Source organism: Olea europaea, unplaced genomic scaffold (assembly GCF_002742605.1).
Source record: "Olea europaea var. sylvestris unplaced genomic scaffold, O_europaea_v1 scaffold1136, whole genome shotgun sequence".
In the NCBI taxonomy this organism is placed as follows: Eukaryota; Viridiplantae; Streptophyta; class Magnoliopsida; order Lamiales; family Oleaceae; genus Olea; species Olea europaea.
In genome coordinates, this window is record NW_019228746.1 from 107,708 (window position 1) to 179,796 (window position 72,089).

Sequence of the window (72,089 nt, forward strand, 5' to 3'; positions counted from 1 at the left end):
TCTACTACAATATACAAATGTGCCATAAACTCACTTGTTGAATATGATCGTTTTGAAAAGTATTCCTTGTCTGAACTTTTTACACAAGGTGTAAGAGTACATGAAGAGCATGTAGAAATGCAAACATCAAGTACTAGTCATGATTACAACATTCAAATTCCTGAATCAAACGACGAAGATTTGGCAGGAATGATGGCACATGGTGGCCTAACTTTAACTACTCGAGGTACATCAGATTATGTCACACTCCCCCTTTTTTCAGGTTTTCTTCACACATCCTAAATTTAGTTTAGAGGTATAAATTAGGCGAGTATGACTCCTGAACCTTCACTAGCTTGGATCAGCCAGTGCATCCCATGCCTAAGCCTTTTTAAATTTATTTTGAACATGTGGACCTATGTGTTAACGGTAGATTTGGGCTGACTGCACCATGTCCTAGTCCGACTGTGCTTTCATATGTTAAGTGGCCCTAGGCTTTGATAACACACTACATTTTGACACCTCTAAATAAATTCTTGTTGTGCAGCTCTAGAGTTGGTGCGCAAATTGGGTTGGGTGATATTGTGGTCCATTGGTATGTATTATCTTCCTATATATATAGTTTCTACTACACATGTGTATGTGTACTGAAAATCAATTACACATGAAACGTTATTTAATATTATTTTTATTAATTTTCAGTTCCAGGGATCCGTTACATATACCGAAGGAAGTCAATCCATGTCCAAGTTAGGAAATTCCTCAGGATCGTGCTTAAAAAAATGTTACAATTGAGCAAACCGGAGCTCGAAAAAATGGACTTGGATAAAATAATAAATGATGCCATAAAGAATGGAATTTTTGAATTGATAGATGAAATGATTAAATGTGCACCAGAAATTATATGGAGAAAAGATAAAAAAGGGAGAACAATTTTTTCGAATGCAATTATATCGCGTCAAGAGAAGATTTTTGGCCTCATATTTACTTTAGAAAAAGAGAAGTGTTTAATGGGAATGAGGTATGATATTTTTGGCAACAATTATTTACATCTTGCTGCAAAATTGTCTCCTCCTTCTCGACTTGATATTGTAACTGGAGCAGCACTACAAATGCAAAGGGAACTGCAATGGTTTGAGGTAACGTATTTTGCTCGGTTACGTGAGTGAGTGTGTGTGTGTGAATGCATGTGTATGTATGCTGTCATGATTGTTATTCGAGCCATTTCTTCTGCAAACTTAAGCTGATGAAAGATATCATAAATTTATTTATTTGAATTTTATATTAAATGTGTTCCCTCTCTATAACACCTGCACAGTTCTCATAAATAGGTGACAATTATCAAAGACATAATTCACATAAATAAATTTGTCTTTTTTCTGAAAGTTTAAACTTTAGACGAGATGATTCAATATGATATTATTGTGAAAATAATTAAAGACATAATTCAAGTCTTGTGACCATCTATTTATGAAAAATTGTGCACTTGATTTCGTCCCTAAAATTCATAATATTTTGTTTACTCTAATGCTGCACATTCATCTAACTTATCTGAAATTGAATCTTCATTCTATGTTATTTCTTCCAATATGCAGGAAGTTGGGAGCATGGTACAACCCAAACTCAAAGAGGAACTAAACAACCACAACAAAACACCGAAAATTTTATTCACTGAAGAGCACGAGAAGTTAGCCAAAAAAGCCGAGGACTGGATGAAAAATACAGCAGGGTCAAGCATGATAGTGGCAACTCTAATTGCTGCTGTAATGTTCACAACAGCTTTCACAGTACCAGGTGGTAATAAAAATGAGACAGGAATGCCAACAATGCTGGAAACTCAAAGGATTCCATTCTTGATTTTCATGATTTCGAATGCTCTGTCGATGTTCAGTTCAAGTACATCACTGTTGATTTTCTTGGGAATTCTTACAGCGTGTTATGCAGAAGATGATTTTCTCAAGTCCTTACCGACAAAATTAATATCAGGACCGACGAGTTTGTTCCTTTCGATTGTTACCATGATGGCATCCTTTGGTTCTGCATTGTATTTGATTCTTCATGAGAATTTGTCTTGGGTCACCGTTCCTATCATCGTCCTTACAACGATTCCAATAGTTCTTTTCTCCATCTTGCAGTTTCCTCTCTTGATTGAGATGACCCAACGTACTTATGGAGCCGGGATATTTGATGAATATACGAAGAAATCCCGTTTTGCTAAGTTCAGAGCATGTTTGATAAGGAGGAATCCATTGAGGAAGAAAAGACATTAAAAATTTTATAGGTCTTACTATAGAGTACTATTGAATAAGGTGTCCCAAATGTGCTGTTAGCTCATTTTGGTTTCTGTCATTTTGAGTAATGATGTATCCATAGTGTTTTTTCTTCTGAATAATTTGTCATTTTGGTTTCTGTCATTATTGGATCTAATTAAGTGTCTCGTAGAATTCCGTTGTTTGAAGAGTCATCTTGAATTCTTAGTATGTACAAATAGAAGCACATGTAGCAATATTTTGTAATGCAAATACGAAGTGAACTTTAGATTATATATCTCCAAATTATCTTGCCTTCAAACTGGTATTAAAGCCTTGAAAAAGAAAAAAAATAACGTCCATCAATCTTGTTTCTCTTGTGCCTCATTTTAATGGAGAAAAAATTGATTAATATTTCATTCATCAACCATCCATAAATTTATTTATCCATAAATAAATCCAATCATTCAAATAAATGCATAAAACAACCCTAGGAATCGCTCAACTATAAAATCATGCAATAAATCAAGAATTAGAATTACAACACACGATTCTAGACCTATACTCTATTACCACTTTTTGAAAACTGGTCCGTTAGGATTAGAAAAAAAATAATTCAAAATAAGTTTAATAGACCAGATCTTTACTAGATTACTATGTGTTGCATTTCTAATTAATTGCCACATTAGTGTTTGGATGATACACCTATTCTGAGCAATTAATTTCTTTATCTTCTGTATTGAGGTTGATTGATTTGCAAGCTTTAAAATTAGATCCCATCGAATACTTACTCCTTCCTTGATCTACAAACTTCTAACACTGAGATCTTATCTCTGCTCTTCTCCACAACCTGGTTGCACCTGATTTATGGGACCAATTATCGAATTCCTAATCCTCAAGAACTCACAAGAAAATATTATGATATCAAGAACTCTCTCAAGTAATGGAATTCGTATTGAATATGTACGTTCTTTCACGGTCCATTAGATTTATTTATGTAGAACTAAATAGCCTTGTTCATTTATCCAACACGATTAGGATTCAAATTATAAAGGAACCACGTTATATAAACAATAAAATTCCTTTTAGGACTTGTACAATCCCGAATTTTGACTCATCAAGATCGTGTTCTCTTTTGATCAATGCCTGACTTTAGTAAAGTTTGACCTATTCAACTATGCAATCTGTCAATTCAATTTTTACTATAATTAAATCAAAATTTTTATCTGAAGCTATCAAAGGCACCTAATTGGACCTATATAATTCAAGCTTCAGATTGTTTGGGCCCATTAACTCGGAAGAAAGATCAGAAAATAGAGAAAAATTGCGAAATTCCAAGTTCTTGCAGTTCCCTCTCTTGATTGAGATGACATATCGGACTTATGGATTCGGGATATTCAATAAACCTAAGAAGAAATCCTATTTTGCTAAGTTCCGAGCATGTTTGGCTTGGTGGAATAAATAGTGTTTGCCACTATCGAGGAAGAAAATAAATTAAAGTCTTATCGATCATACTATATAGTACTATTGAATATGGTGTCCCAAATGTGCTCTTAGTTTATTTTGGTTTCCGTTGTCGTAATTGTTGATGTATCCATGGTGTTATTTCATATGAATTCCACTAGCTGAAATATTTTCCTTTTATCCACATGCCAATGATGAACTCTATTTCACCATTGTTGTGGCATTAAATTAGACTATTTGTGCCTATTCTGTTTGAATAAACTAGTTTGAACCTCACATATTCAATAATGATTCATGTATTGGATCTAGTCAGTGTCTCATAGAATTCTATAGTTTGAGGAGTCATCTTGAATTCTTAGTATGTATAAATAGACCCCTATGTTGCAGTGTTTTTTAAGGCAAAATAAGAAGTGAATTTTAGATTATATATCTCCAAATTATATTGCCTTCAAACTGGTATTAGAGCCTTCAAATAATAATAATAATAATAATAATAATAATAATAATAATAATAATAATAATAATAATAATCTTGTATTCCTTGTGCTTCATTTTAATGGAAAATTTTGATTATTATTTCATTCATCAACCATACATACATTCATCCATCCATGAATAAATCCAATCATTCAAATACACACATAGAACAACTCTAGGAATCGCTCAACTATAAAATCATGCAATAAATCAATAAATAGAATTACAATACAAGACAATTTTAGACCTACACTTTAATACCACTTTTTGAACTGGTCACTAGGTTTAGGAAAAACAAAGAAAAAAATGAAAATAAGTCTAATGGACCAAATCTTCACTAGAATACTGTTGTTGCATTTCTAATTAATTGCCACAGAAGTGTTTCGAAGTTAAACCTATTCAAAGCAATCAATTTCTTTATCTTCTTGCATGAGTATTGATTTGCAAGCTTCCTTCTTAATCCCAAAAGCTAGCTTAAGAGGTGATGCTTTTTTTTACACTTATAAACTAACCACCAGCTCTTTTCAATTAAAAACAACAAAGAATTTGTAAAACCAGCAATGATATATGAGATGAAATGGAAGGACCAACTTAATTCTTTTGTGTATTACAATGGCTTTATATAGTAGAGCTTAGTATACAAAAATATGGAATACACTAAAGTTATGGAATTTACAATTGTTATGATTGACAGAATTGTGGAGAGGTCAATGGGATGCTGAGATCACGTTGGAGGTGATTGTGGAATCCATACTGATATGGAATGAGTAGTCTTGCATGGAGGAGATCAAGGAGTATTGTGATTGCTGCGATTGCTTGGTTTAACACCCCCCCTCCCCGTAAAGTGATGGGGATGATCATCACCATCAGTTTGGACCGAAGTACACCAAAACGAGCGGTTGTTTTCCCCCTTTGTGAAGATATCAACAATCTGATCTTGGGTGGAAATATGTTACACCTGAATGTCTTTATTGAGGACCTTTTCTCGAATGAAGTGGTAGTCAATTTCCACATGTTTCGTGCGGGCATGGAAAATGGGATTAGAGGCCAAGGCGATAGTGCCAATGTTATCACACCATAGTGTAGGAGTGTATGGTGGGAAGACACCAAGTTCCTTAAGGAGCATTCTTATCCAATAGAGTTCGGCTGTGGCGATGGCCATGCTTCTATATTCGGCTTCATTGTTACTCTTGGAGACAATTGGTTGTTTCTTGGCAGACCATGATATCAAATTTTGACCCTAGAAAACTGCATATCCAGTAGTGCTGCGATGATCATCAGGATTACCGGCCCAATCTGAGTCACAAAAAGCTTGAAGAATAATAGATCCTTGAGTGAATAGTAGATCGGTATCAATACTACACTTTAGATACCGAAGCACTCTTTTGACAACAGGCTAATGATGTTCATGTGGGGAATGCATAAATTGACAAATTGATTTACGACATATGCAATATCCGGTCTAGAGAAAGTACAATATTGAAGTGCCCTGCCCACTCTTCTATACTCTGTTGGATCAGACAATAAAGAACCTTCTATAGAAGATAACATCGGACTAGATGTAGTAGGGACCCAAGGGGCTTTGCATCAGTCATCTTGGTGCTGTGTAGTAAATTTATTTTGTACTGGGCTCGATGAAGATATAGGCCTTGAGAATCTCTTGATGCTTGAACACCTAAAACGAAACTCAAATCTCCAAGATCTTTAACCATGAAGTTAGTTGATAGAGATTGAATAAAAGTGTTAATGGCATGTGAGCTTGATCTAGTAACTATAATGTCATCAACATATATCAACACAAATAGTTTCGCAATCTCAGTAGTATAGACAAAAAGTGAGTAGTCAGCGGCTGATTCAACAAAGCCATACTCAAGTAGGTGTTGGGACAGTCATCTAAACCAAGCTCTCGAAGCTTGTTTAAGGCCATAAAGTGACTTATGAAGCTTGCAAACATAATCAGGACGAGTCTCATCGAAAAACCTCGTGGTTGTTCCATAAATATCTCTTCATCAAGATAGCCATGCAGAAAAGCATTTGAAATGTCTAATTGTTGAATAGGCCAATTAAATGAAACAGCCAAAGCTAACACAATGCAAATAGAAGTAGGTTTTACCATAGGAGAAAAAGTGTCTGTGTATTCGACACCACACTGTTGATCAAAGCCTTTTGTGACCAAACGGGCTTTAAATCGTTCAATGCTTTCATTAGACAATCTCTTGATTTTATAGACCCATTTGTTGCATACAACATGTTTAACGTGTGGGCGAGGATAAAGTGACCAAGTCCCATTCACCATTAGTGCATCAAATTCCCATCCCATTGCTTCACGCCATGCTGGAGAGGCAACTGCTTGTGTGTAATTGGATGGTTCAGTGTCAGTGATAATAGAGGAGAGTACCTGCAAGGGATACTTGGTCGTATAAAACATTGTAAAATCAGGAAAGGCCTTAGGTTTTGAGTTTCCAGTCATTGAGTGGGTTGTTGCCCGATTGGGGTATGGGACAGGGATAGGGAATTCATGTGAGGTAATTTGTTCTATAGGCTGGGTTTCAAGTTTTTCTGAATTTGGAGTTTCAAGGTCTTGGGTTTCAAATTGTAGTGGAGAAATGGGATTCGGGAAAAGGGCTTGTGACTGAGTGAGGGTCTCATGGGTACGTGATGCTATTGGGTCGATGGCAAGAGTTGATGGAATAGGAATATTTGAAATTGAAAGAGGTGAAGGAGAAAGTATACCAGGCAAGCTCGAGCTTGACGGCGTAGGAGAAGTTTGGACTTGACCATTTGCAGGAAAATGTTTTTCATCAAAAATTACATTTCGTGACACATAAACATGTCCTGTAGCTAGGTCAAGATAGTGGCAACCTCTTTGTTGACTAGCATATCCTATGAAAACACATACTTTGCTTCTAAAGGACAATTTATGAGGCTCATATGGTCTTAATAAAAGGAAACATGCTGATCCAAATATGCGAAGGTGAGAGTATCGGGGAACGGTTTTATGGAGCATGTAAAAAGGTGTTAAATTATTTAAAACTTTTGTTGGAAGTCTATTTATTAAATATACTGATGTCAAGAATGCATCTGGCCAATATGTATGGGAAAGGTGCGACCGAGCTAATTGGGTGAGACCCGTTTCAACAATGTGGCGATGTTTTCTTTCGGCTATACCATTTTGTTGAGATGTGTGAGGACACGTTAAGCGATGAAAAAAAATTTTCTTGCAAATTTTTTTTAAATTGGGTAGAGAGATATTCACCCCCGTTATCTGTTTGAAATTGTTGAATTTTATAAGAAAATATATTTTCCAAAAGTGCTTTGAATTGTTTGAAAATTCTGAAAACCTCATTTTTATAAATTAATGGGTAGAGCCAAGTGTAGCGAGAATAGTCATCAACAAAAATACCATAATATTTGGAACCACCAACTAAATACACAGGAGATGTCCATACATCAAAATGAATAAGAGATAAAGGACGTGAAGACTGACAACTAGCCTCACTAAAGGGTAATTGTTTAGCTTTCCCTAGGGGACATGCTGAACAGAACCCTAATTTATTAGATGAAATAGAATTTACTTAGACTGAGACAATTGATTTAAAATAACTTGGGACGGGTGACCTAAACAATCATGCCAGACGTCTAATATAGTAGAGACACCAACTTTAGCAGGAAAGCATGAAATTTTTGATAAACAAGATTTAGTGTCTACAATTGGGTAGAGTCCATTCTTAACTTGCCCGTGAAGTAGGAGCCGCCCCGTCTTGTTCTTCTTCACACAAAAATCAGATCCAGTCAATACAAAATAGCTATTATTATCAAGGCAAAAGCGATTAATAGAAATTAAATTGGAAGTGGCATTCGGACAATGAACTTGGTTAAGCGAAAAATTGGAATTGTTTGTTTTAAGAGACATAGTACCTGTATTTTAATCACTAGACCTAATCCATTGCCAACAGTAATGGTGTCCTTTCCAAAGTAGGGTTGCGATGAAGCGAGATTTGTCGTAGTATTAGTGATATGGGCATTGGCTCCACTGTCGCGTACCACATCTATTGGGCAAATGCAGAATTGCCTTTGGCAGCTATAGCAGCTAGTTCGGAAGGTGGGTGTCGGCCTTGATAAGAAAAATCAAACCGGTGATAGCAATCTAGGGCCATAGGCCCCTTTTTCCACATATTTGACATATGGGCTTGTTTTCAAGTGTAGGGGGCTGATTAGGCTCAGCATTCAGAGAGCCCACATGAGTTGGGTGAGTGGTATATGAAGGTAAATGGGCCTGAGTGGAGAAACCTGGGGACTTGGTTGGTTTCTTAACAAAGGACGATCCCTTGCTTTGATTAGCAACAAAGGCAAAGGTCTCTGTTGAAGGAATGGGTTGATGAGCCTCCATGAGAGTTTCAAAGCTGAGATGTTTCGCTTGGAAATCCTCCAGGGTGAAGTCCTTTTCATGGGTGGCGGAATTGAAGGCGGTGATGAATGGAGCAAAGAGGGGTTTGAGACCAGTCAAGAGGTATGTGATGAGGTCCTACTCATCGATGGGTTTGCCGACAGCTGACAATTGATCTAACAACAACCTTGTTTCTTCAATGTACACCAAACAGGTGTAGTTGCCTTGGAAAATTGTTTGAATTTGGCGCTTAAGGTGGACAATTCGAGAGCGAGAGGTAGAGGAGAAACGGGTTTGGAGGGAGTCCCAAATTTACTTTGAGGTCTTCAGATTTAGGACGGTGGATACTAATTTCTCAGAGAGTGACGCATAGAGCCAATAGAGAATGGCTGTGTCTGATTTGGACCAAGTGTCATAAGCCGGGTTAGCGACATTGTTAGGGAGTATCTTGGGAGGAGTGGCGATGGAGCCGTCCACCATGCCAAGTTTATCATGGCTTTTTAAGAAAGCCAAAAACTGAATTCTCCAGGTAAGGTAGTTGGGTCCTTCGAGTTTGGGAAATTGTGGTATATTAGTGTTTGAAGTGGCCATTAGAAATTAGGAATTATGGTGCGGAAGCTATTTTGGTAGGATCGAAATAGGTGTGAGCCTTGATGCTCTGATACCAAGTTAAAAGCAACAAAGAATTTGTAAAACTAGTAGTGAGATATGAGATGAAACGGAAGGACCAACTTAATTCTTCTGTGTATTACAATGGCTTTATATAGTAGAGCTTAGTATATAAAAATATGGAATACACTAAAGCTATAGAATATACAATTGTTATGATTGATAGAATTGTGGAGAGATCAATGGGATGCTGAGATGACGTTGGAGGTGATTGTGGAATCCGTATTGATATGGAAGGAGTAGTCTTGCATGGAGAAGATTGAGGAATATTGTGATTGTTGTGATTGCTTGGTTTAACACTTTCACAATCGATGTGGGATAATCTCAATAATCTCTCCCTCATACATTGAGCCTTGTGGTAGACTAAACCCCTATCCACCTCACACATCCGGCCTGTGAGAGACCAAACACGTCTATCTCTCACACAAACCCGCATCTCTTATGACTATTGGACATGAGACTTGTAGAAAAGCTGAGCTTTGATACCAGTGTTGGGTGGTATTAGGCATTCTCAACCCCAAAAATTAATTCAAGAAGTGAGGCTTAATTTCCTATACACTTATAAATTGACCACCAACCCCTTCCAAAATCGATATGGGACAACCTCGACAAGTTATTGTTCCTTCCTTGATCCACAAGGTTCTAACCCTTGGAATCTTCTGCAAAACCTCATTGCACTTGATTTCTGGTCATTTTTCACGTCTAGTTATATATATATATATATATATATATATAGACACACACACACAAACATAACTAAATAGCCTTGTTCATTGTTCCAACACGATTGGGATTCCAATTATAAAGAAAACTTGATAACCAAGTTATATTCATAATAAAATTCCTTTTAGGACTTGGTCAAATTTTAATTCGTAAAGCTCATCGTTGCTTTTGATCAATGACTGACGTGAGTTAAAGTTTGACCCAATCAACTATGCGACCTGTTAATTCCATTATTACCATAATTAACTCCAAGTTTTTATTTGAAGCTATCAAAGGCACCTAATCAGACATATAGAATTCAAGCTTCCAATAGTTTGGTCCTAATAACTCCAATCCATATTGTCCGGTCCAATTACGAATCTACACTTATTCCGCCTAAGGCCCACAATTGCACTCTCGAATTATATAGATTTGCATAAGCAATATTATCTCAAGTCTCCATAGTTATATCCTTTTGACTTGCTATCAATATGTTCGACGGACATTTAAGAATTGGTGCAGGATCAAAATGAACTTTTTCTCTTTTAATTACTATTTCACTTAAGCTATCATTTTCTTCAACGGTTTCTTTGCGAGCACATCGTGGGATTATTCGGGTATCTGCAAATGGTGTGTTCAGATTAAACAACCCACAAGAAAATACTTAAGTTGGTTCATTAGCATATTTGAATAGGGGCGGTATCAAAAAGTAATATCTGTTCATTTGTTTTCAGCTCCAAATTTATTGAGATGTTTGACCATAGATCTTACTCATTGGCACATCAAATATAAAAGTTCACAAATAGCAAACACTACCTCTGTTTCGAATTCTGTTAATCTATAAAATAGTTATTTACAGTTCAATTTTTTGCACGATCATTCAAAAGACTTAAAATCTATCAAGATGTCCTATCTAATGTTATGAATCCTGATATCGTCTCGCCACGATCAAGACAAATCGTGAATTCCAAGTAGCCGATCCTATGACCTTACTAGACCAAAGTATTAATCTTTGCTCCTCCGTCTAGGATAATTAATTCCCAATCAGAATACAAATTGTGCATGGCTATACTTTTTAACACAAGTACCCTATTTCTATATCATCCATCAATGGAAGACACTCAGTTAAATGTTCAATAAATGCATCAATTTGTTTAAGACACAAACAAATAATAAATAAATATTTAACATTCAGAATTTTCGACTATTACCGTAAAATTCTAATATATTTTGGGTACCTATCCCAACAATAAATATTCCAAGATGTGGAATTCGAGTAACATATGGGTTTATGATTCGTGGTTTTAACAGCATTGATGTGAATGGGTTGGCTTTTCGTTGCAGGGCTATTAAGAGAGAGAAGAAAGCATAAAAAATTCAACTCAAAATCAAATTCTGGAGTTCATTATTCGTCGTATTATGTGAAAGGATCCAGGATTAATTAGTCCGGCCGGTGCCTTTTCGGCATACACCGTATATCTTAGAGAGATCGCATTTCTTCGGGTTGGTAGTGATGGAATGCTTGCAAGTTCTTTTTTTAAAGAGGGTTTTGACAATACATGGAACCGAAAAAAACTAAAAATGGAAGGTCAACAAAAAGTTTTTATTTATTTTTTATTTTATTATTATTATTTTTTTTTAAAGGAGGAAAACAAAGGGATGGTGAACCTTGCCTTTAAATTTGCATATTTATGTACAATACATTACATTAAAAGACCAGTTCGAGTACGTTATTGTTGATGTTCTTGGGAATTCTGATGTTACATAGAAGAAGATTTTCTCAAGTCCTTGCCAACGAAATTAATATTAGGATCGACGTGTCTGTTCCTTTCGATTGTTCCCATGATGGAATCCTTTGGAATCCTTTGAAGAGGCAAAGGCGACGATCAAATAAAAGAAAAATCAATGTGGTGAAGAAGTCTATAAAAGCATGGTATACACGACAAGACAAAGAGCCATATTGTAGATAATAGACTTATAACTTTTTAATCTAATATGTAAAGGTAATATGCTTCAATAGTTTGGCAATATATTGTAAAAAGGCTCAAGTATCGGCTTTATACGCAAAAAATTATTATTTTACCAAAATAATTGCAAAATATTTTTCAAGATAACGGATTCGATCTTATACAATAAAATGATAATTATCTTGAAAAATCATATATAAATTTCTCTCAAAGTATTATCTTTATCAAAAGATCGGAGAAATTAATTTCTGCCGTAGCGGACGTCCAGTAGAAAAATGGTAAAAATGTTTAACCGTTCTGACTTCTGAAATAACAACAGCTAGTGAAACGTCCGGTAGGACATTTTGGGTACATATCCCTACGTAAATATTCCAAGATGTTGAATTCGAGTAACATATGGGTTTATGATTCGGGGTTTTAACAGCATTGATGTGCATGGGTTGGCTTTCCATTGCAGGACTATTAAAAGAGAGAAGAAAGCATAAAAATTCAACTCAAAATCAAATTTTGGAGTTCATTATTCGTCATATTATGTGAGAGGATCCAGGATTAATTAGTCGGGTACCTTTTAGGCATAAACCATATATCTTTGAGAGATCGCATTTCTTTGGGTTGGTAGTAATGGAATGCTTACAAGTTCTTTTTTTTAAAGAGGACTTTGACAATACACGGAACCCAAAAAACTAAAAATGGAAGGTCAAAAAACAATTATTTATTTATTTATTTATATTTTTTTTTAATGAGAAAAACAAAGAGATGGTGAACCTTGCCTTTAAATTTGCATATTTATGTACAATACATTACCTTAAAAGACCAATTCGAGTACGTTGTTGTGTTGATGTTCTAGGGAATTCTTACTGCACATTATATAGAAGAAGATTTTCTCAAGTCCTTACCGACGAAATTAATATTAGGATTGATGTGTTTGTTCCTTTCGACTGTTCCCATTATTAGATCCTTTGGTTCTGCATTGTATTTGGTTCTTTATATTAAGTTGTCTTGGGTTACCGTTCCTATCATCGTCCTTACAATTATTCAAATAGTTATTTTCTCCATCTTGTAGTTTCCTCTCTTGATTGAGATGACAAATCGGTCTTGCGGCTTTGGGATATTCAATAAACCTAAGAAGAAAGTCTGCCATTGCTATGTTCCGCTCACGTTTGATATGGTGGAATAGATAGTATTTGACGCTATTGCAGAAGAAAAAGAAATTAAAATCTTATCAATCATACTATAAAGTACAATTGAATAAAACATCCTATTGTGCTCTTCTTTCATTTTGGTTTCTGTCATTTTAAATGTTTAAGATATATTCCTCTTGTTTTTTCATAGAGAGCTGCTGGACTACCAAACCCCTTTCTCATAGGGGTCTTACAGACCCTCACACAAAAGCAGGTGGTGTCGGTATTTTTGCAATTTTTTATTACAAGTGGGTCTGACCTACGGCCCACATCATTGTGAGGAGCCTGTACAAGGCTTGTGAGCATCAGCCTGGTAGAGCAGCATTCTTCTTTTTCATATGAATTCCATTGATTAACTCTGTTTCTCCATTGTTGTGGCATTTAATTAGACGATATGTGCCTATTCACCCAAGGAATAGAGGTTTTCTTTGTAATTGTTTGTACTTTTCTTTTTTTGTTTTTGTTATTGTTGGATTTTGATATCCAATGAATTCGAGTGATGATATTAAAATGATATACCTTAGCATTGGCTCGATCAGAAAACAACCTGGGTCATTCGAAGCAACTTACTTAATTAAGATTGCTCGTGGCCCAAGACTTTAGTTGGCCCATGTGAGTGTTAGCCCAATTGGTGGTGACATCAGAGTGAGCCCATTTAGCATTTGGATGGTTGGCCCATTTTGTGGTGATTGAGACTTTGGTTGTTAGCCCATTTACATGTTTGGAGGATAACCTAATTGAAGGCATTATATCCATCCTATGCAGCCGGGTGTTTTGTAGGTTAATTCGGCGTAGTGGAGAGAAAACATGAGGCAGCCGTCTGGAGGGGGAAATTGGAGTTCAACCATTACTTCTTCTATTTTCTTCCTCCTTTGTTGGTGCAAGTTGTTCACCATGTGAGGGTGGGTGTGTGCAATAGAGGCAAGAGAAATAGGTAGCAGTTATGGGAGATTTTGTGTTCAACCATTGCTACCCTTTTCTTCTCCATCCCTTTGTGATATTGCTACAACCACCATTGTATCTCCACCTCTAACTAAGCCTAAGTTGTTTCGGACATAGAACTTTGGAGATGCCAATAAAATTGTAATAAAAGTACCAAATTGCTCGTTAGCTTATAAAACGAGGATAGTAGGTGCAATTTTCCTCTTTTAAAAGTTCATGTTGCATGTGTCATTAAATTAGTTGATAGCGTGAACGTTAGATAGAGCTAAGAGATATCTTCTAAGAAATGAGGCAATAACACCATTTCACCATTTGTGGTTCATGTTGACCTCGAAATGAGATTAATAATTATTAAGCAATTTTGTTGTCAAACGATCTCCCCGGGCGATGATGTAACCTCGGTTGTTTATTATCAATCGGCCTCAGCCAAATGACTGATTAGTACATCGACACAATTATCGAGACAACACAATCCACTTTATTATGGACCGTTCGAAGCAACCTATTTTTATAGTGTTGCTCACGGTTCTCGCTCCATTCCTTGGAAGGCTATATTATTATTGTTGAAGCCCACTTAATTGAGTCGAGTCTCGTTTGTTGGTCCACCACTTAACCCTAACCTAACTTACCTATCTGGACATTTTACTTGGCATATAATCCCTCTCTTGTCTCGGCCTCCATAGAGTGCAATTTTCCCTTTCTCTTTGTGAGTCTCTCTCTCGGCCTCTCCTTTCTCCCTCACTGTGACCTTAGTGGTTAACCTTTTTTGGGCACATTATTGTGTTTCTCCTTCTCCAATTGGTAGAAACCGGAATGGGGACGACAAGTGGTGGTGTTGGAGTTGTCTCAACGGTGTTAGTATTGATGTTGTGGTAAACTGAGCCCGATTTTGCACGTGGTGGCGGTGGAAATCAACCCTACATCTGGTATCAGAGCAGTAACAGCTTTTCCCAGCCTGAAAATCAGCAAAAATCGGCGACAGTCGCGGGTTTGGACGAAAAAATCGTGGCTGCAACCCTCATTTCCGGCCAATCCAGTCACTTTCCGGCGAAACCGATCCCATATTCCGGACCAGCAGGCTGAGGTGCCCCTTCGTAGTGGTGGCGGCGGCACATGGCGGCAATTCCGGGCGAACTTCCTTCGGGCAGTTTGCTCATTTTAATCCCCTGAACGCACTGACACTGTTTATTTTTTGTTTCAGGTTATACAGAAAAAGTTGGACAATTTTGCCCCCGGTGGATCGACGGTTGAATCTGCATATATCTACTGAATTACTTTAGGCCAAGATTGCGGCCCTAAAGCAGTAGATTCGCATCTCTCTCGATTATACGGACTCGGACACGTCCGCTCTGGTAAATTAGCTTAACCCGTTAATTTTTCAACATTAGCGCGTCACCATGTGGGGTGACAATAGGTTGGGGGTTGTCATTGCTTGGCAATCATTGCTTGTGCTAGAATTAGGGTTACGTGCTCTTAATTGATCTTTTTTGATTGAGTATTTGTTTTTGGTTTAAAATCAGTCTTGTAATTCTTAGTGATCAAATTATTATGGGACTAGTTATCTGCTAGACGTATTTTTTGCTGCATTGTTATTTTCACTGATTACTTATTCCGTTAGAAATATCGTGACTTTACCCTTTCGAACATTCCCTTGATCTAAGACCGCGAGTCTTACGAAACCCTGGGAATCTAGAACGGTGTATATTGTCTGTGACCCCTAGGACTACTTTGTGTGGTTTGATTGTGGTTTGTGCATTTTTGACTATTGTGTGAAGATGACAACTCACAGTTTTGATTTGGGAATTTTTAACGGAAAGGGTGACTTTGCTATTTGGCAACAAAAAATGAAGGGTATTTTAGTCCAACAAAAGGTTTCAAAAGTCATTGAAGACAATTTTTCAACTGATTTTTCACAAGAACAAAGAGAAGAAGCCGATGAGATTGCTTATACCTCAATTATCTTACACTTGTCTGACGCTGTTTTAAGAAAGGTGGGTAAATTAAAAAATACTAAAGAATTTTGGAAGAAATTAGAAGACTTGTATTTGCTTAAGTCTACATCTAATAAACTTTACCTGCTTGATTGTTTTTTCAGTTTCAAAATGGATCCCTCAAAGGATCTTGATGACAATCTAGATGTGTTTAACAAATTGGTGCAAGACATAGTTAATTGTGATGAGACTGTGTCCGAAACTTATAAGGCTATAATTTTGCTCAATGCAATCCCTGATTCCTATAAGGAAGTTAAGAACGCCATTAAGTATGGTAGAGACACGTTAACACCTGAAATTGTCATAGATTCCCTTAGAAGTAAAGAAATGAAAATTAGGGCTGAAAAACATGATAAGAGGAATGGTGAGGTACATATGATGCGAGGTAGAACTCAATTTAGGCAAAATAGTCATGAGGGATATCAAACTAGTGGCGACTCAAGTGGTAATGGATGGAAAAAAGAAGAGCAAAGGTAGGTCTAGATCAAAATCTAGGACTAAGGCGAGAAAATGCTATGGTTGTGGAAACACAGGGCATTTTATAAAAAATTGTCATAAGGAGAAGGGTAAGCTAAAAGCTACGGAGAGAGATGAGGTAAATGTGTTAGCATCTACTTCCGATATAAATGGTGGTGAGGTCTATATGATTACAAGTCCAGCTGCATACACTGCTGAATTAAATCTAACTGCTAATTCCCGCATCCATGAGTGGATACTTGATTCTAATGCATCTTTTCATGTGACGTCTGAAAAGAACTGATTTTATAAGTTGCATGAATCTAACGTTGGGCATGTTGTGCTGTGTGATAACTTTGCCTCTACTATTGCTGGAATTGGGGACATAAACGTAAAATTTGACATGGGTTTTGTGTATACGTTAAAAGATGTTAGATATATTCTTGAATTGTCTAGGAATTTGGTTTCAGTAGGGAGACTTGAGAATGATGATTTTACTGGTAAAATTGGAAATGGTATGCTAAAAATGATCAAGGGTGCTTTAGTTTCCATTAAGGGAATTAAGAAAAACGATATATACATTACTACTAGGGAAGTGATTAGAGATGTGAATTCCTCTATCTCCTCTGCCAAGATTGATCACACACACGGCACAATAGACTTGCTCACGTAGGAGTCAAGGGACTTAAGCTACTTGATGAAAATGGTGCTTTTGGTAATGACTGTGTTAGATTTGCCATTTTGTGATCATTGTGTGCTTGGTAAGCATTACAAAACTTCTTTCTCCACGAGTGTTAATAGAGCTAAAGGCATGCTCAAATATGTGCACTCTGATCTTTGGGGTCCTGCCAGTAACCCCACATCGGGTGGTAATAGGTATTTCCTGTCTATTATTGATGACTACACTAGGAAGGTGTGGGTCTATCTTTTGAAGGATAAATCTGAGACCTTCAATAGTTTTAATAATTGGAAGAGACAAGTGGAAAACCAAACTGGCAAGAAAATCAAATTTTTAAGGACAGATAATGGCCTAGAATTCTGCAATAAAGAATTTGATAGTATATGTAAAGAAAACGGCATAACTAGACATAAGACCGTTCCCTACACCCCTCAGCAAAATGGGGTAGCAGAAAGGATGAATAGAACCATACTTGATAAAGTACGTTGCATGATGATCAGTTCGGGTATTCCCAAGTCATTTTAGGGTGAGGCTGTTATGACAGCTTGCTATTTGATTAATCTTATACCTTCTGCTGCATTGAATGGTGACACTCCACATGAGAGATGGTCGGGTAAACTGAGTGATTACTCAATACTTAGAACTTTTGGCTGTGCAGCTTTTTCTCATCAAACTAAGGGTAAGCTGGAACCTAGAGCTAGGAAGTGTGTTTTCTTAGGATACCCCGAGGGTGTTAAGGGTTATAGGTTATGGAATAGAAGCCAAAAAGGAGTTAAAATTATCATAAGTAGAGATGTCACATTTAACGAAAATGAGATGCTGTGTATTAAAGGAAAAACTGAACCTAAGAGTGAAGTAGAATCAGGTGAAGAGAGAGACCAGTTTAAGGTGGAGTTAGGAAAACTCAGTCCACCTACCCCTATTGTTTCAAATGAGGTGGAGACTCAAACTCAGGAACCCGAAGTGGAGAATAGTAACGAAATAGTGACAGAAGAACACTATGAGGAAGAAAATCCTTTAGCTAACTATAACTTAGTTAGGGATAGAGAGAGGAGACAAACGAGAGAATCTAGAAGGTTTGGTTTTGAATCTGAATTAGCTTTTGCCCAGGCTAGTTATGAAGAACTAGCTGATAAAGAGCCAAAGACTTTTGAAAAAGCAATAGGCAGTGATCAATCTAATGAATGGCTTAAGGCAATGAAAGAAGAGATGAGTTCTCTATAAAAGAATCATACTTGGAAGCTAGTACCTAGACCTAAGAATAAATCAATTGTTGATTGCAAATGGGTTTTTAAGGTTAAGGAAGGAACTAGTAGCTTGAAACCCCTAAGGTTTAAAACTAGGTTAGTGGCTAAAGGCTATACCCAGAAGGAGGGCGTTGAATATAATGAAATTTTCTCACCAGTTGTTAAGTTCACCACTATTAGGGTCATGCTCACATTAGTTGCACAATTTGACTGGAAACTTGAACAACTTGACATAAAAACTGCTTTCTTACATGGTGAGCTTGATAAACAAATTTTCATGAATCAACCTAAAGGTTTTAAGGATAAGTCAAAACCTGATTATGTGTATTTTCTGAGAAGATCCTTGTATGGGTTAAAACAATCTCCTAGACAGTGGTACAAGAGGTTTGATTCCTTTGTACTCACTATAGGGTTTCAAAGAAGTAAATTTGATCACTGCCTGTATCTTTAACACAATGAGACTGATGATAATTATCTGTTTTTGTTGCTCTATGTGGACGACATGCTTTTGATTGGATCATCCTCTAAGTGGATAAATAACATAAAAACAAAAATAAGTGGTGAATTTGACATGAAAGACCTAGGTAAGGCTAAGAGAATCTTAGGTATTGAAATTGAAAGAGATAGGTCAAATTCTGTTTTGTTTTTGCATTAGTCTCCATACATATCCAAAGTATTGAAGAAATTCAATATGAGTGAATACAAACCTGTTACGTTGCCCCTTGCTAATCATTTTGTTTTATCTAAGAAACAATCTCCTTGCAATGAGCGTGAAGCTGAATACACGAGTAAAGTGCCTTACTCAAATGTGATTGGTTCCATAATGTATTTGATGGTTTGCACTAGACCTGATTTAGGTTTTGCTATTAGTACTCTTAGTAGATATATGGCTAATCCGGGACTTGAACATTGGGAAGCGCTAAAGTGGTTGTTAAAGTACTTGAATGGTACTAGTAATGTAGGCTTAAAGTTTAGAGCAAATAATGAAGGTACAAAATTAAAGGGTTTTGTAGATGCTGACTATGCGGGAGATAGGGATGGTAGGAAATCTACTTCATCTTATGTGTTTACCTTATCTAATTCATGTGTAAGTTGGAAATCACAGTTACAACATATTGTTGCACTATCCACTACAGAATCAGAATATATTGCTACCACTAAAGCTATTAAAGAAGCTCTATGGCTTAGAGGTCTACTTCATGAACTGTGTGTTCTAAATGACTATGTGGTAGTGTATTCTAATAGTCAGTCATCTATACATTTATGCAAAAACCCTGTGTTTCACGAGCACACTAAACACATTGATGTTAGACTCCACTATATTAGAGATATAGTATCTCAAGAGGTGGTAAGACTTGAGAAAGTCCATACCCACTACAACCCATCTGATATGGGGACGAAGGTACTGCCACTAGTAAAGTTTAGGAGTTGCAAAGAACTTCTAAACATTGGTACAGGTAAATGATTTCCAATTTTATTTTTTTTCTATTAGAGGTGTCACTAATGGGAGACAATTTTCTTTGCAGGTCCTTTGACACCAAGGTGGAGGTTGTTAGGCAATTTTGTTGTCAAACGACCTCCCCGGGCGATGATGTTACCTCGGTTGTTTATTATCAATCAGCCTTGACCAAATGATTGATTACTACATCGACATAATTATTGAGAGAACACATTCCACTTTATTATGGAATGTTCGAAGCAACCTATTTTTATAGTGTTGCTCACGGTTCTCGCTCCATCCCTTGGAAGGTTATATTATTATTGTTGAAGCCCACTTAATTGAGTCGAGCCTAGTTTGTTGGTCCACCACTTAACCCTAACCTAACTTACCTATTTGGACATTTTACTTGGCATATAATCCCTCTCTTGTCTCGGCCTCCATAGAGTGCAATTTTCCCTTTCTCTTTGTGAGTCTCTCTCTCGGCCTCTCCTTTCTCCCTCAATGTGACCTTAGTGGTTAACCTTTTGTGGGCACATTATTGTGTTTCTCTTCTCCAATTGGTAGCAACTGGAGTGGGGGCGGCAAGTGGTGGTGTTGGAGTTGTCTCAACGGTGTTAGTGTCGATGTTGTGGTAAACTGAGCCCGGTTTTGCACGTGGCGGCGGTGGAAATCAACCCTACAATAATTTTTTTTCACTATCTAGAATTTTCTCCTTCTGGTTTTATGATCAAGCGAGAGCAAGAAATGAAAATGAGATTAATAATTTTTTCTCACCTATCTAGAATTTTCTCCTCCTGGTTTTATGATCAAGCAAGAGCAAGAAAAGAAAATGCTATTTAAAAGGAGAATATTTTGATATTGCATTCCTTTCTTTGTCGCCAATTATGTTATTTATAGATTTCTAATGAGGTCTTAGAGTTAATTAAGTCACTTTCACTAATGACGTGGCAATCATTCATTAGTTGACTTCTAACTAAATTTGCTAGCTTTTCACATTTTATTCACGAGTCTGTATATTTCTCATTCATTGGCTCTGAAACCATACTTTATATTTTTACTCATGTGTTTTGGTAATGGTTATTGTCGTGGAATATATAATGAAACTAGTTAAAGAATATTTGCTCACTTATGTTATCTTGAGTTTGCATGTGATTTGGTTTGCCTTGAAAACGTTTGCAGGTAGAAATATAGGTTCTCCGCTAATCCTTTGTAAATTTTAATTACAACAAATATCTTCAAAGTTAGAATCTAATGATTTATATTAAGTTTTAGACTTTATTTAATTTCTACGACAAATATTTAATTATTTTAGAATTTATTTTGATATTATGAGCCTTTAAAAATTATTGTGACAAACAAGCCTACAACATGGCTTGTTTTGTGAGGTTTAATTGATTCCGAGTGAAATAAGGTCAAATGATTAACAAATGATCCTCGAAGTTCAAGCTTAGGTATTTTTGTTAAGTGCTAAGCTTGTGAACTTAAGGCAGGGATTTTAATACTAAAAATACCTAAGGATATCCCACTCACCAATGGCAGTTGATGTATGGCATGATGAAGGGATGTGTAATGATTACTACAGTTCTTTACAAATATCAATGGGGATGTTGCATACTTCAAGGTACGTAGGCTGTTAGGGGTGAACACGGTTCGATTTGGACGGTTTGAAAAGTTTCAAACCAAATCATTTAAAGCGGTTTGGAATTTCCAAACCAAACCAAACCACTTCAATTTCTAAACCAAATCAATCCAAACCATTTTTTTTTTGGTTCGGTTCGATTTAAAACCACAGTTTAACAATGAAAAAATTTATATCAAATAAGTTAAATCGTAAATATTAGTCTAAAATTTCACATTAAAACATAAGTTGTATTATTAAAAAAATTACAAATCAAAATGATATAATTATAATCATTATAATGCAACAACATGATATAAATATTTTAAACTCTTAATCAATACTAATGGCATCCATTTACAATTGTAATACACAATTCATTCTTTTCATAAATATAAAAAATATAGCATATGAATTCATTGATTATAATTAAATGATATAAAATAACTAATACAAGAAAATGAATAAAAAATAAAATACAATAAGACCTAGTTACTGTGACTTTTTGTGAATCATTCAATGCTTCTACTCCATCCAAATATTAGGAATTACTTTAAGGAAGCCCGATAATTATTAGAACAAAACAACATAACTACCAATAAAAACATAGAAAAAGATTACCAAAAAAAAAATTAGGATAATCTGACTTGAATTTAGGCAAAATTTAAGAAAATTATTAGTAGAAGGAAATGAAATGTGCAAGTTTGAATTAAAATCTAGATTTAATTGTCGGTTCAATTATAATGGAGAATCCATAAATAGGGTTTAGTAGCAATTGTTCAACACTTCACCCAATTTAATGATTTTATACTCATAACTGCCGACTAATGTGCATATGGATATAATTTAATTAATTAATTAAGATGTAAAATTGTCGAATTGAGTTCAATTGAATTATGACTAATATAGATATATCTTTTTAACTGAAATGTGTTAAATTTTAATTGTTTTAAATAAAATTTAAACTAATTTATTTTCAGATTTTTTTGATAATCAATTTTGTGGTTTGAAACGATTTGCAAATATTGAAACCTAAACCAAACCACTTAAAAATGGTTTGGTTTGGTTCAAAACCTAAACGTTGATGGATTCACGTGGAACTAAACCAACAATTTCAAAAAAAAAAATGATTTTGGTTCGATTTTGCAGTTTTATTGTCCAACCCTAGGCTGTACTCATTTAATTCACGTGTTACTGAAACATGATTAGATTTGTCCCTTTGAATTATTTCTAGGCACCTTTTTTTTTTAATCCAATGGCTTGTTCCCTCGAAGATTAAGATCAAACTTGACATGATCCAATGCTATTATCTTTCATCAGAAAATATAAATATAACACCTCTATTATTTGTTACGAGTACTTATTCTTTAAAAACTTCTATTTTCTTTTTTTCATTCGTTGCTATCACGTTGCAGATGATATGGTGATTCTGGTGATTATTATTTGCTCCTTAAAAATCCTTCGAATCCTTTTTACGTACATATTTTGTGCTTTTGCTTCTTCTCGTATACTATTTTTCCTCTATTCGTCATTTAGTGTAACCCGGTAAACTTTTATCTAAAATTTTTTAGGAAATTGATTCTGTAGAATGTCTTTCCAAAATAGATCCTAAGTGTCAAAGCTACTTGCTCTATATTTAGGGATGATGGAGTAGACTGGCAGGGCCGGACCTGAGGCGAAATTCAGATTTTGGGCCCATAAATCATAGCAAGCAATTAATTTTTTCATTTATAAGAGATTTAAGGAACTAAATTTGTCAACATAAAATCAAAAAAATGAAATATTTAAAATATGTATATTATAATCAAATAACAATATGAAAATGTTCTAAAAGATCACTTAAATACAACTCGTCTTGCAGTTTTCGAGGCAAAAATATCGATCAATTTTGTATAGTCGAGTTGTTCAACCATTTCTTTTTCAGTTGATAACATGGCTAAACCATTCAATCTTTGCTGTGACATAGTTGATCGGATATAAGTCTTGATCAATTTCAACTTGGAAAAACTTCATTATTTATACAGAGTGACGCCGAAAGATGAGCTAAGTCCTGAAAAGAGTGAAAATGCAGTCACACTACCTTATTCATGCTGAAATTTATGGTATGTGGACGTATAATTTGTGGAGTCTAATCATATTGTGTAAAATCTATCAATTACAGATAAATATAATGTTCATGCACATGTAGAATAATTTGTAGGTAGTAATTTTGCTTCACGTTAGTGAAGACTCAATTCTCACACTAAGCGTGAAGCGCTGGAAATCTCTGTTTGGATACAATTTATAATATGGTTAATAAATTTGCTAAAGTCAAATATTATTTTCAAACACACATTTATAATTATCAATAAATTTAGTGGATCCCGCTAGTATTCCTCTTTACAAATTGATTTATAAATTTGTCAAACGGAGGCTATATATTTTCTGATTTTATTTTAGTAAAAGTTGGAGTCGCAATTGAGATTAGGGTTTAATCCCCATGACATGGATACCTAATTCCGACTGTTTTGCTTACTGCAGATGTTGCTTCTATGCTATTGAAAAGTATCCAAAGTCGTGTGTTACCCCAGATCATGTTGGCAATTTTGCTCTCTGAATATTGGTTCAGAAACCTTCTGCATTTCCTAGTGGGACTAAACTGGCATTTTGGGAAAGTACATAAATGCTCTCATATTCATTTCATTCACAAACAATATACCATGACAACACATCTAGATAAATTTTAGTTTCTTTTTCATGCTGTCTAGTACAACATTACAAACTTGCTATAAATGTACATGTTGAACGCGATCATTTCGAAAAGTATTCCCCGTCGTACTTTTTACACATGGTGTAAGAGTACATTCACCTTGGGAAAGTCATGACAAAGAGCACGTAGAAATGCAAATCTCAAGTATTATTGTTTGTAAATCAAGCGATGAAGATATAACGGAAACGATGGAACATGGATGCCTAACTATAACTAATCGAGGTATATCTAATTGCACCACATTCCTCCCCTTCTTGTTCAGGTCTTATTTACACACTCTAAATTTTATTTAGTGGTATAATCTTCCTACATATATAATTTCCGTTACACACTTTAATTATATATAATTTCTATTTTGCTAAGTTTAGAGCGTGTTTGATATGGTGGAATAAATAGCATTTGACACTTGAGGAAGAAAAAAAAATCTTATCAGTCATACTTAGCAGTAATATTGAATATGGTGTCCCAAATGTGCTCTTAGTTCAGTTTTGTATCTATCATTTTAAATGTTGAAGTGTCCATTGTGTTTTTTTTCCATATAAATTCAACTGGGTGAAATGTTTTCCTTTTAGCCACATGTCATTGAGGAATTCTATTTGATCGAGGTATATCTAATTGCACCATATTCCTCCCCTTCTTGTTCAGGTCTTATTTACACACTCTAAATTTCATTTAGTGGTATAAATTAGGCCATGACGACTCCTGGACCATCCCTCGCTCGGCTCAGCCAGTCCAACCTGGACCTAAGTCTCTTTTTAAATACACATGGGCCCATGGACCTTCAAAGTTGAGCCAAGCCAACTGTAGATGTGGGCTGATCATGCCATGGCCTGTGATGGGACTGGCTGTACTTTCATGCATTAGTTGGCTCTAAGCTTTGATAACCCAGTTTGACACCTCTAAGGAAATCCTTGGTATGTATAATCTTCCTACATATATAATTTCCGCTACACACTTTAATTATATATAATTTCTGTTTTGCTAAGTTTAGAGCGTGTTTGATATGGTGGAATAAATAGCATTTGACACTTGAGGAAGAAAAAAAAAATCTTATCAGTCATACTTAGCAGTAATATTGAATATGGTGTCCCAAATGTGCTCTTAGTTCAGTTTTGTATCTATCATTTTAAATGTTGACGTGTCCATTGTGTTTTTTTTCCATATAAATTCAACTGGGTGAAATGTTTTCCTTTTAGCCACATGTCATTGAGGAATTCTATTTCTCCAGTATTGTATTAGACCATATGTGCCTGTTTTGTTGGAACAAATCAAAATTGACCCTCACATTTTCTAGAATAATTCCATTATTTGAGGAATAATCTTGAATTTTTAGTATGTATAAATAGAACCACATGATGTAATATTTTGTAACGCAAAATAAGAAGTGAATTTCAGTTTATATATCTCCATATTATCTTGCATTCAAACTGATGTTAAAGCTTTGAAAAAAGAAAAAAAAACATATAAACATTTAATGAAAAAAAATTATATACACCAAACACAACCTGTCCAATAATTTGGTTTCCCCTTTGCCTCATTTAATGGAAAAAATTTGATAATTACTTCATGCATCAACCATATAGACATTTATTTATCCATAAATAAATCAATTATAAATGCATAGAACAACCCTCAAAATCACTCAACTATAAAATCAAGCAATAAATCAAGAATTAGAATTACAGAAAATAAACAATTCTAGACCTACACTCTAGTACCTCTAATTAGAACCGGTCCACTAGGGTTAGGAAACACAAAAAATAAAAATAATAAAATAATAATAATAATAATAAAATAATTAAAAAAATCTATTTATTGCATTTCTAATTAATCGCCACAGAAGTGTCTAGAAGTTACGACTATTTCAAGCAATTAATTTGTTTATCTTCTTGCTTGACGTTGATTGATTCGCGAACTTCCAAATTAGATCTCATCCAATAATTGTTCTTTCCTTGATCTACAAGCTTCATACCCTCTTAGGTAATGGAAATTGTATTTTATTCAAATTATAATTGAAACTTGTTATATTCATAACAAAATTTTAACTCGTCAATAAAAAGATTGTGTGAAATTTCTTCTTTCAATTAGACTCACTAGGCCAACTATCCCCCAATAAAAAGATCCAGATTTTGCTGCTTAACACTTGGGCCACCACGACTAGGCCCAATTAAAGTAGGCCAACTATTATCTTGTGAAACTTAAGCTAAATGGCTACTGTAGACTATGGTAGACCGTGGGCCGTATAAGCATCTAACCCATTTAAAGATGACCCACTTATGTAATTTGCTCTAAATAAAATGTTTCCTATGTATGAAAAAAACATTTTATTTGAGTAAATTACACAAACTCTCTAGGCTGCTCTGTTGTATAAATTTTCCTATTTTACTAGAACACCTCACAAAATATAATAAAAAGTGTAGCATAATCCGTTATATTTTGAATATTATTTGTTTATTTAAAAGATGAGAGATTTTACCCATCAGAAAAACAATATCCCAAAGTTAGGATAAATGTTTTCCTCCTAAATTGGTATTTTATTTTTATTTCAGTAAATAAATACTTTTACTTTGTCATGGCTAATTTAACTAAAGGACAAAAAATGGAAAAACTGAAAACATTTCAATTAGGAACTAATTTTTTTTCTTTTTCCTTTTTTGGGTAAATTTTGTTTGTCTGCACAATGTAAAGCACATTGTTAGCCATACAAGAAGTTGAGAATAATTTCTTTGAAATACTCCAGTTCTGTGAACAGCAAAGAAGATTAAAAAAAGGAAAGAAGACAAAAAGTAAAACTAAATAAATAAATAAAAAATGTACCTTACTTAAGCATAGAGTAATTCTATATTATGCATCTATAAAGACTGAATGCCCTTCTTGATGATCATAGCATACTTAAAAGTGTTATCCCAGTGAGAGAAGATGACATAATTAGAGTCAAGTAAGATGATTTTAATTTACTTTGCTTGATTTGTTGTGTTTATAGTTTTTTTTTTCTCAAGTTTCCTTTTTTTAATGAGCTCTATTATTGAATTGCCAGTTCAATTAACATTATCGATATTGTGCTTTGAATAAACTCGTGAAGTAATCAAGAATATATTACTTTTTGAGGTCCCTTTACAATGCCGAGCAATTCAACTTTCTTGAACAATTTGAAAGCACTGTTTGTCACCCAACATACAACACTGTTTCATTTAGTCATCAATTCTTTTAAAGTTTATCACTAAACTTTCATTTTGATTGGCGAACAGATAGATGACATAATCTAGCGGGTCTAGAATTGTGCCGGAGAAGCTAACTGAGGGTAACTTTATAAGAAGTTGAGAATAATTTCTTTAGGAATACACTAGTTCTGTGGACAACTGTGAAGCACATTGTTGGCCCCCCAAGAAGTTGAGAATAATTTCTTTTGGAATACACCAGTTCTGTGGACAGCAAAGATGAATAATACACCATTCTGTGGACAACATTGAGTGAAGCACATTGTTGGCCCTCCAAGAAGTTAAGAATAATTTCTTTCGAATACACCAGTTATGTGGACAACAAAGAAGAATAATACACCAGTTCTGTGGATAACAATGTGAAGCACATTGTTGGCCCTCCAAAAAGTTAAGAATAATTTCTTTGGAATACACCAGTTCCTCCAAGAAGTTGAGAGTAATTTCTTTTGGAATACACCGATTCTGTGGACAGCAGATAAATAAAAAATGTACCTTACTTAAGCATAGAGTGAATTACATCTATAAAGACTGATTGCCCTTCTTGATGATCATAGCATACTTACAAGTGTTATCGCAGTGAGAGAAGATAACAAAATTAAAGTCAAGTAAGATGATTTTAATTTACTTTGCATGATTTGGTTGAGCTCTATTATTAAATTTCTAGTTCCATTAACATTCTCAATATTGTGCTTTGAATAAACTCGTGAAGTAATCAAGAATATATTACTTTATGTGGTCTCTTTACAATGCTGGGCACTTCAACTTTCTTGAACAATTTGAAAGCACTGTTTGTTACCCAACTTACAGCACTGTTTCACCTAGTCATCAATTCTTTTTAAAGTTTATCACTGAACTTTCATTTTAATTGGCGAACAGATAGAAGTCATAATCTAGCGGGTCTGGAATTGTGCCGAAGAAGCTAATTGAGGATAACTTTATAAGAAATTGAGAATAATTTCTTTTGGAATACATCAGTTTTGTGGACAATAATGTGAAGCACATTGTTGGCCCTTCAAGAAGTCGAGAATAATTTCTTTTGGAATACACTAGTTCTGTGGACAGTAAAGAAGAATAATACACCAATTCTGTGGACAACATTGAGTGTAGCACATTGTTGTCCCTCCAAGAAGCTAAGAATAATTTCTTTCGAATACACCAATTATGTAGACAGCAAAAAAGAATAATACACCAGTTCTGTGGACAACTATGTGAAGCACATTGTTGGCCGTCCAAGAAGTTAAGAATAATTTTTTTGGAATACACCAGTTCTGTGGACAACAATGTGAAGCACATTGTTGGCCCTCCAAGAGGTTGAAAGTAATTTCTTTTGGAATACACCAATTCTGTGTTGAGTCTCAAAGGTGATGCAAGATTGAGATTTAATGACAATAATGAAATATTCAAGATCGTACCATGAAAACAAGATTAAAGTAAAGTACAAAAAAGAAACTAAGCAGAGGAACGATGAATTTTATTTTATCCGACAATATGGAGAGAATAATACAAGACAGTAATAATGCTTCATCTTAAACTGACAAAGGAGTCTCTAATTTATAGGCCACGTCCATAAACCTAATGGAATCCTAAAAGGTAAGAAAATATACTAGAATCAGGTTAAACCGCGTAAAAGGAAAAAATCTTGGATGTAATTTGATTTCTTTCCAAATTCAAGCCAAACGTGATCTTCCAAAATTTCAACCTAATTTTGAGGCATTAAACCTAACATTCTGTGGACAACAAAGAAGAATAAAGAAAAGGAAAGAAGATAAAAAGTAAAAGTAAATAAATAAAAAATGTACCTTACTTAAGCATAGAGTGAATTACATCTATAAAGAGTAAGCCCTTCTTGATGATCATAGCATACTTACAAGTGTTATCCCAGAGAGAGAAGATGACAAAATTAAAGTCAAGTAAGATGATTTTAATTTACTTTGCATGATTTGGTGTGTTTATAGTTTTTTTTTCTCAATTTTCCTTTTCATCTCAAGCTCCATTATTGAATATCTAGTTCAATTAACATTTTTGATATTGTGCTTCGAATAAACTCGTAAAGTAATCAAGAATATATTACTTTTTGTGGTCCCTTTACAATGCCAGACACTTCAACTTTATCGAACAATTTGAAAGCATAGTTTGTCACCTAACTTACAGCACTGTTTCATTTAGTCATCAATTCTTTTTTAAGTTTATCACTGAACTTTCATTTTGATTGGCGTACAGATCAAAGGCATAATCTAGCGGGTCTGGGAATTGTGCCAGAGAAGCTAACTGAGGATAACTTTATAAGCTGGAAAAATTGCTTGCCAAATTATTTGGTTGGGAATGGGCTTTGGGGTGTTGTCTCTGCTCAGGAGATTGAACCAGATAAGACAAATATACAAGAGCATGAAAAATGGAAGAAAAAGAATGCTTTGGCTTTGCATGCAATTCAACTTTCATGTGGACAAGCAATATATTCGAAGTTTATAAATGCCGACATTAATGCTGACTACGTATGGACTCAGTTGGTAGAAAAAGGAGATCACGACAAAGAAAGTCGAGTCGACGATAATGGTAATTCCTCAATCTTTGTGATGAACTAGGTCATCTAAAATTTTATCGTGTTATAAGAAATGTGAAATTGCACTATAGGTTCTCAATCATTAAAAATGAGCAAAGAACAATGTGGTGGAGCCAATCTTCCCTCTTATTTAGTAAACTCTGTAGTTTACACAACTCCCTCACATTCAGGCTGACTTCATTGTTTGTAGGGTTGAGTGAGTACCTTGAATACGAGCCCCTATACAAGGCAATTAAAAAAGGTAATTGGCATGCTATAGAAGGTTTCTTTCAGGAGAAGACACTGCCATTTACTGAAAGTATTTCATCACACAAAGAGACAGCTCTGCACATGGCAACTTTATCTAGACAGACTGAAATTGCGAAAAAACTTATAAATTTGATGGGCCCAAAAGAGTTAGAACTGAAAAATGAACATGGAGCTACGGCCTTATCTTTTGCTGCAATCTGTGGTGCAACAGAACTGGCCGAGGATATGGTAAGCAGGAACAAAGAATTAGTTACAATAGAAACTACAGGCCAAGAATATGGGCAACTGCCTGTGATTGTGGCTGCATTGTATAGACAGAAGGACATGGTTCATTATTTATACAATAAGACGCCAAAAGATGTGTTGAGTCCCGAAAAGGGTGCAAATGGAGTCACACTACTTAGTTACCTTATTACTGCTGAAATTTATGGTAAGTGAATGCATAATGTGGAGTCTAATCATGCTCTATGAGGATAAAGCCCCTTGTACGATGGATATTGACATGGAATTGTGCCAGGAGTGAGATGGCATAATGATTGGCAATGTTAAAATTATTTTTTGTCTAACTGCCAATCACAATTTGCCTAGTGTGAATTTAAAATTCCACGGCAGCGTAGCATGATCGGCTCTTTGTTAATTTCGTCAATTGCAGATAAACGTAATAGTAATGCGTATACAAGGATTTTCAATTTTATTGGTGGTAATTTTGTTTCACAACGTGCTTCTCCAATTGAGCGTGAAACACTAAAAATTTTTGTTTGGATACAACTTATAATATGCTTAATAAACCTAGTTAAAGTCAAGCATTAATTTGAATCACACATTCATAATTCCTATTCATTAGTATAAAAAATTTAGTGGGTCCCAGTACTATTCCTCTTTATAAATTGATTTATAAATTTGTCAAATGGAGGCTATATGTTTTCTAATTTTGTTTTAGTAAAAGTTGCAATCGCAATTGAGATTTGGGCTTAATTCTCTAGACACGTATACCTAATTCTTGCTATTTTCTTACTGTAGATGTTGCTTTCTTGCTATTGGAAAAGTATCCACAGCTGGGTGTTATCCCTGATGTTCATGACAATTACGCTCTCAAAATATTGGCTCAAAGGCCTTCTGCATTTCTTAGTGGGACTGAACTTTCATTTTGGGAAAAATGGATCTACTACTGTAAGTATGTAATTGGTCACATATTAATTTCATTCACAAACAATGTACCACAAGGGTACATTTAGGTAAACTTTAGTTTCTTATTCGTACTGTCTAATACAATATACAAATGTGCCATACACTCACTTGTTGAACACAATCGTTTTGAAAAGTATTCCTTGTCTGAACTTTTTACACAAGGTGTAAGAGTACCCGAAGAGCATGTAGAAATGCAAACATCAAGTACTAGTCATGATCACAACATTCAAATTCCTGAATCAAACAACGAAGATTTGGGAGGAAGGATGGCACATGGTAGCCTAACTATAACTACTCAAGGTATATCAGATTACGTCACACTCATCCCCTTTTTTTCAGGTTTTCTTCGCATACCCTAAATTTTGTTTAGATGTATAAATTAGGCGAGTACGACTCCTGAAGCTTTACTAGCTCAGCTCAGCCAGTGCATCCCATGCCTAAGCCTTTTAAAATTTATTTTGAACACGTGGACCCATGTGTTAACTGTAGATTTGGGCTGACTGCACCATGTCCTAGTCCGGCTGTGCTTTCATGTGTCAAGTGGCCCTAGGCTTTGATAACCCACTACATTTTGACACCTCTAAATAAATTCTTGTTGTACAGCTCTACAGTTGGTGCGCAAATTGGGTTGGGGGATATTGCGACCCATTGGTATGTATTATCTTCCTATATATATAGTTTCTGCTACACATATGTACTGAAAATCAATTACACATGAAACATTATTTAACATTTGTTTTATTAATTTTCAGTTCCAAAGATCCATTATATATACCGAAGGAAGTCAGTCCATGTCGAAGTCAGGAAATTCTTGAGGGTCGTGTTTAAAAAAATGGCACAACTGAGCAAACCAGAGCTCGAAAAAATGGACTTGGATAAAATAATAAATGATGCCATAGAGAACGGAATTTTTGAATTTATAGATGAAATGATTAAATGTGCCCCAGAAATTATATGGAGAAAAGATAAAAAGGAGAGAACAATTTTTTCAAACGCAATTATATCGCGTCAAGAGAAGATTTTTGGCCTTATATTTACCTTAGGAAAAGAGAAGTGTCTAATGGGAATGAGGTATGATATTTTTGTCAACAATTATTTACATCTTGCTGCAAAATTATCTCCTCCTTCTCGACTTGATATTGTAACTGGAGCAGCACTACAAATGCAAAGGGAACTGCAATGGTTTAAGGTAATGTATTTTGCTCCGGTACATGATTGCTGCTGCACATTCATCTAACTTATCTAAAATTGAATCGTTATTCTATGTCATTTCTTCCAATATGCAGGAAGTTGGGAGCTTGGTACAACCCAAACTTAAAGAGGAACTAAACAGCCATTACAAAACACCGAAGATTTTATTCACTGATGAACATGAGAAGTTAGCCAAAAAAGCAGAGGACTGGATGAAAAATACAGCAGGGTCAAGCATGATAGTGGCAACTCTAATTGCTGCTGTAATGTTCACAACAGCTTTCACAGTACCAGGTGGTAATAAAAATGACACAGGAATGCCAACAATGCTAGAAACTCAAAGGATTCCCTTCTTGATTTTCATGATTTCGAATGCCCTGTCGATGTTCAGTTCAAGTACATCACTGTTGATTTTCTTCGGAATTCTTACAGCGCGTTATGCAGAAGATGATTTTCTCAAGTCCTTACCGACAAAATTAATATCAGGACTGACGAGTTTGTTCCTTTCGATTGTTACCATGATGGCATCCTTTGGCTCTGCATTGTATTTGATTCTTCATGAGAATTTGTCTTGGGTCACCGTTCCTATCATCGTCCTTACAACGATTCCAATAGTTCTTTTCTCCATCTTGCAGTTTCCTCTCTTGATTGAGATGACCCAACGCACTTATGGAGCCGGGATATTTGATGAATATACGAAGAAATCCCGTTTTGCTAAGTTCAGAGCATGTTTGATAAGGAGGAATCCATTGAGGAAGAAAAGACATTAAAAATTTTATAGGTCTTATTATAGAGTACTATTGAATAAGGTGTCCCAAATGTGCTGTTAGCTCATTTTGGTTTCTGTCATTTTAAGTAATGATGTATCCATGGTGTTTTTTCTTATGAATAATTCATGTATTGGATCTAATTGAGTGTCTCGTAGAATTCCGTTGTTTGAAGAGTCATCTTGAATTCTTAGTATGTACAAATAGAACCACATGTAGCAATATTTTGTAATGCAAATACGAAGTGAATTTCAGATTTTATATCTCCAAATTATCTTGCCTTCAAACTGGTATTAAAGCCTTGAAAAAGAAAAAAATAATGTCCAACATTCTTGTTTCTCTTGTGCCTCATTTTAATGGAAAAAATTTGATTAATATTTCATTCATCAACCATCCATAAATTTATTCATCCATAAATAAATCCAATCATTCAAATAAACGTATAAAACAACCCTAGGAATCTCTCGACTATAAAATCATGCAATAAATCAAGAATTAGAATTACAACACACGATTCTAGACGAACCCTCTAATACCAGTTTTTGGAAACTGGTCCATTAGGATTAGGAAAAACAAAAATCAAAATAAGTTTAATGGCCGTGGTCTTTATTAGATTACCATGTGTTGCATTTCTAATTAATAGCCACAAAAGTGTTTAGATGTTACACCTATTCCGAGCAGTTAATTTCTTTATCTTCTGTCTCGAGGTTTATTGATTTGCAAGCTTTCGAACTAGATCCCATCCAATAATTACTCCTTCCTTGATCTAAAAACTTCTAACAGTTGGATCTTATCTCTGATCTTCTCCTCGACCTGGTTGCACCTGATTTATGGCAGCAATTATCGAAATCCTAATCCTCAAGAACTCACAAGAAAATATTATGATATCAAGAACTCTTTGAAGTAATGGAAGTTGTATTGAATATGTATGTTCTTTCACAGTCCATTAGATTTATACATATAGAACTAAATAGCCTTATTCATTGTTCCAACACAATTGGGATTCAAATTATAAAGGAACCAAGTTATATACACAATAAAATTCCTAAACAATCCCGAATTTTAACTCATCAGGTCGTCTTTGCTTTTGATCAATGGCTGACTTTGGTAAAGTTTGACCTAATCAACTATGCAACCTGTCAATTCAATTATTACCATAATTAAATCAAAATTTTTATTTGAAGCTATCAAAGGCACCTAATTGGACCTCTATAATTCAAGCTTCAGATAGTTTGGGCTCAATAACTTGGAAGAAAGATCGGAAAATGGAGAAAAATTGCGAAATTCCAAGTTCTTGGATTACTGTGCCGTAAATCCTAGTCCCTTTAGTCAAGTTATAATTGTAATACTTTGGTCAACCTTTATCTGTTGGTCAAATATATCAAGCACCAAAAATGAAAAAAAATAAAATAAATTTAGATGAATAAGTTCAGACGGTGGATGGATGGTGGGGACCACCTTTAAGCATTTGTATGAATCCAAATTTTTGTCAATACAAATCCATTACCTACAATTTATGAAGAGAGAAATCGGAGCTAAGGGTCCGTTTGATTGCAAAGATGAAATTTGGATGAAAAGAAAATGAATTTCAAGAAATTGAATTGCCTAGAAATTATTTTACTGGGAATTGTCAATTATGGTGTTTGATTGATATAATTTTCCACTTGAAAAATATTGAAATAAATGTGTATTTTGATGTTCGTTTAGTTTTGTTTTTCATGGAAATTATCAATTTAAGGAATATAATTTTTTACAATTGTTCCTAAAATTTGTTCCCATTGCCCCAAAAAAAAAAATGCGGCCAAGAAAAGAAATTCCCACCATTTCACAAAAAACCAAGAAAATAGGCGTGTGTAGGGCAAGCCAAGAAAACCATTTGCTTAGAAAATTTTGGCTATAAACAAGCGAAAAGTGGGAAACGGAATTTGTTTTCCATTTTCCATGGAAAATTTATGGCTATCAAACATAGCCTAAGAGAAAAGAAGAGGAAAGAAAAAAAAATCAGAAAATTGAAAAGAAGAAGAATTGCTTTAACCATGGACTCATTTTAATCTGGTGCTTGAAGTTGATTCCTCTTTTGGCTACAAAAATGAGGTAAGAAATGAAATTACAAATTTCAAGAATCTACAATATTTATGAGTTTAGATGTCTTAGGGGGATGTATTCAATTGAAACTTTTAATGACTTTTTGAAATTTAAAAAAGTTTAGGGTATTCAATTGAGACTCTAAAAGTCACGATGTATTTAATTGAGGCTTTTATAGACTTTTAAAAAGTCTCCAAAAGTAACGGTATATTTAATTAAATTTTTTTAGATAAGTCTTGGGGTATTCAAATTTTAATGATTCTAGGGTTGTAGAGTACTAATTTTTAAGCAGAAAGAATTGCAAAGATTAAGTTTGAAATTTGGAAATTAAGTGCTAACATATAGGGGAAAATGTTTATGAATACTTTAAAAAGAAAAAAATCATGGTGGGGGAATAGGTTGTGTAACAGTCAGAAAATTTATTTATCCGTGGCTGAAAAGAGACTTATTTGGGATATACTTGTGTTTCAGGAAATGACGAGAAGATCTCGGGATAGTTTATCAATCAAGTTAATCTCCCTTACATAGTTCTGTGAGTGACAAAAAAATTTTAATTTTCTAATATTAATAAGGTACTTATTTTATTATATTAGGTGAGATTGTGTGAATTATTTGTTCGATTACATGATTAATATGGAATGGTTCTTTCACTCTGATATATGTGGAATTTAAAGTTTTGGATATGGATTCTTTGTGAATTGGAATGCGAGACAGATGTGATATTGAGATCGACCGAAAAAGTACCCATAATTATATATTTCTTCTAGTTCACTAAGGGACTTTTGCCGTGTTCTATACTATATTGAGGGGCTTTGGATCGTGGATGAAAGGGTCTTGACCGTGTACATATAGTTCACTGAGAGGCCTTGACTGTATTCTAGAATTGATTATCAGAGGTTTTGAGACCCACTTTCGTTCACGGAGGGGGCCAAAGGCTCGTGGCGAAAGTTCTTAGCCCAAGAGACGGATTACAGATTTCAGTTTTGTGAATTTTTCAGTACATTTGATGTGATGAGATTATAGTATGATTACCAACTTGTATTCATATCATGACTTGAGATGATATTTTACGACATTATGTGAATATCTCAATTTTTGGTTGTAATTATATATTGTTATCTTGGGAATTATTGAATGATATGAACTCAATTTCAATACAATGTATAAATGAACAAGTATCATCATTTTCGAAATTCTCTACTCACTGAGCTATCAACTCATATATTTTCTCACGATTATTCTAACCAAGTAGCAACTGAGTTTTGCCAGCTTGAATAGCCTATTGATTTTAGAGCCACAACCACATGACAGTTTAGGTTATTATGCCATTTGAATTGAGCATGTAAATATCACTTTGGGCTAACATTATTTTGACATAAAATAGTTTTTTTTTTTCATTATTTAGAATGATTGGTAAAAGGTCAAAGATAGCCTCGGTGGTAGGTTTGGCGTCTAGCTGGAATCAACAATTAGCGCACATCACGTTTCGGATCCGCTGGAGTGATTCAGGACGGGTCGTATCAGTTGGTCTCAGAGCATGGTTCAATAATATGTATTTTTTATTTTTTTAATAGCTTGAGTAGTTTATGAATTTTTTCTTTCACCATAATATTTTCATTGGGATTGTTAATCATGTGGTGTGGTGGCAAAGTTCACGGGTTCTAATATTTTGTTGCAAAATTCATATTGCTATCGAAATATAAAGAAGAAGGCATGGAAGTTGAGATTATGTAAGCATTTGTATCATAGATTGAGCCATTGAGGAATAACCCCGACATGAAAATGTTGAGAAGGACCCTACTGTTGAAAGGATTACTGTTGGAGTTGATTCTATATATATGTAACATAAAATAGATGAAAAATACATTGTTGAAGAGACAATAAATTTGGCCGAAGGATTTTGATTATTTTGGCATATTTCCAGTATACATTTGAACTAATGGTGCGAAGCCACCTAAATAAGTTGTCTATTGGGTTGCGGATTCTTTTACGAGTGTGCTGAGGATTGAAAAATCTTGTCATACTTGTGTACTTGGAGAAGAATCTGTGATGGAATTATGATTATCTTGAGGAATTAAATAATGGGTTACTAAAATGAGAAAGATAAGTAGAGACAAATGGAGGTTAGAGAAGGAAAAATTATTTGGCAGGTTACTTGGAGGTGTAGAAAATCGGAAGGTAAAGAGATAGAAAATGATTAGTTAAAGAGAGGATGAAATTGAGGGCAATGAAATCATATATGGCAGTGTAGCAACTAAGGGAATGGTGGGAAAAAGTAGAAGAAGAATCGGTTCTCTTTCGCTCTTAAATTCGGGCATAAGTTAAGGAAATTTTATGATTTCAAAAATCTGTTAATGTTTTACGTGTACATATATGTGTGAAACCGAAAAAAAAATGATAGGGGGAAGAGACAATAAATTGATATAATGGAGAAACAAGGTAGAATTATAGTGAGGAAGAATTTAATTTTGGTACTAAGTGGAGTTGCTTCATTTTCAATGTTAATCGAATATTCAATTTTTAAAGTATTATATAGGCAAGCTTTTATGTATAGTGAATAGAGAAGGAAAAAAAATGATGAATTGGGTTGTGATTCCACTGAGTATAATGAATTAAGGGAGTTCTGATTAATGGATATGGACACTTGTAATTGACGGGTATGTGCAATAATAATAATAATAATAATAATAATAATAATAATAATAATAATAATAATTGGGACTCATCCTTAAGTTTCTTGTTTCATCTTCTAATTACAATAACGTGATTAGAAAGTGATTGCAATTGAATATAAATTATCCTTAATAAAAGATAACGTGAAAGGAGAAATGGGATGGAAAATGGAAACACATAAGGGTTCCCTGCATCAGTGGACTGGAATGGGAAATAGATAAGAATGAGCAATAGATGAAGTTATTGTTAGAATATAGTGGTGTTAATGAAACCGGATTATCACATACCGTATATGTAGTTTAGATACAAATTTTGAGCATACCGTATATTTAGTCTACTGTATTTACAACTTACCGTATATGCTTTTATCCGTATTTGCACATATTTTCTTTACACTTTTCATATATACCGTAATTTCATTTACACATAGAAATACTGTATATGTAATATACATATACTGAATTGCATATAACAACTGTTAAGAAGAAAATTCAAATATATATTTTTTTTCTTTTACAATTTTTATTTCTAACATAGATATAACAAACAATTAAATTGCAAAATATATGAATCAAGTAAATTGCAAACGTGTAAATCGCTTAAATACATAAATAACATGTAAGAATAAATTGCAAATATGTAAATTGCAGAAGATAAATGAATTTTCAACCCGAGGCCTGTGCGAGCACAGTTTTCTTAAAACAGATTCGTTCCCTCACAGTAAGTGCTTGAGATTTAACCTGAGCGTCTATTTTCGAGGATACAACGGTGACAGTAGAATCTAAACACTGCAGAAACTACTCTTGCGAACTAAGTTTGTATTGAACAATATCACCACCAAGACGATGCTGAAAAATGCAATAGATTATGTATGCAGACAACACTAATTTGACATAATATTTTCGTGTGAATACAGTATTCTCGTGGTTAGAATTGCTGGAAAAATGAGACTTAATATAAGATTAAATCTGCATATTAACTCCATAGCAATAAACACTAGAGTTGCTTTAATTTCTGGGAGTTTTGGTAGTTTTCGAAAACTCAAAGGTCAGTTGAAGAAAGCAAAAACTTGCAAAACGTGGACACTCCAAACGGGGCAATTTTTGCTCCGTTCGGTCCGACATTGTTGAGAGTCAGCTCTTTTCCCGAGGTTATCTTCAGAACCACCTTTCCTTGTCCCTTGATTTCAGAAGTTGCTGAATTTCTCATGAACAACTTCTCCCCATTCTCAATTGCTTTAAACGCAGCAAATAGCTCCTTATCAGAGCACACATGTCTCGTAGCACCAGTGTCAATCCACCACTCCTTAGGGTTTGAACTCACCATGTTCACTTCAAAAATGACAGCTAAGAGATTCAGCTCCGACACATCTTGTGCCATGTAGTCAACCACATTTGCTTCTTTCTTCTTATTTGGCAATTTGCACTCCGAAGACTTGTGGCCCACTTTTTCACAATTGAAGCATTTTCCTTAAAATTTCTTCTTAAAAATTCCAATTGAAGCATTTTCCTTAAAATTTCTTCTTAAAAATTCCACCTTTCGGTTCTTGCTTGGTCCTTTTGCCACCGGATGGCCTAAACTTATTTTTTGTAGTTCTTTCTACTTTGACCATACCCCCACAACATTAACTTTAGCAGCATCAGGATTGAACCACTTCTTTTTAGAACTCTTGTTGTCTTCTTCAATTAGAAGTCTAACTATTAGTTCTTCGATGTTCAATTTCTTTCGTTTGTACTTCAAATAATTCTTGAAATTTTTCTATGTGGGGGCAATTTTTCAATAATTGCAGCCATTTGAAAAGTTTCACTCAAAATCGTCCATTCAGCATGAATTTCGTGAAGAATCACTTGGAGTTCTTGCACTTGACTAATAACTATTTTGGAGTCTACCATTTTACAGTCTAGGAATCTGTCGATAATGAACTTTTTAGCCCCTACATTCTCAGTTTTATATCTTCGGTACAAAGACTCTCATAGTTCTTTAGCAGTTTTCATTGTACTATACACATTGTATAGCGTGTCTACTAAGCTGTTCATAATATAGTTTCGGTACAGAAAATTCGAGTGGTTCCAAGCATCAAGTGCATTGATTGATTGAACATCTCCCTCACTCTCATTGAGTTTTGGAGCAGTCTCAGTCAAAAATCTCGCAAGATTCAAAGTGGCCAGATAAAATAACATTTTCTGTTACCATCTTTTAAAATCCGAGCATTGAATTTCTTCGATTTTTCTCCATGATTAACTAGAATACTAACGGTGTGGCCAATTGTTGGAGCCATAGTTTGACTCACAACATGACTTGGCAATCTAGCCACAGTGGAGCCAAAACAGAACTTGGCCCTTGAGCCACAGCTGAGCCCATAGCTTGATTTCCAGTAGGCACAATATGGGTCACATTCATGTTGGTTGATTCGGTTGCCATTTTTAAAAATCAAACCAGAAAAATTAGTTTCTAAAAATTAACAGTATAAGAAACCAATTTTTTCTTTTAGGAATCTGTTTTAAATTTGTTATAATATAGTGGTTAATGAAACTGGATTATCACATACCGTATATGTAGTTTAGATACCAAATTTTAGCATATCGTATAGGTAATATATTATATATGCAGCTTACCATATTTGCAGACAGCTTACCATACTTGCAGCTTACCGTATATGCAGCCTACCGTATTTGTAGCTTACCGTATATGTTGCCTACCGTCCTACCATATATACTTTTAACTGTATTTGTATATATTTTCTTTACCCTTTTCATAAATACCATATTTCCACTTACACATAGAAATACCGTATATGTAATATACATATACCGAATAGCATTTACCAACGTTAGCAAGAAAATTCAGATATTTTTTTTTACGATTTTTATTTCTAACATAAGTATAACAAACAAGTAAATTGCAAAATATATGAATCAAGTAAATTGTAAACGCGTAAATCGCTTAAATAAATAAATAACCTGTAAGAATAAATTGCAAATATGTAAATTGTAGAAGAAAATAAATTTTCAACTCGAGGCCCCTGTGAGCACAGTTTTCTTAAAACAAATTCGTTTTCTCATCGTAAGTGCTTGAGATTTAATCCGAGCGTTTGTTTCCCCCAGAATACAAGGTGACAGTAGAATTTGAGCACTGTAAAAACTACTTCGACAAACTGAGTTTGTATTGAACAATATCACCACCAAGACGGTGTTGAAAAAATGCAATAGATTATGTACGCAGACAACACTAATTTGACATAATATTTTCGTGTAAATCTAGTATTCTCGTGGTTAGAATTGCTAGAAAATTGAGACTTATAAGATTAAATCTGCCTATTAACTCTATAGCAACAAACACTAGAGTTGCTTCAATTTTTGGGAATTTTGGTAGTTTTCGAAAACTCGAAGGTCAGTTGAAGAAAGCAAAAAATTGCAAAATGTAAACGCTTCAAAAGGGCCAATTTTTGCTCCGTTCAGTCCGATATTCATATACGCAGTTGTGTCTGCACACAAGTTCAAGGTCCAAAGGTAATTTCGGTCCGTGATTTGCACCCCCTGTGCGCATACGTGGAGAAAGCCTCTATGCTACACATGATTACACCATTCCAAGGTGTAATCCTTTATAAAGTGGTTCATACTTTCTTCATTTTTCTATGTGGGACTAGTTTTATTTTCCTCATAAACCATCTTCCAATGGTCATCTTTGAGCTCCAATTTCTCATTTATCCATTCATCAGTTTTGGCAAATGAATATATGGTTTCAATGCTCTCACAAATGAGAACAAGGATCAACTTTGTTCTTCCAAATTTGACCAACGGGTCCCACACAAATTTTATGCCAAAATCATCCACTAGCCCATTTTTTTCCAAAAGTTATGAAATCTGCTATTCATTTATTAGTTAGTGTATACTAAAAGCCAGGATAATCAATAACTGTGGACCTTGATTAGATGTGATGGTAGTTTTAGTTTTTGTTGTTACAGAACAGATTGTAGAAACTTATAAGTAGGATATAGAATCATCTTATGATAACAGGGAATGAAGTCTAGTGGTGAGAAACAAGGTAATCAAGATTAAAATATTGACAAGGAAGCAAAGATAGTTTCTTGATGTTGGTTGTTGTTTTGTTTTGTTTGAGCAAAGCCAAAGAAACTGAAACAGAGAAGTTGTTGTGCTCAAGCTTCTTATTTCGTTTTCTATTATAGTAAGGTAAGAAGTTTAGGATTTAAGCAAGACATATATATTTTCTACTTATATGAAGCTGCAGTGCTTGCAAGTATTAAATATACAAGGAAAAATGATGTGAAAGAAAAATAATTAGGAATTGAAGACGGTAGTGGTAAGTTTTATGTTGCTGAGAAATTAGATTTCCATACGCATATGTATATGTGAGATAGTGAAAGTAATGGAATAGAAGAAAGAGGAGCAGGACCATATGCCTTGGCTATGTTCCATTGTTTATCGAAGGCTACTAAGGGATTTCGATTATTAACAGGTGGATGGAAATAATCTAAAGGGCACTGACAAATGATATGTGAAGAGGAGAAGGGAAATTACAAGTTCAAGAGTTTGGTTGTTTACATGTATATATATTTATAAAAAGAAAAAAGAAAAAAGAGAGAGATGTTAAATAGATGAAATGGAGAAAAAGCCCTTAAATTAATTAAAGAAAAGAGGGAGAAGGGATAGGAAATGGGTTCATGTGATAGTTGTGACTATTTTTATGCTTTTGGTTATGGAAATTGGGCCACTAATATCGGTATATATATGGGTAGACATATGATAAATTCAATTTTTGGAGAAAGCATTAACACTTCAAGCTAAAATTGAAATTATTTCAATATAGCATAAGATGAGAAGACAAGGTTCAATATTGGGGTGTAGTGAGCGAACTAATCAAGGAAAGGAAGATAATTAGAAATAAGACTAGCATGGTAGTTACAGAGTGCATTAGTATGTAAATTTAGCAAGTAGATTAGCCTTAATGAAATCATGGAATGGATTAGTTCAGTTACTCCTAGTTAGCCTTGCTAGCTTGCTTGTTTAGCATTCCTGATGAACCCTAGCCAATTGAATTTGGAGGACAAAATTCTTTGAAGGGGGTGAATTTGTAATATCCTAGTCCCTTTAGTCAAGTAAAAAATCTAGCTGTAATTGTAATACTTTGGTCAACCTTTATTTGTTGGTCAAATATGTCAAGCACCAAAAATGAAAAAAAAAATTAATAATAAACAAATTTGGATTATTAAGTTCAGCTGATAGATGGGTGGTGGGGACCACCTTTAAACATTTGTATGAATCCAAATTTTTTTCAATACAAATCCATTACCTACAATTTATAGAGAGAGACAAGGGAACTAATGGCTTGGTTGATAGCCTTTTAATTCCATGGAATTGGAATTCCACCAACTGTCGCCACATCAACATTTTCCTTCTATTGATGGAATTTCAATTCTCACCAAAATAGTGAGAATTTGAATTCCAGCTTTTCTTTTTTTCCTTTTTGTTTTTTGTGTTTTTGGCAATGGAAACAAATTTTAAGAATTATTGTAGAAAAAAAAATTCCCTTTAATTGACAATTTTCATATAAAACAAAGTCAAATGAACACCAAAAGATAGATGATTTTCTTGATTTTTTTTTTTTGGATTTTGACAATGGAAAAAAATTTCATCTCCAATACCAGTAAATTTTATCCCTTTAATTGATAATTTTCATGTAAAATAAAGTCAAACGAATACAAAAAATACTTTTATTTCAACATTTTTCACATGAAAAATTACACCAATCAAACACAATAATTTACAATTTTCAGGAAAATGATTTCTAGGCAATTTAATTTCATCTTTACAATCAAACAGACCCTAAGAGAAAAGAAGAGGAAAGAAAAAAAAATCAGAAAATTGAAAATGGACTCATTTTATCTTGTGCTTGAAGTTGATTCATGTTTTGGCTACAATAAGAAATGAAATTGCAAATTTTTACTCCATTCGGCCCGACATTCGTGTGCATAGGTCGTATCCGCGCACAAGTTCAAGGTCCGAAGGCAATTTCAGTCAGCAATTTGCACCATCCTGCGTGCGCACATGGAGAGAGCCTCTATACTACACATGATTACACCATTCCAAAGTATAATCCTATATAAAGTGGTTCATACTTTCTTCATTTTCTATATGGGACTAGTTTTATTTCTCACATAAACCATCTTCCAATGGTCATATTTGAGCTCCAATTTCTCATTCATCCATTCATCAATTTTGGCAAATGAATATATGGTTTCGATGTTCCCACGGAGTAGAACAAGGATCAACTTTGATGTTCCAAATTTGACCAATGAGTCCCACACAAATTTTATGCCAAAATCATCCACTAGCCCATTTTTTTCCAACAATCCCTCACATGAATGAAAATTGAGAGAGATATGAAACCGTGAGACACAAGACTAAGTGATAAATTTCAACGGTTGAAGCCTGTATAGGATAGGTAGGTATTACTCTTTAAACCTTCCCCTGTGAAAGCATATTTATTTTACGAGCTGGCCAGTAGACGTGTTGTCCTTGAACTGTTCTACCATTTATCTGAACGATGATATACTCCACACAGGATTCTTCCTAACACAATTTAGTTCTCATTATTATGTTCGTTTTGGCCATGAACATATGCCTAGTTCTATGAGAGTTCTTAAGAATTGAGCCCCGCCTAATTCTCTTAGAAGCTGCTCCACTTCTTTATCACATTGGTGATTTCTTATTACAAATAACCAGCATTTCTTGGCTCGAATATCGACGCATAAGAATTAAAAATTTATTGTTTATCCTTCATCCTTATGGGCATCACTATTACATCATAGGAATGGACAGGAGGAAACACCCCCACTGTGATTTTATTAAGCCTTTACAATTAGGTTGTCCCTTTGAACCTAGATCTTGGGATCTCCAGTCAATTAGGTTGGGTTTCCTATGTAATGACTTATTCATTCAAGGGCTTAAGTCACATCCATTTCAATGATTTCCCAACTAACTCTCTATTTAACCCTTAGGTTAGCGGATCCGCAATGTTATTTTTTGACCTTACATAGTTAATAGTGATCACTCCAGTTGAGAGTAGTTGTCTTATGGTATTGTGTCTACGACGTATATGTTTAGACTTACCATTGTACATGTTACTCTGTGTCCTTCCTATTGCTTATTAACTGTCACAATATATGCAAATCGCTGGCACAGGTTTTGACCATCTTGGAATATCATCTAAGAAGTTGCGCAACCATTCCACATCTTCACCACATTTATCTAGAGCTATAAACTCAGATTCTATCGTAGATTTGCTATAACTGTTTGCTTAGAGGATTTCCACAATATGACAGCACCTCTCAATGTGAACATAAATCCACTAGTGGACTTTGAGTCTTTTATATCAGATATCCAATTAGCATCACTGTATCCTTCAATGACCGCTGAATATCTGGTATAATGTAGTCCATAGTCACGAGTATATCTTAAGTACCTTAGTACTCTTACTATTCCTTTCCAGTGATCAGCTCCTAGATTACTCTTGTATCTACTCAGTTAACTGACTGTGTAGGCTATGTCTGATCTTGTACAACTCATCAAGTACATTAGACTTCCAATAACTCTCAAGTATTCTATTTGAGAGACACATTCACCTTTGTTTTTAGTTAGATGTTGACTTGTATCTATCGGTGTTCTAGCCAAGCTAGTATCATCCTTATTGAACTTTTTCAAAATTTTGTCCACATAATGTGACTGACTTAGAACAAGCTCATCTAATGTTCTTAAGATTTTTACTTCAAGTATAACATCAGCTAAACCCATTCTTTCATGTTAAACTTGAATTTAACATATTTTTAGTGGATTCAATCATCTTATTGTCACTACCAACAATAAGCATGTCATCAACGTAAAGACATAAAATGACATAACCATCTTTAGTGTCTTTGACGTAAACACATTTATCACACTCATTGATTTTAAATCTACTCTCTATCATGACATCATCAAATTTTTCATGCCATTGTTTGGGTGCTTATTTCAAGCCATATAGTGATTTCACCAATTTACGAACTTTCTTTTCCTGCCCTGTGACGAAACCCCCTTGGGTTGTTTCATATAGATTTCTTCTTCTAGATCTCCATTTAAAAAGGCAGTTTTAACATCCATTTGATATACTTTAAGATTTCGCAAAGCGGCAATCGCAAGTATCAACCTAATAGATGTTATTCTCGTCACTGGAGAACACGTATCGAAGTAATCAGGGTCTTTCTTTTGTTTGTAACCTTTTATTACTAATCTGGTCTTGACTTTTCGATAGTTCCATCCGCTCTCATTTTCTTTTTGAAAATCCATTTATAAACTAGTGGTTTGCTTCCTGGAGGAAGATCCGTTAGCTCTCATGTATGATTTTGCAGTATGGAATCTATTTCACTTTTAATGGCATCCTTCTATTGAGGTCCTTCCGAGGAATTCACAGCCTCTTGATAACTTTGATGTTTACTTTCTAGCATATAGGTTAGAAAATCAGGACCATACGATTTTTCTGTCATTTCCCATTTGCTACATCTAACCTTAGTCTCCTCTTCTAGTTCTTCGTCATGACTATGTTCAGTCATACTCTCATATGTTCGTTTGAAGGAGCTTGCTTCCTCTTTGGACTTGTATGGAAATATATGTTCAAAGAATGAAGCATTTCTTAACTCCAATATCGTGTTTTTTTAAATGTCTGGGATTTTAGAATTATACACAAAAAATCGACAAGCACTACTATTGTGTGCATAGTCAATGAAAATGCAATCTACTATTTTGGCCCTATCCTTACCTTCTTTGGTGTTGGAATGACCACTTTAGCAAAACACCCTCACACTCGTAAGTACTTATAGAAAGACTTTCTTCCTTTCCATAACTCATAAGGGGTCTTTTCCATTTCTTTCGAGGAACCTTATTTAAAAGATAATTTGCTGATAACACAGCTTCTCCCCACATGTTCTGAGGTAACCCAAAACTTACTAGCATTGCATTCATCATTTCCTTTAAAGTACGATTTTTTTGTTCAGCAACACCGTTTTGCGGTGAATAAGGTGCGATGATTTCATGTATGATTCCGTGTTGTGCACATAATTTTGCAAATAGTGCTTCATACTCACCACCTCGATCGCTTCTTAACACCTTAATTTTCTTATTAAGTTGAGTTTCAACTTCATTCTTATAGAGAATAAATTTTTCTATAGCTTCATGTTTACTTTTAGCAAATACACATAACAGTATTTGGTGCTATCGTCGACAAAAGTAATGAAATACTTGTTGTCACCTCTTGTTTGTACGAGTTTTAAATCACATACGTCACTGTGAATTAAATCAAGTGGTTCTGTGCTCCCTTCAATTGATTTAAACGATGACATTGTCAATTTTGTCTCAACATAGGTTTCACACTTATGTTTTGAATCAATGTGGAACTCGGGTATGCAATTCAAGTTAACTAGTCTTCGTAAAGTATCATAGTTAACATGTCCTAGTCTACGATATCACAAATTGGAAGACTTAAGCAAATAAGCAGAAGAGTTTGCTTTATTTATTTTTAGTTTAACAACCATTACATTGAGTTTAAATATACCATCAGAAACATATCCTTTTATGACAAACATTCCATTTTTTGACAAAATAACTTTGTCTGACTCAAATACAATGTGAAAGCCATGTTTATTCAAAAGCGACCTGAACACTAGATTCTTACAAATTTTCGGCACATATAGCACATTGTTTAGAGTCAGCTCTTTTCCCGAGGTCATCTTCAGAACCACCTTTCCTTGTCCCTTGATTTTAGAAGTTGTTGAATTTCCAGTGAACAACTCCCCATTCTCAATTGCTTCAAATGCAACAACCAGCTCCTTATCAGAGCACACATGTCTCGTAGCACCGGTGTCAATCCACCACTCCTTAGGGTTTGAACCCACCATGTTCACTTCAAAAATGACGGCTAAGAGATTCAGCTCTGACACATCTTGTGCCATGTAGTCAACCACATTTACTTCTTTCTTCTTCTTTTGCAATTTGTACTCCGAAGACTTGTGGCCCACTTTATCACAATTGAAGCATTTTCCTTGAAATTTCTTCTTAGAAATTCCACCTTTCGGTCCTTGCTTGGTCCTTTTGCCACCGGATGGCCCAGACTTTTTTTTGTAGTTCTTACTACTTTGACCATACCCCACTACATTAGCTTTAGCAACACCAGGATTGAACCACTTCTTTTTAGAACTCTTGTTGTCTTCTTCAATTAGAAGTCTAACTATTAGTTCTTCGACGTTCATTTCCTTTTGTTTGTGCTTCAATTATTCTTGAAATCTTTCCATGCGGGGGGCAATTTTTCAATAATTGCAGCCACTTGAAAAGTTTCATTCAAAATCATCTCTTTAGCATGAATTTCGTGAAGAATCACTTGGAGTTCTTACACTTGACTGATAACTATTTTGGAATCCACCATTTTATAGTCTAGGAATCTGTCGACAATGAACTTTTTAGCCCCTGCATCCTTAGTTTTATATCTTCGATCCAAAGAATCCCACAGTTCCTTAGCAGTTTTCATTGTACTATACACATTGTATAGCGTGTCTGCTAAGTTGTTCATAATTTAGTTTCGGTACAGAAAATCCGAGTGGTTCCAAACATCAAGTGCACTCATTGCTTGAACGTCTCCCTCACCCTTATTGAGTTTTGGAGTAGTCTCAGTCTAGAATCTCGCAAGATTCAAAGTGGTCATATAAAATAACATTTTCTGTTGCCATCTTTTAAAATTGAAGCATTGAATTTCTTCGATTTTTCTCCATAATTAACCAGAATACTAACGGTGAGGCCAGTTGCTGGAGCCACAGTTTGACTCACAACATGACTTGACAATCTAGCCACAGTCTAAGTCACAGCAGAACTTAGCCCTTAAGCCACACTTGAGCCCATAGCCTGATTTTCAGTAGGCACAACATGGGTCACATCCATGTTAGTTGATTCAGTTGCCATTTTTGAAAATCAAACCAAAAAAATTAGTTTTCAAAAATTAACGGTATAAAAAACCAATTTTTTCTTTTAGGAATTTGTTTTAAATTTGTTAGAATATAGTGGTGTTAATGAAATCGGATTATCACTTACCGTATATGTAGTTTAGATACCGATTTTGAGCATAATGTATATGCAATATATCGTATATGCAGTTTATCGTATTTGCAGGTAGCTTGCCGTATATGCAGCTTATCGTATTTTCAGACAGCTTACCGTAAATGGAGCTTACCGTATATGCAGCCTACCGTATCTGTAACTTACCGTATATGCTTCCTACCGTATTTCCACCTACATATAGAAATACCGTATATGTAATATACATATACCGAATTACATTTACCAACGTTAGCAAGAAAATTCAGATATATATATTTTTTCTTTTACTATTTTTATTTCTAACATAAGTATAACAAACAAGTAAATTGTAAAATATATGAATCAAGTAAATTGCAAACGTGTAAATTGCTTAAATAAATAAATAACCTGTAAGAATAAACTGCAAATATGTAAATTGTAGAAGATAAATAAATTTTCAACCCAAGGCTCGTGCGAGCATAGTTTCCTTAAAACAGATTCGCTCCCTCATCGTAAATGCTTGAGATTTAATCCGAGCGTCTGTTTTCCAAGATACAAAGTGACAGAAGAATATGAGCACTGCAGAAACTACTTCGGCAAATTGAATTTGTATTGAACATTATCACCACCAAGACGACGCTGAAAAAATGCAATAGATTATGTATGCAGACAACACTAATTTCACAGAATATTTTCGTGTGAATGCAGTATTCTCGTGGTTAGAATTGCTTGAAAATTGAGACTTAATATAAGATTAAATCTGACTATTAACTCCATAGAAATAAACACTAGAGTTACTTTAATTTCTGGGAGTTTTGGTAGTTTTTGGAAACTCGAAGGTCAGTTGAAGAAAGCAAAAAATTACAAAATGTAGATACTCCAAACGGGCCAATTTTTGCTCCGTTCAGTTCGACATTCATGTACGCAGGTTGCTCCTGCACACAAGTTCAAGGTCCGAAGGCAATTTCAGTCCGTGATTTGCACCACCTGCGCGCATACGTGGAGAGAGCCTCTATACTACACACGATTACACCATTCCAAAGTGTAATCCTTTATAAAGTGGTTCATACTTTCTTCATTTTTCTATGTGGGACTAGTTTTATTTTCCACATAAATCATCTTCCAATGTTCATCTTTGAGCTCCAATTTCTCATTCATCCATTCATCAGTTTTGGGAAATGAATATATGGTTTCGATGCTCCCACAAAGGAGAACAAGGATCAACTTTGATATTCCAAATTTGACCAACGGGTCCCACACAAATTTTATGCAAAAATCATCCACTAGCCCATTTTTTCCAAAAGTTATGAAATCTACTATTCATTTATCAGTTAGTGTATACTAAAAGCTAGGATAATCAATAAATGTGGACCTTGATTAGACGTGATGGTATTTTTAGTTTTTGTTGTTGCAGAACAGATTGCAAAAACTTATACGTAGGATATAGAATCATCTTATGCTAACAGGGAATGAAGTCTAGTTGCAAGAAACAAGTTAATCAAGATTATAAATATTGATAAGGAAGCAAAGACTTGATGTTGGTTGTTGTTTTGTTTTGTTTGAGCAAAGCCAAAGAAACTGAAACAGAGAAGTTGTTGTGCTCAAGCTTCTTATTTTGTTTTCTGTTACAGTAAGGTAAGAAATTTAGGATTTAAGCAAGACATATTTATTTTCTACTTAGATAAAGTGCAGTGCTTCCAAGTATTAAATATACAAGGAAAAAATGATGACAAAGGAAAATAGTTAGGAGTTGAAGACGGTAGTGGTAAGTTGTATGTTGCTGAGAAATTAGATTAGTATATGCATATGTATATGTGAGATAGTGAAAGTAACGGAATAGAAGAAAGAGGAGTAGGACCATTTGCCTTGGCTATGTTCCATTGTTTATCGGAGTCTACTAAGGGATTTCGATTATTAATAGGTGAATGGAAATAATCTAAAGGGCACTGATAAAGGATATGTGAAGAGGAGAAGGGAAATTACAAGTTCAAGAGTTTGGTTGTTTACATGTATATATATTTATAAAACAAAAAGAGAGAGAGAGAGAGAGAGAGAGAGAGAGAGAGATGTTAAATAGATGAAATGGAGAAGAAGCCCTTAAATTGATTAAAGAAAAGAGGGAGAAGGGATAGGAAATGGGTTCATGTGATAGCTGTGACTATTTTTATGGTTTTGGTTATGGAAATTGGGCCACTAATATCAGTATATGTATATGGGTAGACATATGGTAAATTCAATTTCTGGAGAAAGCATTAACACTTCAAGCCAAAATTGAAACTATTTCAATATAGCATAAGATGAGAAGGCAAGGTTCAATATTGGGTGTAGTGAGCGAACTAATCAAGGAAAGGAAGATAATTAGAAATAAGACTAGCATGGTAGTTATAGAGTGCATCAGTATGTAAATTAAGTAAGTAGATTAGCCTTAATGAAATCATGGAATAGATTAATTCAGTTACTCCTAGTTAGCCTTGCTAGCTTGCTTGATTAGCATTCCTGATGAACCTTAGCCAATTGAATTTGGAGGACAAAATTCTTTGAAGGGGGTGAATTTGTAATATCCTAATCCCTTTAGTCAAGTCAAAAGTCTAGCTGTAATTGTAATACTTTGGTCAACCTTTATTTGTTGGTCAAATATGTCAAGCACCAAAAATGAAAAAAAAAATTAATAATAAATAAATTTGGATTGTTAAGTTCAGGCCGTAGATGGGTGGTGGGGACCACCTTTAAACATTTGTATGAATCCAAATTTTTAAAAGGAAATTCCACCAACTGTTGTCACATCAGCATTTTCCTTCTATTGATGGATTTTCAATTCTCACCAAAATAGTGAGAGTTTGAATTCCAGCTTTTCTTTTCTTTTTTTTCTTTTTTTTTGGTAATGGAAACAAATTTTAAGAATTATTGTTAAAAAAAATTCCCCTTAATTGACAATTTTCATGTAAAACAAATCCAAATAAACATCAAAAGATAGATGATTTTCTTGATTTTTTTTTTGAGTTTTGGCAATGGAAATAAATTTCATCCCCAATACCAATAAATTCTATCCCTTTAATTGATAATTTTCATGTAATTTAAAATCAAACAAATACCAAAAAATACTTTTATTTCAACATTTTGCACGTAGAAAATTATACCAATCAAACATAATAATTTACAATTTTCAGGAAAACGATTTTTAGGCAATTTAATTCTATCTTTACAATCAAACGGATCCTAAGAGAAAAGAAGAGAAAATAAGAAAAATCAGAAAATTGAAAATGGACTCATTTTATTCTTGTGCTTGAAGTTGATTCATGTTTTGGCCACAATAAGAAATGAAATTGCAAATTTCAAGAATCTTCAATATTTATGAGTTTAGGTGTCTTAATTTCTTTCAAAAATTTAAATGGGAGAAAGAGATTAAAGTGATGAAGGACTTCAAATTAAGTGAAGAGAAATGAGTGAAAAGGCTCTTTATGTGTGTGTGTGTGTGTGAATTGCAAAGATTAAGATAGAAATTGGGAAATTAAGTACTACCATATAAGGGAACACGTGTATGAATACTTTAAAAAGAGAAAAAATCATGGTGGGGGAATAGATTGTGTAATACTCAGAAAATTTATTTATCCATGGTTGAGAAGGGACTTATTTGGGATATACTCGTGTTTCAGGAAATGACGAGAAGATCTTGGAATAGTTTATCAATCAAGTTAATCTCCCTTACATAGTTCTATGAGTGGAAAAAATTTATATATTTTAAAGTATTAATAAGGTGCTTATTCTATTATATTACGTGCAATTATGTGAATTATTTGTTCGATTACATGATTAATAAGGAAAGGTTCTTTCACCGTGATATATGTGGAATTTAAAGTTTTGGATATGGATTATTTGTGAATTGGAATGCGAGACAGATGTGATATTGAGATCGACTCAAAAAAATATCTATGATTATATATTTCTTCTAGTTTATTGAGGGGCCTTGACCGTGTTTTATACTACATTGAAGGGTCTTGGACCGTGGATGAAGGGGTTTTGGCCGTGTACATATAGTTCGCTGAGGGGCTTTGATCATGTTCTAGAATTGATTATTAGAGGTCTTGAAATCGGCTTTCATTCATGGAGGGGGTCAAAGGCCCGTGGCAAAAGTTCTTAGTCCGAGGGGTGGATTATAGATTTTAGTCATAGGGGTACATTTTTGGTGATTTTTTCCATACATTTGATGTGATGAGATTATACTATGATAGCTAACTTATGTTCATATCATGACTTGAGATGATATTTTATGATGTTATATGAATGTCTCAATTTTTGGCTATAATTATAGGGAGAAGAAGATATTGTTTATGAAGATTTGAAGATATTTTCTAATATTACTGAGAAAAGGACTTGGTCGAGATTAGAAAAAGTTCAATATTCCTGAAGATATCAAGCTAGTATGTCAGAAACAATTTCAGATTGTCGATCATCTACATTGCGATTGTATTTCTGTTCATAAGAATTCGATAGATATAGGACTCTGAGTTCTTTTTTCATAATATCTTCCACGAGGTTCTTAGCTCTTTTAAACTTGCTCCCCCCTACTTACTCTTAATGGGTGGGCTCATATGGTTGACTCTTTCCTTTTGTGGACCATTACAGGGTTAGTAGTAAAATTATTCTCTAATATTTTCAGGTCAAACTATCACCCAATAAATTCCAATAACAAAGCTAATCCTTAAAATGACTTTTATTATCTTTCTCCTTGCTCGCCCAAATTCTGCCCCGAACTTGTAATTACTCCAAATAAGGTGCATAACTTGAAAGAAAGTTTCCTCTCCTTTCGAGTAGCAACATGCCTTGTTCTTACAACAAATACTACAAGTATTGTGAATTTACTCTTTGCACTCATTTAATTTTCTTTTGATTTTTATTAATGTTTCCCCTTCTATGAAAGGAAAAAAGTCTGCTAGGGGTTCGAGCACTTGTTGACCTTCAAACTTTTGTGACTCTATTTCTTAATTTGAATTCAAAACTTTGCGAAGCGGAGAGAATGTTTCATCCTTCTAATTAAAACTTTTACAACAATAGGATAGAAACTACGATAGGTACATGTGCATACTAAAAGCTTCTTTTGGTCTTTAAACCCTTCTAACTTTAATTTTTGCGTCATAGCGAGGATTGATTTTGATGCAATTCCAACTGAAAACTACTAGAAGAAAAGTTTTCATGTGCTCACTTCTCCTAACGATGTTTTCTCACTGCCGGCCAGAAGATCAAAGGTTACGTCCTTGCAAGGGGCCTAGGAGATCCAGAGGCATTTCTTTGAAGAAAACTAAAACTCTTCCTCAATTGTCGTGAATGATTCTACTTTTAGAAAAATGAAGGTGTTGTGTACTAATAATCATCTGGAACATCAAGTTTACGTTGTCTTTCGGACCTTTTTTAATATTGTTTCTTATGGTTCATTTTGTGCAAGTTTATTAATGAAAACTTCATTGTGATGTGTTTGATCATTAATTTGTTGTTCTTGTAAATTGTCTAACATCCAACAGTTGGAGGAACAACAATATTAGAAGAAGTTGAGGACAAAAGAATTTGAACTATTACTTCTTCAATTTCCATAATAAGTGGTGCTACAATCCCACAAACTTCACTATTCTCAATCAATTTCAACAATTCTAGTACTATGGTTAGGATATTAAAATCTAAAACCCTTCAATTTTTTTGGATAACCAATAAATTTCTATGAGTCTTTCTTGGGTTTAATTTTTTTTTTCCCATGTGGATTACAAATTCATACTTCTGTCTTATAACCCCAAACATGCAAGTGCCTTATAATGAGTTACCTTCTCGTCTCGTATTTAAATTGAGTCTTTAGAGTTGCCTTACAAGGAACCCCTTTATCTATATTCACAATAGACTTCAAATCAAATATCTTCAAAAAGATGGGAAAAGAAAAATTAAATAACATACACTTCGGAGTATTGTCTACTTACATCATACCCTCTGATCGTATTAAATTCTGAAAGTGTCTGGTATCATGAATAAGTAATAAAATGATAACTAAAGAATCGTTCCCATGAAAACTAGATCATTCCCGCTAAAACTAGATACTTAACCTATGATCAATAAATGTTAACTTTAATCAAATAGCCAAATATGTTTGAAGAATTAATACTAGTTAACTAATTAAACTATTCTAACGATAAAATTATGAAAGCTTTGTAAATTTAGATAAGATGATTACTAAGACTGAATCCCCATTCTTAGTCCACTTTAATGAAATTCAATATCATGACAATATGTATGTGTTCTTGTTGATCGATGCTCCTAAATTATTTTATAATCTCTCTTGAGTATAATTAAATCCATCCTCTCGTATGACCTTTTCGTATCTCTATGACAGATGTGAACATGGGAATATTCATTAAGAGCGTGTTTGAGTCCTTTATATTGCCCAAAATGTATTTTGAAATAATATATTGATGGAGAATGTTTGGTTAAGAAATAAGAAAAACTTCTGAATTTTTGTGTAATATTATTTTATTGAAGGATGTGTAGTTGAAAATAAGAGAAAAAATGTATTTTAAATATAAAGGGGACCAAACAAGGACTAAAAACACTAGAACATCTATTGGAATCATACAAATCATAGACGTATATCTCTTTCTCTTTTATGAACCTCATAATGGTTGTTATAAGTGCAATCTTCCAATTATTTCCCTCAATAACAATAAAATTTACAAATCAATCCAATTAGTGATCAAATAATTGAAATGCGTCAAACATAGTAACAATAATTTCAGAATACACACATATAGAGCATCCAAATATTGAATTTTTATTCAAAGCTTCATAACAAGGGTTCATCCATATCTTAGTAAATGAAAATCTAGCCTAACATTACAAAAGTACAAGAAATCATAATAATATGTAGAATGTTACCCGATTCATTGATAAATTAAGAAGAAAAAGAAGAAGAAGAAGAAGATAAATCTTGAAATTTTGAATCTCTTCAATGATTTATCTATTGATCTCCAATTTCATCTTCTCTTTTTTGCCCAAGAATCAAAATTGGATCTTCAATTGATTGAAAATTTTCAATTTCCTCTTAATTTTTACAAAATTTTGTTGAATTGGCCACACTTTTCTTGTAATAATTCATGAAATATAATGTATGAGGGGTCCCTTTAATGTTTGCCTATGTTCTTGATTTATAGAATGTGAAATTAGGTCAAGAAACACGTCTAAATTGGGTTCCAAATTAAAAAGTTTCAATCAAATAAAGAAAGTTACCTTTGCGTTGTGCATGGTTATGTCTCAGTTTAGCCGTTAGTATTTTTATCAAATTTTGATATTCGGTATTCGATTGATGAGATTTAAAGTGCTTTAGAACTCTAACTCAAAGAAATAAAATTATTCTAGAAGTATCATTTTTCCAATTCAGACTTTTACTATATGAAAAATGGGTGTCTCGATCTATGACTGAAAATTTGGACTGGTGAAAATACTTTGACTATATTTTAATACTTCACTTATTTGACTTCTAGTCACATCTAGTTGATCCTATGTGATCTCCAATCATCTTTTTCTGGTCCGAACTAATTACTAGATATTAAAAATTAGGTCCCCAAACTTTGGAAATCCTCAATTTTCGCTAATTTTCGCTTCTTTCTTCCAATTGCACTTTCAATCATTGAGTTTTTACCTAACAAACAAAATATACATAAGTGTTAATTTTACCTTTATTTCCTAACCTACATAAGCAGTAGGCTTACCTTTAATTTTGAACAATGCCTTACATTTCCAGCAGCCTTTTTGATACTAAAGTGACACATAGCTTTCTTCTGCATTTGGACAGAAGATTCATTTATCGTTGTGGTCAATGCTTAATGCCCATTTCAAACTTCTTTTTATATTTCTTTTCAGCTCTTTGATGACTTTACATGATGAATATAATTAGTTCCTTTAATTTTAAGCCTTGTCTCCTCTTGCACAAACATACTATGCAATTTATTCACATGCCACTTGTACTTTGAAGTATTACAGTTCATTTGTAGTGGACCTTATTCAATAAGAAAGGAGTTGATAATATATTGTATCATTAAGTTGTCATCTGAAGTCATTCCTATAATCTTTAAGACTTGCTACAATATTAGACATCTCAATAACATGCTGATGCATGAATCATCAAATTTTATGGTGGTTAGAGTATCCATTAGTGTGTTAGCAAGAGACTTATCAGGTGTTTGAGTATGATTTTTCACAAATTTATATAGTCCTTAGTCAGTTTGATCTTTCCTATAACTTATCAAAAATCTTTTATTTGTGATGCTCAGTGATGTGAGAGATCAACATATTTTTCTACATGAAATAGAACACATAAGTGAAATCAAAGAATTGAGCCCATTGAATAGTTGATTATCTAAAGCATGCAAATGTAGAGATATACGGATGCATTATTTCCTTGAGTTTTAACTTAAGCATTTAGAACATATTCAAAAGAACCGATTTTGGGTGGCACGATTTATGAAGGGTTGGAAGAACAGTGATGGCTAGTTCCTTTGGCATTGGTTCTAGGGTGATTAAAAATCATCCGAAAATAGTGTAGTGTAATTTTGATCGACTCTCTCATCCCATCAAATCAATGATATTTTGCTTTTTCTCAAATTCTCTTCCAATTTTACTCTCTGTAAAATAATTATTTCCAACAAACGTACTTTGTTTGACACTAACTTATAACTAAAATAATTATTTGTAAGCAAAAAAATTTCGTTATAATTAAAATATTACTTATAAGTAATAACTAGAATTACTTATAAGTAAAATATTACTTATAAGATAAAAAATTATTTTTGTGTAAAAATCTTACTAATAAGACAAAACATTACTTATAAAATATAAAAAGTTATTTATAAGTTAAAAAAAATCATTAATGAATAAAAATTATTTAAAAGTACAAAATTAACTTATAATTATAAAGTTTGTATACAAATAAGAAATAGTAACATAAAATTTTAAGTAAATATTTATGTCTATTTAACTTTTTAAGTTAAATATTAATTATATGTAAAAAAAAAATTACATATAAGTAAGATATCCTTTATTATTAAAAAAATTTCATACGAGAAACCATAAATTCAAAATTTCACAAAGGGACGTATATGTGACTTTACTCTTAAAAAAAATTTATAATCAGTGAATAATAAATTCTAAAGCCTGGGTTACACTATTTTAAAAACCAATACTAAAACTACTCATAATCGGTCCATTCATAAACGCTAAAAAAATTGGTTCTTTAAAAAAGGCTCATAACTAGTACGATGGAACTACCAAGCGGCCCCTATGAGATTTACTTAATCATTGCTTAATGGTAAAATATTAACCATCAATACCAGTTTAGCCAATTACAAAAGAAATTTTGTCAAAATATGTAGTCCCAGCGAAAACAACACTTAAATAATTTAAATCATCGAAATAAACTATAATTGAGATGAACAATAATTGGAAAATCACAAATTCCTTGACCAAGCTCTTTACCTATGTATAAGAATTTATTTATTTCTTGTAAAAACATAGTTTGCATATACCTTAGTTTCCAAATCTTAGAAATTAATGATTTTAACATGAACATTCATCAATTAAGATGTATACCTTGATTCATAACAAATTATTGAAAGATTAAACTTGCAAAACAAACCAAATGAAAGATTGAAATTGTCCACTTACTGTCAAAGTGTGCAATTATCCTAATAAGTTGTCCTTGATATTGCTATTTGATTTACGATGGTAATAATAATGTAGAACAAAGCAGTATCACACAATAAAAGAAGAATACAATCAAATATTCGTTGATTATGTGAATACTTGATTATTTAGAGACAATAATTCTAAAGATGAATACCGAAATTGACTTCTGAAAGTTTAAATACAAAATAAATTATACGTAATTTCTTAAAAGTAAGGAACGCTAAGTGCTTTTATACCCTCTACTTATAAAAAAATACCACTTGTTGTGATCACTAATTCTAATTAAATAAAACATAAATTATATAAATAAAATAAAAATGTAACAACTATTTCTTGGGATACATGTGCCAAGAATGCAAAGTACAGTGTAGCGCATCTTATAGGACTCTTTTGTAGTTCTACATAGAGGTGACAATGGACTGAGCTGACTCGACCTTTAGACATCTAAGCTGGGCTCGACCCATGCTGACAAGAGCTGAGCCAAACTCCATTCGTGTCCACAAACAATGTTTGACTCAACCCTTTGGCCCATGATGACATGAGTCAAGCACTAGCCGGCTCACGAGCCAATCATTTTTAATAAAATAATACAAAAATGATTCAAAAAGAGAGTTGAACCCTGGCTCATGAATATTTTTTGAACTTGACTTGGTCTACGGCTCATCTCAATACGAGCCCGAGCAATCCATGGACCAATACGAGGTGAATTGACAAGCGGCTTGGCCCATTTGCCACTCCAAGTCCTAGATTTGTCTTGTGCAATTTTAAATTTGCAGCTGAAGTCCTTAAACTAAAGATATTTACATACAACCCTAGTTAACTTTAGTTAGCTTATGCTTAATACAAATTCTTTAAAATTTATTTTATAAAAAACTCATTTTCAACCACATATAGACCTATAACTTTTTTCTATTTTTTGGTCACACATTCTAAAATAAAATTATTTTTTATAGAATTTATTTTCAAAAAGTTTATATCAATCAGACCCTTAATATAATTAAATATGATTGATATATTATTCAATAACCAATAATAATCCATTATTTCTGTATCCCACTACAAAACACGACACATAAATACTTTATCTCCAATGGGTTTTGTCTATAATTCAAATTTGAGCTTTAGTGTATATTTTATAGGGGAGAGAAAAGAAGTAAACATGAGAGACAAGAAATAAGGAACAAGAGAGACAAATATTAAATCATAGTAGCTCATCCCGTCTACAAGAGTTCCATATGCTTCACCTAGATGTGGTGTAGCAATATGACTTAAGAACCTCATCTCTAGTGGCATTACATCTCCAATGGTCTTCACATGAATAATGTCTTCATCAAGCATCGGCTTTTGTCGAACCTCGCGTAAGCTAGGGTCGATGCACTCAATGGGTTCATCATACAAGGGCCAGTTAAAAAGGACCTTTGCCTTCAATGATCAGCTTCTGTGTCATGATGATTTGGACAACTAGACTGTGGGATTAGGCTGATATGTTCTACAAGGAAACCACTTTATCATTTTTAAATAATCGCCTAGAATCATTTGTGATCAAGAAGGATCTGGGAGAATGATCTTCAATAGGGTAATTCAATTGGGAAAGGAAACAATATTTTAATAGTCACAATTCCCCAGCCAATGGAGGCGTTACATGGGTGAATTAGGGTTTGCAACATATAAACACAATTTAATCTCGAAACTCACCCATGAATATCCTTGCATAGGTTAATAACACATTTATGTCATTTTTTCATTGTAGCCAAAACTCTAGTTTCTTGTCTCTCCCACATTCCATGTCTCTATGTTCTCCTTCTCAATTGAAAGTTGACTTGATCAACAGATTAACAACGATCACTTGTCCTTTTTATGGAACGAAGATCTTGGTACTTAAATATTTCTCCAAATGTGCGGATAATGTATAAGTTAGCAACGTGGTGACAAGGGATATGTTGACAGCAATGTCATTCTAAATTTTGAGATCAATGAAGATAATACGACTTTATGAGAAAAAAAAAATGAGTCCAACCTTACATTCAATTAGTTTTGATCACGTTATAAATTGAATTCGAGTGCACCTAACAACATAAGTGATCAATTTAAAAAAATTAATGTGACCAATGCACTCAACAATTTAAGTGATCAGTTAATAGTAATAAATGTGACCAATGAACATTTAATTTGATTTTATAAAAAATAATATGATCAACAATTTTTTATATCAGAATCACTCGTAGTTACACGTTTTATTAATAGTAAAATAAAAAGAGTACAACTTAGAAGGGGGCTGGACTTAACCTCTAGCAAGTGATGATCAAAGCGAATGAGACTTATTGCAACCAATGCAAGAATTATATTAAAAATATATTGAATAGAACTTAGTCAAATCTAGAAATATCTCCGCCTTTCATGTGTTTTCATGCGGCTCGTGATATAATTGTGAGTCATCAACATAGTCAACCCACTAGAAGGTGACTTCTGATTGTAACCAAAAGGGAAATCCCCTATTTCCAAAAAAAATCATCACGTAGATAGCCATAGGCATCTCTTGCATAATTAGCAGAGCGGTAACAAAACTGTTGAGCATTATAGTTAAAATCATGTGTTCATCCAACAAAGATGGATCATCCTCAACAATAACATTGCAATCGCCAAGCCCCATGTCGTCAATATTACTTTGAATGTTTTCTCAGATTTTATCTGTACTGTTAAGTTCTTGAACATAATTCACCGATAAGGAGTTAGCTTGCTCTTATGATGTTGGGAGTCCTTAAAATAATATGCACTAAATCCTCCACAGCTTCCCTCAATTTTGGACCTACATGGACCCAGTGATTTTAAAGTGATCGGTGAGTCCCTACTTCACAAAAGAGTCGTTGAAAATGCCAAACACGCACTTATCTTTATTTATGGACAAGTCCAGTGATTTTTCATCCATTTGCAAGTTAGACCCTGTATTTTCTACATTTTGCAATTTGGTCCCTAAACTTTTCAAAATCTGCAAATCATTCCCTACATTTTTGGAATTGTAGCTATAGTCGCAGCCTCTGATGCTCGAACTCTTGGAAATAGTAGGAGTACCCTTATTGAACATGACACAACATGGGTATATGTATAAAATATGTGTTAGCTCCTCCAAGTTTCAATAGGACACTTCGCCATTTTTACTTCTTTCTTCTTCTTCTTCCTTTTTTTTTTTTTTTTTTTTTTTTTTTTTTTTTTTTTGATTTTTGTTCTTTGTAAACTTAGTGCCACCTTTGAGAGGGTGAAAAAGGGCGATAGCGCTATGTTTTCTCTTCGTCTTCTTTCTTTTTTCTTTCCATTTTCTTCTTTTTATCTTTTTTTCGCTCTCTGTATTGGTGGTTTAAGGTTTTGTTGGTATAAAATGAAAATGGGTTCCATATAGTGCTGCTTAGTACTCCGCTAAGTCCAAATTACAATCAAATCCCTCAATTTTATTTTATATAACATTTAGTAATTAACTTCCAAAAATAAAAACTGAATCCCAAAATTTTATTTTATTTGTGTTAATCCCTTATTGAATACTTATTTCCTTCTTTATGAATAATTAATTTTGGTTTATTCAAAATGATATTTTGGATAAGTAAAAAAATTGAATCTTGAAAGATTTACCCATGTACCTGTATTCGAAATTTGGACTCTTTTTAGCAATGTCTCCATATCCGACATTTAAAAAAATAAAAGATCCGACAGTTAGATACGCACTTGTACCCGATATCTGTACTCGAATCCGAGCATCATAGGTCGCAGCAATTTACCCATCTACCCACGAATTTATACTGATCCCTTAAGTTTCTGCATAATTCATTTCAATCCCTTAGGCCCACTTAATAATAAGATAGGCTTCGTACTTATAAGCTCGGGGCCTTAAAAAGAAACATGGCCCTACAGATCATGTTCCAATGTAGCCCAATCAAATTTATCTTGTCTATTAGGCCCAAGTTTTCCATCAGAAACAACAGTGGCCCTTCTCTCAATTCACCTTCAATTAGACTCATTGGGCCAACTATCCACAATGAATTGCTCCATAATCTATTGGTTAGCACTTGACCCAGCATGATTAGGCCCAATTAAATCCACATTGTAACGCGGGAAAAATTTATATTTTAGGTATATTCTTTACACCATTTCAAAAATCAGGTAAGAAGTTTGAAAATTCAAAATTCATGTTTGTATTTAATTAATTAAAAATATTTATTAAATAAATATATTAAAGTCACGGTTAATTAATTAATGGTCATAGATTTCTTTACTGGTCATATGTCATCAAATTAATTAATCACAAATTTATTTATGGTCACATATAAAATTTTTTATAGGTTACAAATAATTTCAAGGTCACGGATCAAAAATTTTAAAGGTCACGGATTTTTTTTAGACACGGATTATCAAATTTCAAGGTCACAGACCAAATCGTTGAGGTAACAGATTGTCAAATTTTAAGGTCACATGCTAAATCGTTGGTCACATATACCAAATACTCCATTGCCGAACCCAATCCACCACCAATGATTAGTCACAGAGCAACCAAATGGTTACCACCAACAATGTCGCCACCACTAGATCCAACATATTGCCAACAAAAATCACCACAACTACCACGATCAGATTTATACACACAGAACTCACACAAATCAGCACAAATACACCACAGATCTACCACCTGCGCCAACGACCGTCGTCACCGCTGTAGCCACAACAATAATCCTAAAACCACCAAACACATAAAATCACTGCAACCTCGACCTGTGCCATCACCATGCCGCTATAGCCATCATGCATAGCATCGCGTTGAGATCTTTGTTCCCTCCACAGAACCGCACACCTCCACTACCACGATCAGATTTTCTGAGGGTCTTTTGTGATTGAAAAACGGCAGAACGCTTTCATCTTTTGTAACTTGTTTTTGCCCATTTAGGGAGCTGTGATAGTGGATTCGAGCTTAATCCGTATGTGTGGATGCTCAACGGGGATGTAGGCGTTAGTTGGTCGTCGAACCTCGGGGCCTTTCGGCCAAAAATTCCTTCGTGTTCCTTTATTTTCTGTTAATTTGTATTTTGTATTTTTACTGTAAAATACTCAAGTCACAAAAGAGTTTGTAATACTGGGGATTACAGTGGTATCATAGCCACTATCAAAATCCTTTCTCAAAATATTATTGTTCGAATCTTTTCTGTGACTTGGTTGTACTAAAAATTGCCAAAACTGGCATATCTACTTTTATTGTACAGGAAACAATCTTCGATTTGAATCTTGAGTAGATCTGCAATATCAGCTGGTACTTTCGACATAAGTTGCAGATCTGATGAAATCTATACCTAGCTCCAACTTTAATGCTTGTCGAATCTTGATTAGGAATTAAGTTTAGGGATTTTTTGAACCCCCTTTAATTTACCTTTGTCTAGGGTTTCATGAGACAACCCTAGAATCTAAGGAAATTAAGGAACAGTGAAGAAAATCCATTAGGGGTTTATTACTTTGTGTTCTGCAATTTATGTTATTGTCCTTGCATAACCTAATTCTTGTGTATAGGGTTGACAATACTAATCATCTATCTGTAATTGATATTATTCAATTGACTTTTGTGTTAGTACTCACGTCTGCATAATTTTGCAAGAAAGTGCTTTATTTGTTACTGTAAGGATTAATTTGTCAATTGTTAAGTTTATTGAATGTGAACTATTCCTTATGCTATATACCTCTGCTGTGTTCTGCATATAGTGTGATCTGTTTAGCTGAGATTAGATCTTGTCTGAATCATCTTAAACATTACTGTGACATACTTGCACAATATGTCCAGTAAAATTGATATTCAACATTGGGATGGCAAAGGAAATTTTACTCTCTGGAGCCAGAAGATGAAAGGCCTTTTAATGCAATTGAAATGTGTTAAAGCAATTGATGAATCTTGGCCAGAAACTTTATCAAAAGTTAGGAAAACTGAGCAAGATGAATTAGCATGGAGTACCATATTTTTTCACCTATCTGATATTGTGATTAGAAAGATAGGAACCAACACTACTACTGCTGAATTATGGACAGCCTTAGAAAAACAATATGTTTCTAAGTCTCTACCAAATAAGTGTTTTCTTTGAAAACAAAATTTCAGCCATAAATTTGATCTTACTGCAGATCTAGAAGAAAATATGGATAGATTTAATAAGATTATACAAAATTTCAATTGTGGGGAAAAGATTTCAGATGACCAGAAAGTAGTTGGTCTACTAAATGCTCTGGGTGATAAGTATAAGGACATAAAGAATGCCTTAGAATATGGTAGGAGTGATTTAACTGTTGAAATCATTCAGACTCACTCAAGAATAAAGATCTAGAACTTAAATCTGAACATAAAGTTGCCTTACATGTTGAAAAATCCATGTCCAATCCAAAACTCCTTGCAAAAGGCTTAAATAACTTGAGTCAAGCTAATTACAATAGAGATAAAAATTTCTCTAAAAAGAAATGGGGGAATAATAAAGGAAAGGATAAAAAGGTATACAATGGAAAGGCTAATAATAGGAAATGCTATTATTGCGTTAAAACTGTCATTTGATAAAAAAAAAAAAAAATTGTTTCAAGAATGCTAAGGATCTGGAAAATGGCCCTAAGCATGATAATGGCACTTTAGCTATTGTTGTTTCCTGTAAAAGGGAAGAGAATGCTAATATTGGGGTAGCTTGTGTGCTCTCATTAGAAAAATTTGAACATGATTGGGTTCTAGATTCAAGATGCTCCTATCACATGAGCCCTAATATTAACTAGTTTACTGATTTCACAAGCCTTAGTGGTGGGTGTGTAAAACTGGGGAATAATGATTCCTGTCATGTAAAAGGAATTGGAAACATTGTTTTAAAATTGAAAAATTGTCAACTCCTAAGGCTAAACCATACTAGGTATGTTCCAGCACTTAGGAGGAATCTTATATCACTGGGGGTATTAGATGATGAAGGGTATAAATTTGAAATTAATGATGGTTTTACCAAAATAAATAGAAAACAGTTACTTATATTCAAATCACCCAAAATTAATGGTATCTATACCCTAAACCCTGATTTTGTCATTCAGAATACTGCTGTGAATTTGGTCACACAACTAGATAATTCTGAATTGTGGCACAAAAGAATAGGTCATCTAAGTGAGAAAGGCCTAAAGATACTTTCAACGGCTGATGGTGTTGGGAATGACAATGTTCAGAAATTAACCTTATGTGAACATTGTATTATGGAAAAACAGAACAGGATGCCCTTTAATCATGGTATACATAAGTCCCAAAATATACTTGAATATATTCATAGTGATTTATGGGGGCCTGTACCTTTGTCCACTGCATCTGGATATAGATATTATCTCCTTACTGTTGATGACTACTCTAGGCATTAGTTGGTTGCCGAACCTCGGGGCCTTTCAGGCAAAAATTCCTTAGTGTTCCTTTATTTTCTATTCATTTATATCTTTTATTTTTACTATAAAATACTCGAGTCACAAAAGTGTTCGTAATACTAGGAATTACAATTTATTTATTTATTTATTTTTAATACAAAAACTCTTTGCCACATGTTGCAGTATTAATTTTGGATTACATAGCTCCAAATTATCTTGCGTTCAAACTAGTATTAGAGCCTTGAAATAATAATAATAACAACAACAACAATAATAATATCCAACAGTCTTGTTTCCCTTGTGCTTCATTTAAATGGAAAAATTTGATTATTATTTCGTTCATCAACCATACATACATTCATCCATTCATGAATAAATCCAATCATTCAAATACACGCATAGAACAACTCTAGGAATCGCTTAACTAAAAAATCATACAATAAATCAATAATTACGATTAAGACACAAGAAAATTTTAGACCTACACTTTAATACCACTTTTTGAGCTGATCACTAGGTTTAGGAAAAACAAAGAAACGAAAATGAAAATAAGTTTAATGGACCAGGTCTTCACTAGAATCTATGTGTTGCATTTCTAATTAATTGCCACAGAAGTGTTTCGAAGTTAAACCTATTCCAAGCAATTAATTTCTTTATCTTCTTGCTTGAGGGTGATTGATTTGAAAGCTTCCTTCTCAATCCCAAAAACTAGTTTAAGAGGTGATGCTTTCCTTTACATTTATAAACTGACCACCAGCCCGTTTCACAATCGATGTGGGATAACTTCAACAATCTTTCCCTCACACATCGGGTCATACTGGAGATCAAACACGTCTATCTCCCGCACAAATTCGCATCTTCTATGACTGTTGGGCTTGAGTCGTGTTGATAACCTGAGCTCTAATATCAGTGTTGGGTGATATTGAGCTTTCTCAACCCCAAAAATTAATTCAAGAAGTGACGTTTTCCCTCACACTAATAAACTGACCATCAGTTCCTTTCACAATCAATGTGAGACAACCCCAACAAGTAATTGTTCCTTCCTTAATCCACAAGTTTCTAACCCTTGGAATCTTCTCCAAAACCTTGTTGCACTTGATATGTGGCACCAATAATCAAGATTGCCAATTACCAAATTCCTAATCCTCAAGAATTCACAAGAAGCTATTTCATATATCAAGAACTCTCTTAAGTAATGGAAGTTGCATTGTATGTTTGTGTTCTTTTTTCACGTCCAGTTAGATCTATATATAAAACTAAATAGCCTTGTTCATTGTTCCGACACGATTGGGATTCCAATTATAAAGAAACTTGATAACCAAGTTATATTCATAAAAAAATTCCTTTTAGGAGTTGGTCAAATTTTAATTCGTCAAGCTCGTCGTTGCTTTTGATCAATGAATGACGCGATTTAAAGTCTAACCCAATCAACCATGCAACCTGTTAATTAAATTATTACCATAATTAACTCCAAGTTTTTATTTGAAGCTACCAAAGGCACCTGATCGGACATATATAATTCAAGCTTCTCGGACATATATAATTCAAGCTTCCAATAGTTTGGTCCCAATAACTCCAATCCATATTGTCCGGTCCAATTATGAATCTATACTTATTCCACCTAAGGCCCACAATGGCACTCTTGAATTACATAGATTTGCATAAGCAATATTATTTCAAGTCTCCATAGTTACAACCTTATGACTTGCTATCAATATGTTCGACGGACATTTAAGAAGTGGTGCAGGAACAAAATGAACTTTTTCTCTTTTAATTATTATCTCACTTAAGCTATCATTTTCTTCGACGGTTTCTTTGCGAACAGATCGTGGGATTAACGGGCATCCACAAATGGTGAGTTCAGATCAAACAACCCATAAGAAAATACTTAAGTTGGTTCATTTGCATATTTGAATAGGGGCGGGTATCCAAAAAGAATATATGTTCCTTTGTTTTCAGCTCCAAATTTATTGAGATGTTTGACTATATATAGATCTTACTCATTGGCACAACAAATATAAAAGTTCACAAATAGAGAACACTACCTCTATTTCGAATTCTGTTAATCTATAAAATAGTTATTTAGAGTTCAATTTTTCGCACGATCATTCAGTCGACTTAAAATCTATCAAGATGTCCTATCTAATGCACTTCAAGATATGCTCAATGGGCCAATGTTATGAATCCTGATATTGTCTCACCACGATCAAGACAAATCGTGAATTCCATGTAGCCGATCCTATGACCATACTAGAACAAAGTATTAATCTTTGCTCATTCGCCAACAATAAATATTCCAAGATGTGGAATTCGAGTAACATATGGGTTTATGATTCAGGTTTTTAACAGCATTGATGTGCATGGGTTGGCTTTCTATTGCAGGACTATTAAGAGAGAGAAGAAAGCATAAAAAATTCAATTTAAAATCAAATTCTGGAGTTCATTATTTGTCATATTATGTAAGAGAATCCAGGATTAATTAGTCGGGCACCTTTTTGGCATAAACAATATATCTTTGAGAGATCACATTTCTTAGGATTGGTAGTAATGGAATGCTTGCAAGTTCTTTTTTTAAAGAGGACTTTGACAATACATTGAACCCAAAAAACTGAAAATGGAGTGTCAAAAGCAAATGAAGTATGTCCAAAAGTCAACCAACCCCTTAGACTGCTATGAAAAACACCATCAGCTTTCAAAGTAGCACGATCTAATTCGCTTAACCCAATTGAGCACTCTAAGGCCTATTGAACTGACTGCTACATAAGGCTATATTTACTCGACCTAAGAGCGCTTTTCATTGGTCTAATATATATATATATATATATATATATATGTATGTATATAATGAGGAAAACAAAGGGATCGTGAACCTTGCCTTTAAATTTGCATATTTATGTACAATACATTACCTTAAAAGACCAGTTCGAGAACGTTGCTGTGTTGATGTTCTTGGGAATTCTTACTGCACGTTATATAGAAGAAGATTTTCTCAAGTCCTTACCGACAAAATTAATATTAGGATTGACGTGTTTGTTCCTTTCGATTGTTCCCATTATGGAACCCTTTGGTTCAGCATTGTATTTGGTTCTTCATATGAAGTTGTCTTGGGTTACCGTTCTTATCATCATCCTTACAATTATTCAAATAGTTATTTTCTCCATCTTGTAGTTTCCTCTCTTGATTGAGACGACAAATCGTCTTACGGCTTTGGGATATTCAATAAACCTAAGAAGAAAGTCTGCCATTGCTATGTTCCACTCACGTTTGATATGGTGGAATATATAGTATATGACACTATTGCAGAAGAAAAAGAAATTAAAATCTTATCAATCATAGTATAAAGTACTATTGAATACAATGTCATATTGTTCTCTTCCTTCATTTTGGTTTCTGTCATTTTAAATGTTTATGATAGATTCCTGGCATTTTTTCATATGAATTCCATTGATGAAATCCGTTTCTCCATTTTTGTGGCATTTAATTAGAGGATATTTGCCTGTTCATCCAAGGAATAGAGGTTTTCTTTGTACTTGTTTGTACATTTCTTTTTTTGTTAATCTTGAATTTTGAGACCCAATAAATCCAGGTGATGATATTAAAACGATGTTAGGAAATTTATATCGACGCCTTAGCGATTGGTTCAACCTGAAAACAACTTGGGCTATTTGAAGCAACTTAATTAAGATTGCTCGTGGCCCAACACTTTAGTTGGCCCATGTGAGTGTTAGCCCAATTGGTGGTGACATGAGAGTTAGCCCATTTTGTGGTAAGTTGAGACTTTGGTTGTGTGGCCCATTTACATGTCTTTGGCCCAAATTGGAAGGTAGCCTAATCGAAGGCTTTATCTCCATCCTCTCCAGCCGTGTGTTTTGTGGGATAATTTGGCATAGTGGAAAGAAAACGTGAGCAGCCATCTTGAGGGGGGAAAATAGGAGTTCAACCATTACTTCTTCTATTCTCTTCCGCCTTTGTTGGTGCAAGTTGTTCACCATGCGAGGGTGGGTGTGTGCAATAGAGGCAAGAAAAATAGGTAGCCGTTATGGGAGATTTTGTATTCAACAATTGCTACCCTTTTCTTCTTCATCCCTTTGTGATATTGCTACAACCACCACTGTATCTCCACCTCTAACTAAGACTAAGTTGCTTCGGACATAGAACTTTGGAGATGCCAATATAATTATAATAAAAGTACCAAAATGCTCGTTAACTTACAAAACGAGGATAGTAGGTGCAATTTTCCTCTTTTAAAAGTTCATGTTGCATGTGTCATTAAATTAGTTGATAGCGTGAACGTTAGATAGAGCTAAGAGAAATCTTCTAAGAAATGAGGCAATAACACCATTTCACCAATTTTGCATCATGTTGACCTCGAAATGAGATTAATAATTTTTTTACACTATCTAGAATTTTCTCCTCCTGGTTTTATGATCAAGCAAGAGCAAGAAAAGAAAATGCTATTTAAAAGTAGAATATTTTGATATTGCATTCCTTTCTTTGTTGCCAATTATGTTATTTATAGATTTCCAATGAGGTCTTAGAGGTAATTAAGTCCCTTTCACTAATAATGTGGCAATCATTCATTGGTTGATTTCTAACCGAATTTGCTAACTTTTCACATTTTATTCACGAGTCTGTATATTTCTCATTCATTGGCTCTGAAATCATACTTATATTTTTACTCATGTGTGCTTTGATAATGGTTATTGTTGTTGTGGAATATCTAATGAAACTAATTAAAGAGTATTTGCTCACTTATGTTATCTTGAGTTCTCATGTGATTTGGTTTGCCTTGAAAATGTTTGCGGGCAGAAATATAGGTTCTCCGCTAATCCTTTGTAAATTTTAATTACAACAAATATTTTCAAAGTTAGAATCTAATCATTTATATTAAGTTTAAGACTTTATTTAATTTCTACGATAAATATTTAATTATTTTAGAATTTATTTCGGTATTATGAGCCTTTAAAAATATTTGCGACAAACGAGCCTACAACATGGCTTGTTTTGTGTGGTTTAACTGATTCCTAGTGAAATAAGGTCCGATGATTAACAAATGATCCCCGAAGTTCAGGCTTAACTATTTTTGTTAAGTGCTGAGCTTGTGAACTTAAGGCAAGGATTTTAATACTAAAAATACCTAAGGATGTTCCACTCACCAATGGCAGTTGATGTATGGCATGATGAAGGGACGTGTAATGTTTACTATGGTTCTTTATATATATCAATGGGGATGTTCCATACTTCAAGGTACATAGGCTGTTAGGGGTGAACATGGTTCGATTTAGAGGGTTTGAAAAGTTTCAAACCAAACCATTTAAAGCGGTTCGGAATTTTTCCAAACCAAACCAAATCACTTCAATTTCTAAACCAAACCAATCCAAACCATTTTTTTCGGTTCGGTTCGATTTAAAACCACGGTTTAACAATGAAAAAATAATTATATCTAATAAGTTAAATCGTAAATATTAATCTAAAATTTCACATTAACACATAAGTTGTATTGTTAAAAAAATTACGAATCAAAATTATATAATTATAATCATAATAATGCAACAACATGATATAAATATTTTAAACTCTTAACCAATACTAATGACATCCATTTACAATTTTAATACATAATTTATTATTTTGAATTCATTGATTATAGTTAAATGATATAAAATAACTAATAAAAGAAAATGAATAAAAAATAAAATACAATAATACCTAGCTACTGTGACTTTTTGTGAATCATTCAATG

At 33.9% G+C, this 72,089-nt stretch overlaps 2 protein-coding genes across 3 annotated transcripts in view; both read left to right on the plus strand.

Annotated features, from left to right (window-relative positions):
• Window positions 1–2,503, plus strand: part of LOC111373474 (ankyrin repeat-containing protein ITN1-like) — a 5,927-nt gene extending 3,424 nt beyond the window's left edge. For both annotated transcript variants that reach the window (XM_022996009.1, XM_022996010.1), the window contains 4 exons: window positions 89–226; window positions 527–574; window positions 682–1,118; window positions 1,575–2,503. In XM_022996009.1, coding sequence (XP_022851777.1) covers window positions 89–226; window positions 527–574; window positions 682–1,118; window positions 1,575–2,249 — 1,298 coding nt within the window. In that variant the 3' untranslated portion in view covers window positions 2,250–2,503. The remainder of the gene's footprint in view (window positions 1–88; window positions 227–526; window positions 575–681; window positions 1,119–1,574) is intronic.
• Window positions 2,504–8,557: 6,054 nt separating this feature from the next.
• On the plus strand, window positions 8,558–33,545 carry LOC111373471. The gene is made up of 8 exons (XM_022996002.1): window positions 8,558–8,679; window positions 29,602–29,969; window positions 30,167–30,655; window positions 31,246–31,395; window positions 31,576–31,713; window positions 32,017–32,064; window positions 32,166–32,602; window positions 32,700–33,545. The coding sequence occupies exons 1-8, from the start codon at window positions 8,558–8,560 to the stop codon at window positions 33,372–33,374; spliced, it is 2,427 nt and encodes an 808-aa protein (XP_022851770.1). The 3' UTR covers window positions 33,375–33,545.
• Window positions 33,546–72,089: the final 38,544 nt, after the last annotated feature.

Coding starts and splice junctions, on each gene's coding strand:
- LOC111373471 (XM_022996002.1), top strand. CDS start 8,558: ATGAGAGTTTCAAAGCTGAGATGTTTCGCTTGGAAATCCTCCAGGGTG. Junction 8,680..29,601: donor GGTTTGAGACCAGTCAAGAG/GTATGTGATGAG, acceptor TTCTTTTTTAAG/TTTATCACTGAACTTTCATT. Junction 32,603..32,699: donor GGGAACTGCAATGGTTTAAG/GTAATGTATTTT, acceptor TCCAATATGCAG/GAAGTTGGGAGCTTGGTACA.